At 42.2% G+C, this 61,697-nt stretch overlaps 2 protein-coding genes and 1 pseudogene across 4 annotated transcripts; 2 read left to right on the top strand and 1 right to left on the bottom strand.

Moving 5' to 3' along the window:
* The first annotated feature begins 1,733 nt into the window (after positions 1-1,733).
* On the top strand, positions 1,734-6,059 carry LOC109024957 (ret finger protein-like 4A). Its single transcript, XM_055370639.2, has 3 exons — positions 1,734-1,818; positions 4,432-4,726; positions 5,238-6,059. The coding sequence occupies exons 2-3, from the start codon at positions 4,441-4,443 to the stop codon at positions 5,813-5,815; spliced, it is 864 nt and encodes a 287-aa protein (XP_055226614.1). The 5' UTR covers positions 1,734-1,818; positions 4,432-4,440; the 3' UTR covers positions 5,816-6,059.
* A 4,143-nt stretch (positions 6,060-10,202) lies between these two features.
* Positions 10,203-11,525, top strand: LOC101151446 (ret finger protein-like 4A; annotated as a pseudogene).
* Positions 11,526-17,387: 5,862 nt separating this feature from the next.
* NLRP11 (NLR family pyrin domain containing 11) lies at positions 17,388-58,439 on the bottom strand. Of its 3 annotated transcripts, XM_031004310.3 has the most exons (10): positions 58,308-58,439; positions 50,515-50,847; positions 41,394-42,963; positions 40,478-40,639; positions 34,203-34,370; positions 28,717-28,887; positions 24,933-25,103; positions 21,857-22,027; positions 21,435-21,605; positions 17,388-18,510 (listed from the first exon to the last, which is right to left on the bottom strand). In XM_031004310.3, the coding sequence occupies exons 2-10, from the start codon at positions 50,783-50,785 to the stop codon at positions 18,264-18,266; spliced, it is 3,102 nt and encodes a 1,033-aa protein (XP_030860170.1). In that variant the 5' UTR covers positions 50,786-50,847; positions 58,308-58,439; the 3' UTR covers positions 17,388-18,263. The 3 variants fall into 3 exon arrangements, with proteins under 3 accessions (XP_030860170.1, XP_055226617.1, XP_055226618.1); XM_055370642.2 differs by lacking the exon at positions 40,478-40,639; XM_055370643.1 differs by lacking the exon at positions 21,857-22,027 and having other exon boundaries at positions 18,032-18,510.
* Between the last annotated feature and the right edge of the window lie 3,258 nt (positions 58,440-61,697).

A 61,697-nucleotide genomic window follows, 5' to 3' on the forward strand; every position in this document is an offset into this window, starting at 1 on the left:
TTAAAGTATAATTAAAAAAAAAATAGAAAAGTGTGCTTGTACAGTGAACAGGGCCTGGGGATCGGAAGCCACCGACGCCAACCATTTACGTCCGCTTCTGTGACACGCCTGCAGGGAAGGGGCATGGAGAATACAGACCTCACTTACTGGGATGTTGAAGGACAGGTTTACTCAAACACAGAAGACCCCTAAAGTACTGAACTGTACATGAGAGCGGGCAAGGAAACTTTACCACTGTCTTAACAGAAGCCAGCGGAGCTGCTTTCTGTGAAAAGATGCAATTGGAAAAGATGTGGAAAGTATCTAACACCCAAAGCAACCCCACCAGTGTGCCAGCAATCCTCAGACGCTATTCTCTGATTCTGAACGGAAGAACTCCTCTCCCAAGACATGAGCATGAATGCAATTCCAGGCTGTAAGATATTTTGGGAGAATATCAGAGAGGCAAATCAATCCACTGGGCTTGGTGCTTTCCACAACTGAGGCCACCAGGTATTCCCAAAGAGAACATAAATTTTGTTCAAGCTTTACTCAAAGCAGATAAAAATTAAAAGATGTGAGGGATCAGTGCTCCAGGAACATGGGTCCATAAAATTACAAGCTGGAGAATAACTGCTCCCAGAAATGTGAGTATATGTTAAAAGGATTTATATCAGAAAATAAACCAATTAGAATTATGCCAGAAGAGATAAGCATTTTCTCCCTGCATGCATATGTGTAGATACGGTATGTGTGTATACATGGACATACATGTGGCAGATTATATTATAGATCCCAATCAGTGAAGAAATGCAACGTGCAAGGATTTCACATAATATATGCACCACAACGTAGAGATTTGTGTTTCTCCATTTGCCTTCATGAGATAAAAGGAATTGAGAACTGCCTTGGCTTTGAATAGGAAAGAAGAGAATCTAGCAATCACTAGAGAATGATTACTGTGGAGATGATTCAATTAAAGACTCTTAATTTAATCACATTAATGTAATCAAATCCTTTCCCACCCTACCTCCAGTCTCCCACTTTTACATTCTTATGCATGAACTCTGATCACCTATAATATATTTAATACATGAGGAACCCATTTTTGAACATTTTTAAAGAGGAAATGAATCTCATTTTACTTATGTTGTGATGTAAGGGAAATAGAAAGATTGTAACAGTAACTTTTACCTTTCATTTTAGATGCTGCAACTAAAAAGAAAAACCGGACTTTCACTGGCTGACTGATTGTCTGGAAACCGTTTTGGGATTTCTTTCCTAAGCTTCTTAATTAGAATCTTTAGATTATAGAGAAAATGTTTTTGAGAGTTGAGTGTGGTCTGTGGAGTGTCCTATTAGTAACGACTTCTGAGTAGGCTTAACTCACCTCTTTTATAGAAATGTAAAAAGGTGTTACATTTATAAGAGAAAACTCTTTGAAAGTCGCACCGTTCATTTTAGAGGAATTTTAAATGTCACCCCAAATTTTAAGATTTTAATTAATTTTAATTAATTTCCAAATTTTAATCAATAGGCATAATATTCAAGATCTTATCTAAAAATTATTACGTGGCATTATTTTGTCCTTGTGAATTAAAATATAACACTGAAAACACAATCGTCTTCCTTTACGGTAAAAACCTGACCAGTAGTAACCATCTCAATGATGGAAGAATGAAATCAGAATCTGATTGGGTTGAAAAGGAGGGAAAGGGTGTGGCTAAGGTGGGTGGAGACACCCTCTCGTATAAAAGCCCCTGGCAGGCAGCTCTCACTCCAGATCTGAGCTGTCCGCAAAAGCAGCTGGAGGCCAGGGGAGAAACTCCTGAAGGAGAGGTGAGTTCAATCTCTTGGAATTCATTTTTACAAATGCGTATGAGAGTCTAGGGGAATGCAATAATGTCTTGATTCCACAAGAGTTGTCTGAGGCCAACTCCATGACAGACACACTGTATTTCTGGAGGATAATGGGACATCTGCCCTGGTAACAGTTAGGTAAGTCTTCGATTTTCAATACCGAGGCAAGAGACATGACAATCTCCATTTGCTTGAATTTCATCAGAATTTGGTAGACTTCCTGAAATGATGGACAGAGGTTCCGTGGCTGCGTTATTCAACGTCAGGTTTTCCTATGGGTTTGGTATTGTTTTCCTATTCTCCCCTTCCCACAACCCCTGGCAACCATCATTCTTCTCTTATTTTCTGATTTTTTTTTTGTTCAGTTTTTTGTTCCTTTTAATTCAGAAAGAGAAAGGGAAGGAAATGAAAAGCAAAGTTTGTTTAAATTACTATTGCGGAAAAGATCCGGCCGATGCTGGGACCTACCTCTTCCAGGATGGCGATTCATTATTTCTTTTATAATTTTGAGACAGGGTCTCGCTCTGTCTGCCAGGCTAGAGTGCAGTGGCTATTTTCTGATTCGATGAGATCAGTCAAGTCAGATTCCACATAACTGAGATCATACAGTGTTCACTTCCCTCAGCCTCACTTATTTCACTTCCCATCATGCCCTCGGCCTTCATCCACATTGGTGCAATGCCAGAATTGCCTTCTTTTTTATGGTAGAATAATCCAATGTATATATCACCATTTCCTCATCCATTGTTCTCTCACAGACTCTAGGGTTGTTTCCATGGCTCTTGTGAATAACGCAGCAGAGAACCTGAGAGTGCAGATGTCTCTTTGACATGCTGACCTCTTTCTTTCACGTAGAAACACAGAAGTAGGGTTGCTGGAACACAGGCAGTTCTATTCTTAATATTTTCAGAAACCTCCCTACTATTTTCTGTAGTGGTTGTACCAATTTTCTTTCCCACCAACCGTGCACAAGGGTTCCTCTTTCTCCACGGCCTTACCAACACTTATCTATTGTCTTTTTGATCATAGCCATCCTAGCAGAGAGGGGGTAAAATGTCATCGCGGTTTTGTTGCTGGAGGGCTCAGGAGGCTCTCTGGATGCCAGAGAGACCCCAGTCCCAGCCAGTTTCCAGGTTCTGGATGCTGTCGTGAGAAGGAATTCAGGGATGAGCTAGAATGAAGTGAAGGCAAGAAGTTTCTATTCCAGAGCAAAAGCACACTGTTAGGAGAGAAGTGTGGGCATGATTCTGAAAGCTGGTGGCGTTCAAAGGAGTTCCTGGTTTCTATTTTTGTCAGTCCTTCTAATTAGGAGGTGAACTAATCATTAGGTTTTCAAGGAAAAAAGCAGAGATTTTTTTAGAATTGGTGAGGTACCCATTTTTGTACTACATATGGGCATGCTGGGGTCAGCCGTGACACTGCAGAGTGTGTGATTTAGTGTGGTAATGACCGTGGTCATTACTGTGGCAATGCTTTCAAGCAGCTTAACTCCCTCCGGTTTTTTAGCACCTCATAAGCGCAGGTTCCTCCTTGTCCTTGTAATTTGAATGACAAGTGGCTAATTTTAACAGCCACTGTTTTGGTCTTATGTGAAACTGTCACTGGATACGTTCTCCATTCTCTTGTGACCACACAGTATTCCTGCCTCAGTTTAAATTGCATGTCTCGGACGGTGAGTGAGGTTGAGCTTGTTCCTCAGTACTTGCTGGTCATTGGTGTGTGCTTTTCAGAGAAATGTCTATTCAGGCTTTTGCCAATTGGAATTTGGATTATTTTGGCTTTTTCTTTCTTTTTGTTACGGCCTTGAAAATATTCCTTATATATTTTGGATATTAATCCACTGTCATATATATGGCTGCTTGTTTGTTTCTTTTTTAGTTCTGTTTTTTGCATTTTTTTTTTCCGCTATGCAGAATATTCAATTTTACCTGGTACGACTTATTTGTATTTTGTGTCTTGTCCTTTTGGTGTGCTATCAGGGCTTTCACCACATGCAGTTTACACAGTTCGGGAAGTAGAAGGTCTTCAAATGGACTCTAGCACTGTCCAATGGAAACATAAGATAACCCATATATGTAATTGTAAATTCATTTTCTGGTAGTCACATAAAATAGAACAAAGCAAGCCTAATGAATTTTGACTCAAAATATAATCATTTAACATGTGAGCAACTTTAAACGTTCTCAAGCAGATAGTTTACATTCTCTTTTCCCCCTTATGTCTTCAAAACGAAGAGTGTACTTGGCTCACAGCACATCTCCATTCAGATAAGCCCCATTTCAGGTCTCAATAGCCATTTGTGACTGGTGGCTAACATATCAAACAGCTCAGGTGTAGACTCCTTTCCTATTTCAACTCAAAGTCTCTCGGTGAATCATGCCCTTTATTCCAATGAGTATTACAGATATTAGAAGGTCAGGGCCTCGAGTCATTGACATTTGTATTCATGTTGTGTCTTCATCACTAGCAGTAGTGATTTTAAGTATCGTGCCATGATAGCTCCATGCATGTAAAGATAAAAGCCCCAAACACTATCAGCTGTTCATGCAGCTCGTGGAAATTCTAATACCATGTTCATTTTTTTTTCTATAGACATTTGCCATGGCCGAGCACTTCAAACAGGTCATTAGATGTCCTGTCTGTCTAAAAGATCTTGAAGACGCCGTGCAACTGAAATGTGGATATGCCTGCTGCCTCCAGTGCCTCAATTCACTCCAGAAGGAGCCTGATGGGGAAGGTTTACTGTGCCGTTTCTGCTCTGTGGTCTCTCAGAAGGATGACATCAAGCCCAAGTACAAGCTGAGGGCGCTGGTTTCCATCATCAAGGAACTAGAGCCCAAGCTGAAATCTGTTCTAACAATGAACCCAAGGATGAGGAAGTTTCAAGGTAAGGAATCTATAGGACCTGCCACAACCCATAAAAGGCACTGGGAAAACGACTTTCAAACATTTCTTCATTAAACATAGGCATTAGCAGGATATCTAGCTTCTAAAACTTCCATGCTTCCCAAACAACAGCAGTTCTCACCTTTGCGTAGAGATTTTCATGGAATCTGTGCAAGTTTGTAGAATACTTTGGAGAGCAAGCTACTGTCTTCTTTCATGTATCATATGTGCTAAATGGAAAACTAATTTTCATCCAATTATCCACTAACTTATTTCGAAAGGCATTTCTAATATGAATAAGGTGGACTTGTTACAATGATTATATGCATGCAGCCTATAGATAAAATTTAACCTCATCAGGTGGCCAAACAAGTTTCCCCAGGAAATTTTGATTTGGGAAAGAAAGTAGAATACAAGTAAAAGTGAATAATGTGTTTAAGTGTTTGCAGTCAAAGGGCAGAGGGAGTCTGTAGTGTGTGACTTTGCTGAACTCCTGGTTCTTCTTTGTACAGTGGATATGACCTTGGATGTGGACACAGCCAACAACTATCTCATCATTTCTGAAGACCTGAGGAGTTTCCGAAGTGGGGATTTGAGCCAGAATAGGAAGGAGCAAGCTGAGAGGTTCGACACTGCCCTGTGCGTCCTGGGCAACCCTGGCTTCACTTCCGGCCGCCATTACTGGGAGGTGGACGTGGGCACCAGCCAAGTGTGGGATGTGGGCGTGTGCAAGGAATCTGTGAACCGACAGGGGAAGATTGAGCTTTCTTCAGAACACGGCTTCTTGACTGTGGGTTGCAGACAAGGAAAGGTCTTTGCTGCCAGCACTGTGCCTATGACTCCTCTCTGGGTGGGTCCCCAGTTGCAAAGAGTGGGGATTTTCCTGGATGTAGGTATGAGGTCCATTTCCTTTTACAACGTTGGTGATGGGTGCCATATCTACACTTTCATCGAGATTCCTGTTTGCGAGCCATGGCGTCCATTTTTTGCTCATAAACGTGGAAGTCAAGATGATCAGAGCATCCTGAGTATCTGTTCTGTGATCAATCCAGCCAGTGCCAGTGCCCCGGTTTATTCTGGGGGAAAGTAAATAAACATTTGAACAAAATCATCTTTAGGAAGTTTCTGTACGCCCATAGCCATAGCTAGGAACTTTTCTGCTAGATACACATAGGTACAAAGGGACAGAAGGGAAAGAGCCATCACTGTGTAAACCATGAACAGAAAGCAATTATATTAATGAGGGGAAAATTACATTGTACTTAAAGTTTGTCATGTTGTTTTCTTTGGGGCTTATGTTTATATTTCTGTTCAATAAATATTTTGAAAATTCAGATTCATTTGCCAATGGTTTCTCTTTACTGCAAGATTAGTGTACTATGTGTTATGGAAGTTATGAACGAAATAATAATTTGAATGTGACCCAACACAGTAACTGAATTTCAAATGATAAGGACCTATGAATACGGCAAAATTATATATGTTCATGTATTCAGTTTAACCCAACAACTGAACACTGACATTCATTTCAAGCGCACACTGAGTGTTTGCCATGAATATGTGTGGTCTTAGAGAGAACTCATTAGCTATAAAATTGAAATACTATACACCCTCTCCTATGACGGCAAGAGAGTCAAATTAGAAATCAACAACAGGAAGAAATCCATAAATTCTCCACATACATGCAAATTAAATAACCACTTCTAAATAAAACGATCAAATATGAAACTACAATGGAAATTACAGCTATCCCGATTTGAATGAAAAGCACACATTTACAAAATTTCTAGATGCGGTTGAAGCTCAGTGAGAAACTCCTAATAGGAAGAAAACACCGTAATCAATCACCTGAATTTCTACTTGAACTTACTTCACTAAGAGCAATTCAATTGTCAGCATTTTGATGAAAACCATCTGACAAGTATCTGGGAAGTTCCAGACATTCTCACATCTTCCTGTCTTCTTCTGAGCCCTCCAAACGGTTGCAACCTCTGCCCGTTACCCAGTTCCAAAGTCGCTTCCACATTTTCAGGTACCTTAGTAGAATTGCCTCACTCCTGGTACCAATATTCTATATCAGTTCATTCTCACACTGCTCTAAAGAACTACCGGAGACTGGGTAATTTAGGAAGAAAAGAGGTTTCATTAATTTATAGTTCTGCAGGTCGCACGGCTAACATCACTGGGTGGCCTCCGGAAACTTAACAATCATGGAGGAAGCAAAGGGGAAGCGAGTGGCTTTTTCACATAGTGACATGAAAGAGAGGAAAAGGAAAGTGCCATACACTTTGAAATCATCAGATCGTGTGAGAACTCACTCACGGTCATGGGAACAGCGTGGAGGAAATCCGTCCCCGTGATCCAATCACCTCCCACCTGGTCCCTCCCCCAACACTGAGGATGACAATTCAACATGAGATTTGGCTGGGGACACGGAGCCAAACCGTATCACTTGATATGATCCCACAGAATACTATTAATTTTCATTCAGTCTTTTATTTCTTAACAAATGGTGGTAAAGTATATATCATTGACCATCTTAACCATTTTTAAGTGTAAAATTCAATGGTATTTATGATGTCCATATTATTTCGCCACCATCACTGCCATTCATCTCCAGAAATCTTTTCATCTTCCAAAACTGAAACTGTATACCCATCCTAGCCCTCTTTTAAATCCATCTATTTGTTGTCTGGCCTGAGTGCCTTATGTATTCTGGATGTTAACCCCTTATCGGATGTATGGTTTGCAAATATTTTCTCCCACTGTGTAGGTTGTCTCTTCACCTTATAGTTTCCTTTGTTGTGCAGCAGCGTTTACATGTGATGCGATCCCACTTGTCTATGTTTGCTTTTGTTGCCTGTGATTTAGGTGGTTATATAAAAAAAAAGTTTGCCCAGACAAATTTCTTAGATCTTTCCCCCTGTGTTTTGATCTGATAGTTTTACCATTTCAGGTCTTTCATTTACAATCACCATTTTAATTCCACTCTCTAATTTTATGACTTCAGTGTTTTTAGGTTCCTAGTAAGTTAGATCATTCGGTATTTATCGCTTTCTATATGACTTATTCCACTTAGCAAAATGCCCTCAAGTTTCATCCGTTTTTTTAGGGTGTACGATATTTCATTGTATATATAGCACAATTCCTTGATCTATTCTTCTGCCAACATTATCGAGTAAAAGGGATTCGCTGTCCAATGCTCTAGGAGTGAACAGGATGACATGGGGATGTTTGAGAAGAGAAAAGCATTGCATTGAAATTAAAACCCTAGGGAGACAGGAGTCCAGCTCTAATCTGTCGTCTCATACTGGCTTCATGTCAGCATTTATTAGAAAAGGTTCAGAGGGCCTGGCATGGTGGCTCATGCCTAAAATCCGAGCAATTTGGGAGGCAGATGCAGGTGGATCACTTGAGCTCAGGAGTAGGAGACCAGCCTGGGCAACGCAGTGAGACCCCCCCCCGTCTCGAAAACCACAAAAATGAGCTGTGCATGGTGGTGCAGTCCTGTAGTTCCAGCTACTCGGGGTGGCTGAGGCAGGAGGATCATCTGAGCCCGGGAGTTTCAGGCTGCAGTGAGCCGAGATCGAACCACTGCACTCCAGCCTGGGTGATTAAAAAAAAAAAGGTTCAGGGGATGGATTCTGAGATCAGTAAGTGATTGATGGAAGGAAAAGGGAGGTCTGGAAAGTCCATGGGCATGGGCAGTTATCTTTTCGTGCTTTCTTGTGGGTCGACTGTGCAAATTCAAAGGGTGTTAATGTACAACATGCAGTGGAAATTCGGGCTGTGACCTCAGCAAGCTTGTTCTCCACAGACTCCAGCTGGCCATATTGGCTCTAGCCAATTTCAGCCAGTTCTTTTGTTTCCTGAACAGAGGGAGTTTCAGTGTTTCAGCAAAGTTGTTTCTTTTCATTGTTTTCTTTTTCTTTTTTTGGGGGAGACAGGGTCTTGCTGTTACCTGGGCTGGATGCAGTGGTGCGATCTTGGCTCACTGCAGTCTCTATCTCCTGGGCTCACGTGATCCTCCCGTATCAGCCTCCAGAGTAGCTGGGACCACAGGTATGGGCCACCACACCCGGCTAATTTTTAAAATTATGTGTAGACACGGGTCTCACGATGTTGCGCTGGCTGGTCTTGAACTCCTGGGCCCAAACGATCCTCCTTTCTCAGCCTCAGAAAGTGCTGGAATTTACAAGTGTGAGTCACCGCGACCAGCCAAGTTTTTTCCCTTCTTACCTGCCATGCTGTACACTCAAAAATTTGTTAGTTACTGGTTTAACTCTTTTATTTTTATTTATTGTTTTAGACGAAGTCTCGCTCTGTCACCAGGCTGGGGTGCAGTGGCATGATCTCGCCTTTGCCCATTTCATAATCAGAATGTTAGTTTTAGGGTTTTTTTTTTCTATTGCGTTATGAGTTCTTTATATATTTTGGATATTAACCTAATATCAGATATATAATTTGCAAACATTTTTTTCCATTCTGTAGGCTTTCTTTTCATCGTCTCCCTTGTTTCCTTCATTATGCAGAACATTTTTTGTTTGACATAGTCCAACTTATTTATTTTTGTTTTTTGTGTAATATAATGCTGTAAGTTTCATGCCACATCCAGGTGGAACAAATACTATGCCATGGGAGTTTTTGAGAAAAGAAAAGCTTTATGTTAAAATTCAACTCCCAGGGAGACAGGAGTCCAGCTCTAATCTGTCGTCTCATACTGGCTTCAAATCACCATTTATTAGAAAAGGTTCAGAGGACCTGGCATGGTGGCACCTGCCTGAAATCCCAGCACTTTGGGCGGCTGAGGCAGGTGGATCATTTGATGTCAGTAGTAGGAGAGCAGCCTGGGCAACAAAGTGAGACCCCATCTCTCCAAAACACAAAAATTGGCCAGGCTTATTGTGGAGGTTGAGGGTCTCCAGTGCTGTCCAATATAAACATAATGTGATCAACATATGTAAGGATAAATTTATTGTCTAATAGCCACATAAATCAAGCAAAATGAAATAAGCCTAAGTAAGTTTAACAAAATATAAGCATTTCACATGTAATACATTTTTAAGATTCTCTAACAGATAGTTTACATCTCCCTTAGGTCTTCAAAATTTAGTGTATATTTTATACTCACAACACATCTTCATTTAGATAAGCACCATTTCAGGTGCTCAGTAGCCACATGTGGCTGGTGGCTACCATATTGGATAGCTCAGCTGTAGACCCTTTTGCCACTCAACTCAAAGCCTCATACCAAGCCATGGCCTTCATTCTAGCCAGTATTTCCAATATTGGAAGGTCAGGGCCCTGATCATTTATATTTGTACTTATATGGTATCTTCATTTCCTAGCACCAGTGCTTTACAAAGAGTAGGCGATGATGTCTTCATGCAGGTAAAGATGAAAGTGGCCCAAGAACTATCAGCCATTCCACTCACGTAAAAGCTAATACCATGCCTATTTATTCCCAGACAGTGGCCATGGCTGAACACTTTAAACAAGCAAGCAGTTGTCCTATCTGCCTGGATTATCTTGAAAACCCCATGCACCTGAAATGCGGATACATCTTTTGCCTCCGATGCATGAACTCACTGCGAAAGGGGCCCGATGGGAAGGGGGTGCTGTGCCCTTTCTGCCCTGTGGTCTCTCAGAAAAATGACACCAGGCCCGCTGCCCAGCTGGGGGCGCTGGTGTCCAAGATCAAGGAACTAGAGAGCCCAAGCTGAGAGCTGTTCTGCAGATGAATCCAAGGATGAGAAAGTTCCAAGGTAAGGAATCTGTACTACCTGCTCCAAGCCCATAAAGGGCCTGGGAAAAAGCAGCTTTTAAATGTCTTTCCGTTCAATACGGGTATTAGCTGAAGTCTGCAACCTAAAAGCTTTGTGATCCCAAACATCAGCTGTTATCAGCGCACAGTATAGATTTTCACAGGATCTGTACCAATTTATAATTATGAGAGCAAACTATCATCTCCTCCTTCATCCACCCTATGCACTAAGAGGGAGAAAAACCTTTAGTCAAAATATTGAATAACTTAAACAAGAATTTTTACTATGAGAAAGGTGGGCTTGTTGCAATTAGATTCATACATTCTATACATAAAATTTGACTGAATCGGGGGGCCAGGGAAATTCCTAAAGAAAGTTCGGATCTGAGAATGAACGTGGAATAAAAGAAGTGACAATGAATAAAATATTTGGGTCTGTGCAGTAGAAAGGCAGAGGGAGTCTGTAGTGTGTGTCTTTGCTGAACTACCGGCTCTTCTTTGCGCAGTGGATATGACCTTGGATGTGGACACAGCCAACAACTATCTCATCATTTCTGAAGACCTGAGGCGTGTCCGATGTGGGGATTTCAGACAGAATAGGAAGGAGCAAGCTGAGAGGTTCGACTCCGCACTGTGCGCCCTGGGCGCCCCTCGTTTCACTTCCGGCCGCCATTACTGGGAGGTGGACGTGGGCACCAGCCAAGTATGGGATGTGGGCGTGTGCAAGGAATCTGTGAACCGACAGGGGAACGTTGTACTCTCTTCAGAACTCGGCTTCTGGACTGTGGGTTTGAGAGAAGGACAGATCTACTTTGCCAGCACTAAGCTTGTGACGGGTCTCTGGGTGAGCCCAGGTCTACACCGAGTGGGGATTTACCTGGATATAAAAATGAGGGCCATTTCCTTCTATAATGTCAGTGATAGGTCACAAAGCTTCACATTCACGAAAATTTCTGCTACTGAGCCACTGCATCCATGTTTTGCTCACGCAGATACAAGTCGTGATGATCACGGATACTTGAGTGTGTGTGTGTAATTAATAATGGCAGTGCCAGTTCCCCAATTTATCCTGGGCAAGGCAACTATACACTTGAACACAGAAAACATCCACAGTAAGTGGCTGTGTGCTCGTGACCAAAGGCGAGAACTTCTCCGCTTGGTCCACTTATGGTTCAAAGTTATGGAAGAAGAATATGGGTCTTTCAATGAATTCTGAGCTCTACTTGTATTGCTGATGAAAAATTGCATATGAAATATAAAGCAGTGTCATTTTTTGGTAACTCATGCTTATGTTTCTTTTACAATAAACGTTTAACATTTTCAGATGAATTTGCAAATGTTTTTCTTTTGCTTTGCTGTAAGATCAAGTAAATGTGTTATGGAGGTTATAAACTATAATAATATAAATTGACCCCCAAAATTAATTCACTTTCTAAATGACAAGGAAACACTGCCTGTTAAACTGATAAAAGTATGTGCCTGTATGTGTTCAGTTTTAACCAACAACTGGAAAACACACATTCATCTCCAGTATACACTGAACATTTGCTAGCATAGACAGATGTGGCCGTAAGACAAATCACATTGACATGAAAATTGAAATAATATACACGCTGTTCTCAAATGCCAACAGAATTAAATTATAAATCAGTAACAAGAAGAAATCTGTAAAATCTCCACATACATGAAAATTAAACAACCACTTTAAAATAAAACACAAATCAAAGGTGAACTTATAAAGGAAATTATAAAATACCTTAAGCTGAGTGAAAGTAAATGCACAATATCACAAAATGTGCAGATGTAGTTGAGGTTTAGAGGGAAATTTATAGAAATAGACACTTATAGAATCAAGGAAAATACCCTCATCCATGATCTAGCTTCCTTTTTTTTTTTTTTTTTTTTTTGAGACAGAGTCTTGCTCTGTCGCCCAGGCTGGAGTGCAGTGGCGCAATCTCAGCTCACTGCAAGCTCCGCCTCCCGGGTTCACGCCATTCTCCTGCCTCAGCCTCCCAAGTAGCTGGGACCACAGGTGCCCGCCACTACGTCTGGTTAATTTTGTGTATTTTTGTTTTTTTTAGTAGAGACAGGGTTTCAGCATGTTAGCCAGGATGGTCTCGATCTCCTGACCTCGTGATCCGCCCGCCTCAGCCTCCCAAAGTGCTGGGATTACAGGAGCAAGCCACCGTGCCCGGCCGGTCTAGCTTCCATTTTTAAGTGAACAAATGCAGTGGCAAATTAGGTAAAAAACAAAACAAAACAAAGACTACAGTAGTAGTCAATGAAATAGAAAATGGATAAATGTTAAATAAAATTTTAAAAATTCAACACACGTTTTTTCAGGATCAAAGTAGTAAATCTTCAGCTAGAGTGAAGGAGTGAGGAAGGGATGAATTAAAACAATGAGTAAGCAAGAGAAAAGGAAGACAGGGCAAAATCAAGAGAGGCAGAGAAAGAAGAGACAGAGCCCATCGTGATGGCTCAAGCCTGTAACCCCAGCACTTCGGGAGGCCGAGAAGGGAGGATTGCTTGGACTCAGGAGTTTGAGACCAGCCTGGGCAACACAGCAAAACCCCATCTCTACAAAAATAATAATAAAAAAATTAGCTGGGTGTGTTGGTTTGCACCTGTGGTTTCAGCCACTTAGGAGGCTGAGGTGGGAGGATTGCTTGAGCCCCAGGAAGTTGAGGCTGCAGGGAGCCATGAGCCATGATCATGCCACTGCACTCCAGCCTGGGCTACAGAGTGAGACCCTATCTCCAAAAACAGAAAAGAAAATGTAACATATATACACAATGGAATAGTATTATCCATAGAAAAGAAGAAAGTTCTGTCATTCGCATCTACAGAAATGAACCTGGAATACACTATGCTTAATGAAACATACAGCCACAGAAAGAGAGATATCACATGATCTCATTCACTTGGAGAATTTTAAAAAGTGATCTCACAGAACTAGAGAGCAAGACCGGATGCAGTGGCTGACACCTGTAATCCCAGCACTTTGGGAGGCCGAGGCGGGCGGGTCACCTGAGGTCAGTTCAAGACCAGCCCGGCCAACATGGTGAAACCCCGTCTCTACTAAAAATACAAGAACTAGCCAGGCATGGTGGTGCACGCCTGTAATCCCAGCTACTCGGGAGGCTGAGGCACGAGAATCGCTTGAACCCGGGAGGTGGAGGTTGCAGTGAGCTGAGATTGCACCATTGCACTCCAGCCTGGGGGACAGAGTGAAATTCCGTCTCAAAAAAAGAAGGAAAAAAAAGAACTAGAGAGCAAAATGGGGTTACCAGGGGCCGGGGCTGGGGCTGGGGCAGTGAGGTGGGAGGGTTAGGGAATGGTTGGCCAAGATACACACAATTTCAGCTAGACAGGAGAAATAAATACAACATGGCAACAATAGTTAATAATAATATTCTTGAAAAATGCTAAGGGAGGCAATTTTCAGTGTTTTCATAAAAAACATGACAACTTTTCGAGGAAATGCATATATTACCTAACTAGATTTACCCGTTTGGTAACGCATCTACATTGCAAAACACCATGATGTACACAATCATTACATACAATTATTCTGATAATTTAAACAAGAATCAAACTTTACATGTTCAAAATGTTCCGTTTTACCTCAGTGAGATCTCAAAAAATTTTTTTAATAAAAAATAGTTCTGTTGAAACTCTCTCGTGAATTTTCCTTTCAGTTGTTGTACTTTATTGCCCCTAAATTGCTTACTGGTTCCTTCTTAAACTTTCTCTTTATTCATGTTCTCTATTTGATGGGAGTTATTCCTCTGGTTTATTTTTGTTCTTCTGCCCTTGATTTTCTTGAGTTCTTTGTGCATATTTAAGATAATTAATTTAGTATTTGGAGAGGAAGCCCAATGTCTTGGCTTGCTCATATGCTATTTTTTCTTATGACTATTATACTGTCTTGTGTGTGTGCAATTTTTTGGTAAGAAAAAGTGGACATTTTGTGTGGCAAACCCTGGACATCAAATTCTCACCCCTGAGCAGGCTTTCTTGTTGCTGCTGGTTGTGAGTTGGAGTCTTCTGTTTTTGTTCTAATTTTTTTGTTTTGTTTGAACCTTTGTAAACTACTGTGTAAAGGTTTCACTTTCTCCTGTGTGGCCACTGAAGTCTCTGCCTTCTGGTCTACTAACAATTTGATGGAGATTTTTAAAAAATGCCTGAACCCAAACCCAAAATTCTCTCAAGCTCTTTGCCATGGGATCCCTCTAGGGGGCTTAGCCAAGATTTTTTTTTTTTTTTTTTTTTTTTTTTAGACGGAGTCTAGCTCTGTCGCCCAGGCTGGAGGGCAGTGGCGCGATCTCGGCGCACTGCAACCTCCGCCTCCCAGGTTCACTAGCCAGGATTTTTACAACTTTCATTTCAGCCTTCATTTCCTGCTTGCATGGAGCCTCAGGATCATCAGAGGTAAAACACAGGGTTTCTCAGATTTTTATAATCTTGCATGGACATGTATGATTGAACTCAATCCTTGGTATACCTCAGTGCTATTCAAAGCCCTTACTATCTCATGTAATTCTCCCCCCAGACTCTTCCTTAATAGGCTTTTCATTCTGTCATCTGTTTTCCCTGTTATCCCTTACCCAGGCAACTTCAGCAAGTGTATTTGTCTTCAAGTGCTTTTAATGACACTGGCACCCCCAATAAATCAGCTTTAGTCTGTGTAGCTCTAAAAAGGGTGAAATAAAGGCAAGCCCTTGAGCCAACCCTTCAAGGAACCACTAAGATAGATGGAGGCACACAACCACAATTCTTTGAGAACAAAGATTCTTCTTCCTGTGGCATCAGCGTGCTGGCCTGGGAATGAGGGACGCCATGTTCTCAGCAGCTATCAAGCTGCAGAGTGGGGAAGAGTAGGTGGGTGAGTTAAAATACCACAACTCAGCTGGGTGCAGTGGCTCACGCCTGTAATCCCCGCGCTTTAGGAGGCCGAGGCGGGCAGATCACCAGGTCAGGAGATCCAGACCACCCTGGCCAACATGGTGAAACCCCATCTCCACTACAGATACAAAAATTAGCTGGGCGTGGTGGTGGGTGCCTGTAATCCCAGCTACTCGGGAGGCTGAGGCAGGAGAATCGCTTGAACCCGGAAGAAGGGGCTTGCAGTGAGTCGAGATCATGCCACTGCACTCTGGCCTGGTGATAGAACAAGATTCCATAAAAAAAAAAAAAAAAGGCCACAACTCTCTTCCTGAAATTAAGCAGCTTCTTCCTTCACTCACGGTTCCCCTGGAGGTTGTAAATTATTAGATTCAAATTTTCCACAAAGGTTGATTTTGACAGTTATTTCCCAGTTTAATTCTTGTTTTACCAAAGACTACTTTTAAAATTCCCTACCTTGAAACTTGCAGTGAGATCACTCCATTAATTTTAAACAGAATTTTAAAATGCCGATATTATTGCTCTATATGCTCTAAATAGGGCTTTTGTCTATTTGTAGGAATGCTTCCTCTCAGTGCAGATTATCTAGAATAAAGAAGGGAAGTCTGTTTCTCCAAGGAGAGGCACAGGAGGCAGGGCTATATAGGTAACCTGGATGACAAATTACAATATGCCATGGAGTATGTGGACATTGAAGATATGCAATATTGAGGTGGGAAGATGGCTTCAATGACTTCAGAATTTTCAGTCATGGGAAAACAAGAGGTTTCCTTAAATTGTGATAGCCTGGCCGGGTGCAGTGGCTCACACCTGTAATCCCAGCACTTTCAGAGGCTGAGTTGGACGGATCACTCAAGACCAGCCTGGGCAATATGGTGAGACCCCTTCTCTACTAAAAGTACAAAAAATTAGGGGGGTATGGTTGCATGCATCTGTGGTCTCAGCTACTGGGGAGGTTGAGGTGGGAGAATCACTTGAGCTCAGGAAGTCGAGGCTGCAGTGAGTTGTAATCATGCCACTGCATGCCAGCCTGGGCGACAGAGTGAGATCCAGTCTCAAAAAAAAAATTATCTTATTTTAGAAACATGTCAGAAAAATCAAAGAACACGCCCAGTTGAAACTACAGTAAGATCCTTTAATTCACCTTCAAGATTTCTTTCCACAGCTGATTATGACTTGATTCTGAAATCAGAGTTTTGAAAAGGAACATAGAAAACACTTTTAGCCAGTTATTCTGCTAATCATCAGAATCTTCACATCATGTCCAGAAGTTGCATTTATCAGAAGTGGCTGAGGAGGTTTTGCATTGGGAATCAAATATTCTCATCAGAGAAGCCCCAGACTCACTGAGGCAATGTCACTGAGAGATACTACAGATGACATGATCGTGACATCTCTGTGGGGAGATCAGGTCCAGGAGCCTGTCTCTAACTAGGGACTCAGGTGCCCCAGCTTATGGTGACTGACACATCCCTCTACAGAGCTTGTTGCCAAGACCACCCCAGTGAGTGCTTCTGTACATTTAGAGCAAAAGGCAGAACATAAAGATCTCAAACAGGAGAAGAGCTCAGAGCTGAGGGTGAGCAATAGCATTGGGCAAAATAGGTTTACCCCTGCCTGGCTCTGAGCCACACCATCCATGCCCCGGCTGGACCAAGACAGTGGCATATTAAGCCAGGTGCTTGGCTTGAGCTCCTGGCTCAATGTGGGACCAGAAAGCTCAGGTTTACTGTATACCCCTGTGTCCTAGAAACACTGTCAAAGGGAGAAATTAGGACAGTTCTCCTTAGAAACTGAGCCAAGGATCACTTGAGGTCAGGCGATCCAGACCACCCTGGCCAACATGGTGAAACCCCATTTCCACTAAAAATACAAAAATTAGCTGGGCGTGGTGGTGGGCACCTGTAGTCCCAGCTACTCAGGAGGCTGAGGCAGGAGAATCACTTGAACCCTGGAGGCAGAAGGCTGCAGTGAGCTGAGATCACACCACTGCACTCCAGCCTGGGCAGCACAGCGAGACTCCATCTCAAAAAAAAAAAAAAAAAATTTTTTTTTTCAGCACGTAAAGACACTAAAACCTACCCACCTTGAGTAGGTATCCCCTCACCTATGGAGGCCTATTAGGTACAGCAACCAGATGCTTAGTAATGGGGCATTGTAAATACAGTGTCAGGGTTGGAAACATTATCAGAGGATGCCCAGTTCAACTCCCTCTTCTGAAAGAAGGTGAAAAGGAGACGCTTTTTCTGAGGCCACACATATCTGATATTTCTCCACAGCTTAGAGAAGTCACCCTTCATCCCATGGAACACACACAAGTTTGTGAGCGGAGCTGGCTAAGAGCAGGGGAGATACGGAAATGAATGCCAGTTACGGTGTTAGGTAGATCCGGGAAGAACATGGTGCAGCAGGAATACAAAGTCAGGAGGGAAGGTGAGATGAGGATTTCATTTCGAAGGATTCCTAGGGATACCTTCTAACAACTCTCCCTAGACCAAAACAAAAACAAAAACAAAAAAAACAAACAAAAACAAAACCCAGAAAAACAAAAACAAGAAACAAGCCATGAAAGGATCATAGTTTCTTTAGTGTTACTCCACCATGCCCACTGATGAAACAATCATGCTTCACAGCTTTTTCCAATGCATTTTATCCTTTATTACTTCATATAATCCTTTTAATACTCTTGAGACAGTGTAGGAATTTGAAGTGGTTGACTGGATCAAGGTCACACACATACACACACACACACACACACACACACACACACACACACACACATCAAATAGGAAAATTATAGTCCTAATTCTCTTGCATCCCAGTCACGGTAGTAATTTATAATAAATACTGTTTACATAGAACATGATCAAAGGGGTTGCCTAGATGCTGTATTTGACGTTCTCATGGCTGCAGACATTCTGGGAAATTTGAAAAACATGTAATCCAAATTAGAATTAGGTATTATTGAACCTGGCTGAGAAGCAGGTGTCACACCAATTTCTCTGCCTTCCTTTAAAGACCAGGTTTCAGACAGAAAGATCAAACTGGGTTTTCTTTCCTTTACAGTCATCAGCAACTGCTGGGTTTGTGTGTTCAGGCCAGTTAATGGAAGCCTGAAGGAAAACAGAGAGAGAACGCCGTTAATGCTACATGTGAGGTCTCAGCTTTGTTGCATCAATGACTAATTCCCCATATGGCATCCTTTGGGTATTCTTGGGAGTATCTCAAGCCATCTCTGAGGAAACAAAAATCTGTTCCAGACTGAAAACCGTGAGATAGCGATTTCTCCATTAAATATTAGAATGTAAGACAAGATTTCCATTGGGAGAACTGTTTGAAGTAATATTAGTAGTAACCAACGCCACTACGTGCTCAGTGCTTTACATGCATCTCACATTACATCCTCACAATGGGTAATGCCATTCAAGACTTTATAGGTTCCAATACTGAGGGTCAAAATTTCCAACTAAAATATGTTTACAGGCTGGACGCAGTGACCCACGTCTAATCCCAGCACTTTGGGAGGCTGAGGCAGGCAGATTACTTGAGCTCAGGAGTTTGAGACCAGCCTGGGCAACATGCCAAAACCCCATCTCTACCAAAGATACAAAAACTTAGCCAGGTGTGGTGGTGTGTGCCTGTGGTCCCAGCTATTTGGGAGGCTGAGGTGGATTACTTGCACCTGGGAGGTCAAGGCTGCAGTGAGCCATGATCATACCACTGCTCTCCAGCCTGAGTCACAGAGCAAGACCCTAACTAAAAAAAAAAAAAATGTACATAGCTAGAGAACAGAGGCACACTTACACCGCAGCCCATGCTCACGTTTCTTTCTCCAAATCAAAGAGGAGGATTCAGCCACTTATTTTGTGCCCTCTTTGCATGTGAGTGTCCCAATTAGCATGTAGGCACAAATACCTTTATAACCTGAAATATGGTCATTTCTGCAGTTTAGTTTTTTTTGAGCACCTATAATACTGAAGGAAAAATATCCCTGGCATCATGGAGCTCATGTTCTAGTGGAAGGAATTAGATAATAGAATAAATACATTATACATCTGAAGGTGAGAAGAGCCCTGGGGGGGGAAAATAAAGAGAATAAGCAATTTGGAAAATTTGTAATGTTTATGGGTTTTTCTATGCATCTGAAAGTTTGACTCAATATCCATATTTACGAAAAAATTATCATTTAGAGATGACAAGGGAAAACAACTCATAGTAGGGTCTCCAGCATAGAGTCTGTGATCTCATTTCATCTTTAAGAGTTCTGAGATAATTATCCCCATTTTCCATTTGAGAAAAATTGGACATGAGTGGGAAATGAGTTGCCCCTCCTGTATTTTATTAATGGGTCATCAGGATGCTTATACTTAGTCTCTAATTGAACGCTCAGTAACCTGAATATGATTTTCCTTTAAATAAGGCAGGTAGAAACGGAATGCTAGATATTGCCAGAGCTTTCTACACACGTTACAGTGTGAATGGAAGCTGATAGGCAGCTTCTAAATGGCTTCTAACAATCCTCACCTTGTATCAATCACACCCTTGTATCATCTTTGCCTCTAGCGTAGGCAAGGCCTGTGATTTGCTTCCTTTGAGATGGAGTCTTGCTCTGTCACCCAGGCTGGAGTGCAATGGTGCGATCTGGGCTCACTGCAAACTCCACCTCCCAGGTTCAAGTGATTCTCGTGCCTCAGCCTCCCGAGTAGCTGGGATTACAGGTATGCATCACTACGCCGGGCTAACTTTTGTATTTTTAGTAGAAATGGGTTTTCACCATGTTGGCCAGGCTGGTTTCAAACTTCCGACCTCAAGTGATCCACCCGCCTTAGCCTTCCAAAGTGCTGGAATTACAGGCATGAACCACAGCACCTGGCCAAATTTGCTTCTATCCAATAGGCAAATATGGTGAGATGTCACTTCTTTGGTGAGCCTACATAGAACTGCTACTTCTGCCTTGCTAACAAACTCTACTGCCTTGAAAAACCTGACAAACAGTTGCTGTTTGAGAGTTGGAGAGCGAGTCTTTTCAGTGTTTCTTGCCAATAACTGAGGGCCTCTTCCAGCCAACAGCTCTCAAGGTACTAAGACCCTTACTTAGCCCAACAGCACTACAGGAACTGAATTCTGCCAACAACCACACGATCTTAGAAGCAGGCTGAGTTTTCCTTTCCCAGACATACCTTCAGATTTGACCCTAGCCCTGGATGACATCTTGGCTGCAGCCTCATGAGAGATCTCAAGGACGACCAACTAAGCTGGGATTGGAGTCCTGACACTCACATAGACTGTAAGATAATGTGTCATTTAATCCAAGTTGGTGGTAACATACTTGGCAACAGTTAGCTAACACAGAAAGGAAGAGAACTTTTGCTTTATGAGAGGAATCTAATGGATTTGGAAACATGAAATAGACTGAGAAGTGCCTATTTTTATTCTCTGGTAATGAGGGGTACATCCAAATGGAGGAAAGAAAATAGAAAATATTCATAGAACCCTTTTTGGTCTACGTCAAGTATAATATCAACTGTCATCTTTTACTCACCATTGAGTACATCCTCTGCTTTAAGAACTAGGCATACATTTTCAATCTCCCAAGAGGAAAGACTTTTTTTTTTTTTTGTATTGGAAACTGGCAAGAGGGTTTCTCATCATCATCTTATAGGTCCTAGACCATCTCAACACAGAATTTTCCCCATCACGGCCAGGCGCGGTGGCTCACGCCTATAATCCCAGCACTTCAGGAGGCCAAGGTGGACGGATCATGAGGTCAGGAGATTGAGACCACCATGGCCAACATGGTGAAACCCTGTCTCTACTAAAAATAGAAAAAATTAGCTGGGTGTGGTGGTGGGTGCCTGTAGTCCCAGCTACTCAGGAGGCTGAGGCAGGAGAATCACTTGAAGCTGGGAGGCTGATGTTGCAATGAGCCAAGATCACGCCACTGCACTCCAGCCTGGGCAACAGAGTGAGACTCTGTCTCTCAAAAAAAAAAAAAAAAAAGAATTTTCCCCATCACCAAGGAAAATAGGCAACTTACCCAACTACCTTAAGTACACAATCTGGGCTGATCAAGCTCTCAAGAAGTTTTGCAACTCCTTCATTGCCCAAGTGATTTTGAAGCAAGTTGAGTCTTTCTAGTGTTTTGTTGGTGGTAAGAACAGAGGCAAGAGATCGACAGCAGGCACTGGTTAACATGCACTCTTCTAGCCTGCAATGAAGATGCACAGGTAAGGTGGGGCCAAATCCTTGAGGAAAAATGGCAGATGAGATGGGTGAGAACTGGACATCTACTAGATCCCTCCAAGTTTTGGGCAAAAGAACTGACTGAGCAATAAGAGTCCCATTTCAAACACTAGACTATTATGTCGGAGGTATTGTATTTCCCAATCCACTTCCTCTTGTGCTTTTCTTCAGCTGTTGCTAGCTAAAGGCAGGGATCCTTCTCCACCAGGCACCTACCCAATATTCACCAACATGCAGTTGGGATGTCTCAAACCACCACATAGCAGCTGCATTCCTGCATCTTCTATTTTGTTGCTCCCAATCTCCAGGCTCCTCAGTTTTTCATTAGTAGCAATAACTATGGCAATATATTGACAGATATCGCTGCTAAAGAAACAGCCAGACAGACTGCAAAACAGAAACATGAGCTAGAGTCATGACCACCTGTCTCCAAAGATTTATTTCACAGAGTGTTAAGCATTCTTGGACCCGTCTTGTGACATTCATGAATAAGGGACTGCTTACAGAAACAAGAGCAGTGTTAACACCTACAGGTCACTTACAACATACCAGGCATTGTTCAAAACTCCTAATGCACATTAAACTCACAATGATCACAGGGCTCTTATCCTGGTTTTACAAACAAGGAAACTGAGGCCAGAATGTTTTAAGCATTTTTGTCCCGGGAAGCCACATACATTCAACCTACACCATCACAATACTGAGCTTGGATTCTGAAGAATTATGTTAGGCAACCTCCTCTGACATTCACGTTTCTGCCTTTCAGTACTCATGTCAAAATCCAACATCGAGAAGGGCTAAATACATTCTTTCTATAAGGAGAATTTTACCAAATGGTCCTTTCTCAAAGCAAGCAAAGTACTCACGATTGTCCGTGTTCTCCCATGTGACCTGCCACCTTGTTTTTCCATTCACGTCTCCCCCATTATCTACTCCTACAATCCTACTTCATTGCCTCACCACGTTGGCCTTCTTGTTGATTCTCGAGCACAGTTGGCTGTTTCTCTGTTAACAGCTCTGCACCGACTATTCATTCTGCTTGCAAGCGCCACTCTAGTGATCTGTATGACTCCATCCACAACCTTCTCCAAGTCTTTGCTCAAATGTCCCCTTGTCAATGAGGTGACATTGACCTTGCTTAGAGATGGCCGTACCCTACCCTCAGCACTCCTGATTACGTTCCCTTAGTATTGAATTAAAAAAGTTTCCATAGCAGTTTTTACTGTCTGATACAGGAGTTGACAGCCTTTTTCTATAAGGGGCCAGATAATAGTTTAGGCTTCACTGGCCATGGTGCCTCTGTCACAACTACTCAATTTTGCCACTGCAGCACAAATGCATGCATGAAACACATGTAGATGAATGGCTGTGTTCCAGTAAGATCTTTATAAAACCAGGCAGAGGGCCAGATTTGGCCCCTGGGTGATACAGTTTGCTGACCTCTGGTCTCACAATACATAAGTTTCTTATGTTTTATTTCCTATCTCCTCCCAGTGCCAATACAAGATCCATTAATACATGGATATTTATTCTGTTCACTGATGTATCCCAGCCACCTAGAGGAGTGCCTGACACTTAACATATATTCTTTGTTATAGAATGTATATTAAATACTGAATAATCAGATATTAAAGCAGATTCCAGAAGATCCTATTTTCCATTTAGTAGTTATAAAATTTGGGTGGTGCATGCCTGTAGTCCTAGCTACTCAGGAGGCTGAGACAGAAGGATCACTTGAGCCCAGCAGTCTGAGACTGGCCCGGGCAATATAGCAAAACCCTGTCGGTAAAATATATAGAGCATTAATGATGTGCCAACCACATCCATGCTTTCAAACTTAGAGGAAAATAAAGGGTGATCAATAATGTGGGGTTTCACGTGCCATATGGGAGCTCATAGAGGAGGTCCCTATCCAGCTTTGGGTAGGTGATAGACAAAATGGACAGTTATACTTAAGACAATTCTTGAAGGATGACAAAAGAATGTGTTTGGAGTCTACAGCAAGGTTCAAACTATGGTCTGAGAGCCAAATCTAGACAACTTTGTTTTTTATTTATAAAGTTTTATTGGAACATAGCCACACCCATTTGACATTTTTCATGGCCTCTCTTGAGCTATGGGAGAGTTAAAAATAGTTATGACAGGGACATTATGGCCCACAAAGCCCAGAGTATTTACTGTCTAGCCTGTTATAGAAAAAGGTTTCTAACCCCTATTCTACAGTATGAGTGAATTTGTCTCAACCTACTAAGTACAAACTAAGGGCCATGAAAAAAAGGGAGGGTGAGTTATATTATTTTCCCCAAGGCAGCTTTCCCTAAACTGCCTTGTCAAAGGAAGCAAGATTCTAGAAAGAGAAGATATCCCTGCAATTTCCTATTTTACCTGCCCATTTGTACCAAATTACAATGGTAACATGGATTTAACTTATAACCACAAGACAGAAATAAAGATAAGATACCATACTGCTGAGCATATTCTTATACAGTCCAGTAAGCAATTCAGTTCATGAGCTCACAAGCCATAGTGTTGCTATTTTATGAACAGGAGATGCTTTTAGGTTATCAGTTTCTTGTATTTCTGAGCCCAAAAAAAGGCATTCGAAATAGAACATTTTCAAGAGAGTTCAAATTAAACAACTCCAAGGAATTTTTTAAACAATTTTTTTTTCAGGCAAGTGGGAGACTCACTACTTCTGAGAAAATACGAGAAGTTTGATTATTCAGCATCATTGATGAGGAACACTCAGAAAGCTGTAGTGGTTTGTTACATATTTTTTCCTGGAAGTTCAATCAGAGGCCATTGCATCATGCCTAAATTAGATGTCTTTGGCTGGTACCAGTGGCTTGGATATGGCCACCTCCTCCAATGCATCCCTTTTCCAATAAAGCTATTTCCCAACAGAAAGATGCCCCTATGATCGCCAACCCCAAAAGATATTCACTGCCTCAGAAATTGTAAGCCAGGCCAGGGCAGGATCTTTGGGTCCCTTCTCCTGTGGCATTTTCCCATGCTATGTCCACCCGGGGGCAGGGGGAGGGGTCCGGCCCAGGCACCCTTCTCCATGTGATAAGGATCTGAGGGATTTTGTGAACTCTGCTCCTTCTGAGCTAAAAGGTTTTGCCAATGAATCTTACCGTGCTTTCATGTTGCCTATTCTGGGGAGCCCATGCTCCCGTACCCCTATCACCCATGATGCCATCACTGGAATCTTATCCCTGCCACCAACCCCACCACCCAAGCCCTTATGCAGTAGAAACACAGTCATCCAGGACAACTGTGGGAGACTTACTGAAGCTCCTCTAACTGACAGGTTGGAAACAGCAAGGGAAATGTCACATGCAACACTCCGTAATTTTTTAAGCGATTCACACACAGGTCTAGCTGTCTTAGAGTTGGGCTGAACAGAAGCACTCTTCCAAGGGCGCTGCAGCAATTTTCAGTGAGACAGCAGAAGACTAACCTGCACACAGAGAAGAGTGAGTCAGTAACAGTGTGAGCACCAGAGAGGGGAGCACCTGAGCCCACCCACCCCACGCCCACGGGCGCCTCAATGCCTTCTACTGCCATTGCCCCAAATCTCTACCAATGACTTTCTTATTTGGAAAAGGAGATTAGAAGTACCCCAAATAGTGCAGAGGGTGAAATATAGAATGGATGATGCAGAACAGGGCATGAGAAAAATCTAACTCCAACTTCCACTAACGGAATAATCTTATAGACGTTACTTCTGGAACTTGGTTTCTCCCATCGTTTGATAAAGTATATTTGGCTAAATTGAATCCTAAGATTTTCAGTTTAAAAACTCACTTTGAAAGTTACTTTATTATTTATAAGTGAATACAGGAACTGTTGAAGATTTTTTTAAACTGGGAAAAAGTGAAGACAGACGGCATACCAGAAGCCCTGTTGTTAGCCCATTTTGTGGTATCCCGTTTTGTCTGTCCAGGTTTAGCTCGTTGCCAATATGTGGAAGTTTACTCAATCCTAATCTGGATTTCCAGCCTCTATTTTTTTTTCCATTATTTATTTTTAAATAATTTTTTAAAATAGAGATGGGGGTCTCACTGTGTTGCCCAGGCTGGTCTTGAACTCCTGGGCTCAAGTGATCCGCCTGCCTTGGCCTCCCAAAGTGCCGGAATTATAGGCGTGAGCCACCACACCCGGCCGAATCTCTATTTTTTTTAACCTGTTTTCTATTTGCCCTGGGAATACTGCACTGGCAGTGAGCTGCACTTTTTTCCTAAACAGGGAATGGGTTAAAAAGTTGGAAATAGGCCGGGCACAGTGGTTCACACCTGTAATCCTGGCACCTTGGGAGGGGGAGACAGGAGGATCACCTGAGTTCAGGACTTCGAGACTAGCCTGGTCAACATGGTGAAACCCCGTCTCTGCTAAAAATACAAAAATTAGCTGGCATGGTGGTGTGCCCCTGTAGTCCCAACTACTTGGGAGGCTGAGGCAGGAGAACTGCCTGAACCGGAGAGGTGGAGGTTGAAGTGAGCCGAGATTGCACCACTGCACTCCAGCCTGGGGGACTGTCTCCAAAAAAAAAAAAAAAAAAAAAAGGTGAAAACAACTAATTTATTGGTTGGAAATACTAAATCTTGGCTCTGGTATGGGAAAAGGGTACACTAGACCAGAGGCTGGCAGCAGACCAAACCTGGCCCCTCCCTGCTTTTGCACAGCTGCAAGCTTAGAATGATTTTTGTGCTTTAAAATGATCGGAAAACGTATATGTAGTTATTTTAATTTGGGTCTGACACATGAAACGGGCTAGGTTTTCCTTTGTATACTAATGCGTGCTTATTTTAAATTATATGTACGAGCAAAAGTTAAGACTAAGAATGAGCTAGAGAAGTTCCCTGTTGTCCTCGTAGAAACCAGCACTATCAACTCATTTGCATACTATTTTCCAGCTGTCAGATTTGGTCACGACCATAAATTTGGCCTTTTACAGGTGTTTTCCTCAGACTACTGTGATTTCTTTCACGTTCTTAGGCTTAGAAATTCCTTGCCTACTTAAAATAAGTTACCAAAACAAACATTTTTTGCTTAGTATATCTGGATTATTTTAAATACGGGTATGAACTACAAAAAACTCCATGCCAACCATCTAAGGTGATAAAAATGTTCTAAAATTATATTGTAGTGTTGTACAACTCTAAATATGCATAAAAAACATTGAATGTGTACCTTAAGTGGATGAATTTTCTGATATGTAAATTATACCTGGAACCAGTGGGAAAAGAAAAAAAGAAAAAATCTAGCAGGAAACAAAAAACTTGTAGATATGAGATGAAAAAAATATCTACTTGGAGTCTGATTATTGAACAAATGGTCTGTCCCTTTTTTCATGAGACCTTCTTTTACAACAAAATTAGCTCATATTGACAATTACTTACTGGATTTATCTGGGGCCAGATGGATCTTAGAACAATTTGAGATTTTAAAGACATGGCTGGACACAGTGGCTCACGTCTGTAATCCCAGCACCTTGGGAGGCTGAAGCGGGTGGATCACGAGGTCAGGAGATTGAGACCATCCTGGCTGACACGGTGAAACCCCGTCTCTACTAAAAATACAAAAAATTAGCCAGGCGTGGTGGCGGGTGCCTGTGGTCCCAGCTACTCGGGAGGCTGAGGCAGGAGAATGGCATGAACCCAGGAGGTGGAGGTTGCAGTGAGCTGAGATCACGCCACCGCACTCCAGGCTGGGCAACACAGTGAGACTCCGTCTCAAAAAAATAAATAAATAAAAACACACATAATGCGATATTATATAATATGAACAGGAGTTTCTGGTGTTACCCTGCAATCAAACAAGTATTTTTTACAGAAAATATAAAGCATATAAAGAATATTATATCAGTTTGTATTATGTTTTGGCATCTAGCAAGTCCTAAAAAGGGGGTAAAAGGGGCTAAAGGGGACCAGAAAAAGGGGGTGCCAAAAAAGGGCGAAACAAAAAAACAAGATGACCCTACTGCATTCTTTTGTCTTTTCGGAATTTGGAATTGTGAACGGGGAATCGTGTCCTTAAATACACCGAGCTACTTACTGTTTTGTTTTCTGACCACGTTTTACAGATCTCCGCCCTTCATTTTTGTACCTTTATGCCTCACTTTTGCCACTTTCTTGCCATCTTTCATCGTGTTTGCCATGCCCCAACCTTCTGGAAGTCTGCCTTTCTAGCCACTTTCCCAGAGCAGACAGAGCTTACCTACGAGTAACCCACAGTAGGTTACATACAGGGAGAGCCCGTCTTCCACCTTCTTGAGAGGAGACTCAGGGGAAAAAATCCTATTTCAAGGCAATCTAGCACCAAACCTTTCCTTTGCTTTCGTCTTTGTGTTCTCAGTCACATCTCATCCTACACGACACCCAGTTCACGTGTTCACTGTGAGAACAATATAGGTTCCCTGCTCTTAGAAAGTCAGATGCTATGGCCTAGGTGCTGTGTTTAGAATGTTGTGACCACCATTTTTTATTTTTTATTTTTTTTGAGACAGAGTCTCGCTCTGTCACCCAGGCTGGAGTGCAGCGGCACAATCTCGGTTCACTGCAACCTCCGCCTCCCGGGTTCAAGCAAGTCTCTTGCCTCAGCCTCTCAAGCAGCTGGGACTACAGGTACCCGCCACCACGCCCGGCTAATTTTTGTATTTTTAGTAGAGACAGGGTTTCACTGTGTTGGCCAGGCTGGTCTTGAACTCCTGACCTTGTGATCCGCCCGCCTCGGCCTCCCAAAGTACTGGAATTACAGGTGTGAGCCACCGTGTCCGGCGGTGACCACCATTTTTAACTCTTATCTCCAAAGATGTATGTTTGGTCATGTTATGACTCCACTGTCCAGATTGAGAAATACAAGTTGAAAAAAAATCCAGAAACATTTTTGCCAACGTTTCACAAATCAGCTGTCAACCCAGAGTATTAACCCAGACCTACTGAACTCCAAAGACTGTGCTTTCGGCTGCTTTGCTTTGCTGTCCCTTTCCCCACCACTGCTCTTTGATCATGTGCTTAGATATTCAAGTCAGTCTGAGCTTCTACGTGGTGAGCTCGTCTAAGCCAACTTACACCAGTGATATAAGAGTGCAGTTGGGATGAAGCAAGGCATCGCACAGTATGTTCATCCCGTCGCTCCTCAGCGGATTGCTGGATAAGGTCAGTTTTCTCAGACTCCCGCCACTGATGAGGAGAGAGGCGATTTCTTCGCATTCGCTGGCTCGCAAATCACATTTCATCAAGCTGTAAGAGGAATTCAGAAATGAAAAGAGGCTCCCCCATTTAAGCTATCCCCTCTTTTAAATTAAAAACAAAAAGAGAGACCTAACCAAGTGCGATGATGTCTACTTGGAAATAAATAGATCCCTTTGCTTCTAACCTTTCTCTCCCTATGCCACTCCTCAGAGTTCAAATTTGGGCAAGGTTACAGATTCACGAAGGGCTGTAAGCAGGCAGTTCCTTCCTCTTCTGCATTCATCTCCATGTGGCTTCCAGGGTGATGGTTCAGAACAGTAAGTCAGGTATCAAGCATCCCACCTGACCATGGGATGTGGGTACGATCACATTTATAAATCTGATCAAGACCCTCAACTTACCATCACATTTACAAGGACTTCTGATGTTTTTTCTGCATAGCCTTGGGTGCCCCACATGCTCTGGCTCTCAACTATCTCTGTATTTTTTTTTTTTTTTGAGATGGAGTCTTGTTCTGTCGCCCAGGCTGGAGTGCAATGGTGCGATCTCGGCACACTGCAACCTCTGCCTCCCGGGTTTTTAAGCGACTCTCCTGCCTCAGCCTCCCGAGTAGCTGGGATTACAGGCATGCGTTACCACACCCAGCTAATTTTTGTATTTTTAGTAGACACCAGGTTTCACCATGTTGGCCAGGCTGGTCTTGAACTCCCGGCCTCAGGGGATCCACCCGCCTCGGCCTCCCAAAGTGCTGCGATTACAGGCATGAGCCACTGTGTCCGGTCTAACTTTCTATTCTTACTCATTCTGTACCATCCTCCCTGATCTCCTCACTCTTCCTCAAGTCCACAAGCATATTTTTGCTTTAGTGTCTAGTACCCTTATCTCTACTTAGTGATTTTCCCCGTGGGATCCTATTTTTTTAAAAAAGTTTTTTTCCTTAAATTATCCAGGAGTGGTGGTGCACGACTATAGTCCCAGCTACTTGGGAGACTGAGGTGGGCGGATCACTTGAACTCGGGAGTTCGAGGCTGCAGTGAGCTATGATCATACCAATGCACTTCAGCCTGGACAACTGAGCAAGACACATCTCTAAAAAAAAATAAATACAATAAGTAAAATAAAAATAAGTGATCTTTCCCCAGATAGCTGCATGGTTTGCTGTCTCACTTTCTTCAACTTGTCACTCAATATTCTCTTCTTCAATGAGGATTTTGAATAATAACCATCTTTCAACTAACAAATATTGTTATTTTCAGGCATTGTATGAAGTTCCTGGGATACAGCAGAAAACTGGAAGAAATACGATGGAATTCTAGCATTGTAAAGACAGGGCTGAATGTATCATGTGCCTAGTAGATGATCAGTTCTTTATAGAAAGTAAATCAGAGTAGGTCATAGAGAAAGAAAAGGATGTATTCTACTTCCTTACGGGGCAGGCACTGAGCGAAGTCTCTCTCACTGAGCCATCGTACTTGGCCTGTGTATTCTATTTTGAATGAAATGGAAGCCCTTGAGGGTTTGAAGATTAGAGGACAGAAGAGTCAGAAGCTCTGACTTAAATAAGGTAGAAGAATTTTAGCAGAAACTTGAGAGAAGAGGGCAAGCTCTGAATCTCTAGGACAAGGGAATTTCTGTCAGAGGAAATGAGTGGAAAGAGGCAGAAGCAGGAGCAGGTTTGGTGTTTTAAACATCTACAACAAACAGTGCAGCCGCAGCACGGTACATAAACAGGAGATGGGGAGAGGGTTAGCCAGGGCCACCCAGCGTGAAATGGTGTATTCTGTATTATTTGTTTTTTTTTTTTTTTTGAAGTGGAGTTTTGCCCTTGTCACCCAGGCTGGAGTGCAATGGTGTGATCTCGGCTCACCACAACCTCCGCCTCCCAGGTTCAAGTGATTCTCCTGCCTGAGCCTCCCGAGTAGCTGGGATTACAGGCATGCGCCACCATACTTGGATAATTTTGCATTTTTAGTAGAGACGAGGTTTCGCCATGTTGGTCAGGCTGTCTGGAACGCCTGACCTCAGGTGATCTGCCCGCCTCGGCCTCCCAAAGTGTTGGGATTCCAGGCGTGAGACATCGCGTTGGCCTGTGTATTCTATTTGGAATGAAAGTGAAAGCCATTGAGGGTCTGAAGATTAAAAGGACAGAGTCACAAGATCTGACTTAGATTGCCATTATCCTTAGCAAACTAACATAAGGACAGAAAACCAGATACCACATGTTCTCACTTACAGATGGGAGCTAAACGATAAGAACACATGGACACATAGAGGGGAACAATACACACTGGGGCCGACTTGAGGGCTGAGATTCAGAGGATAGGATCAGAAAAAATAAAAATATCTATGAGGTACTAGGCTTAGTACGTAGGTGATGAAATAATCTGCACAAACTCCCATGACACAAGTTTACCTATGTGACAAACCTGCACATGTATCCCTGAAGCTAAAAGTAAACTAAAAAGAGTTAAGTCTACCCTTGTAGTAAAACTGATATATCAAAAAATAAAGCTATGTTTTGCTTCAAACACACACACACACACACACACACACACACACACACACCGGAAAACAAAACAATCCAAACTAGATGCCCTTCTACACTCTTTTCCATGTAGCAAGCAAAGGTGTGGACAGGTAGGAAGATGCTGAGGTACTGCAGATAGGTGGGAGATGGGTTGGTCTATCATGCTTAGCAGTAAAGGAAGCAGGAAGGAGTCAGATGGATCCACTCTAACAACAGACCCAGAAAATTTGTCTAAGCCAGGCCACAAGAAAATCTGTATTTGAAATGTCTATTTAAATATCAAAGTAAGAGGCTGAGGTGGGCAGATCACGTGAGGTCAGGAGTTTGAGACCAGCCTGGCTGACATGGCAAAACCCTGTCTCTACCAAAAATATAAAAGTTAGCTGGGTGTGGTGGTGTACCCCTGTGGTCCCAGCTACTTGGGAGGGTGAGGCATGAAAATTGCTTGAACCCGGGAGGCAGAGGTTGAAGTGAGCCGAGATCACCCCACTAGACTCCAGCCTAGGTGACAGCAAGACTTTGTCTCATAAATAAATATCAAAGTTGATATCTCTACAAATACTTCACTGAGTCTGAAACCAGGAGAAATGTTTGTAAATAAGTACCTAAGAGTCTTCATCACATAGAGGCTACTTAATGCCATGAATAAGAACTCATAGAAGGGGTATAGAAAAGACATTTAGAACCACTTGGAAATATCCCAAAGATAAGAGTCCAGGAAGATGAAAAACAAGTAAAGATGACTGAGGAGGAATAATCAAGGTTTGGGAAAAACCAAAGGCCAAGAGGAAAATGTGTTCCAAGATGAAAGGAGTTTGGGGAGTGGGGCATTGAGGTAGGGGAGAGTCTAACTACAAAGTGGCAACAGAGTTGGGATTTAGCTGGGAGAATGTGATAGGGAGAAGGGATGCTGAGTGAGGTGGAAGGCAATGACTCTCAAGAACCATGGAATTTGAACTATGTCAGAAAGAAAGTGAGGGGCTGGGTGCAGTGGCTTCCAGCACTTTGGGAGGCTGAGGTGGGTGGGAGACCAGCCTGGCCAACATGGTGAAACCCCATCTCTACTAAAAACACAAAAATTAGCCATACGTGGTGGCAAGCTCTTGTAATGCCAGCTACTCAGGAGGCTGAGGCAGGAGAATCGCTTAAACCCAGGAGGCGGAGGTTTTAGTGAGCTGAGATCACACCACTGCACTCCAGCCAGGGCAAAAAGAGTGAAACTCTGTCTCAAAACAAAAATGAAAACAAAAACAAAAAGAAAGGGATGAAGGCGGTGAAAGGGTGGGAAGCTGCTGCTCAAATGGCTGAAGGACGCAGTAGGATTAAAGGGTGGGAAGATTTGCTTATAAGACAAAGTAGCTTGAGAATACAGGAGGTGCTGTTAGAGCATAAGGTACTTGAAATTGAGAGTACAAGCGAAATGCACTTATTGGAGATGAAGTCTAGCAAGTGGCATTATCCAATATTGAGTCACTAGCAAATAGAGCTACTGAGCACTCGAAGTGTGGCTAGCATGACTGAGCCACTGGATTGTTAGTTTTACTACATTTACATTGGAATTTATTATTCATTTATTTATTTATTGAGATGGAGTTTTGCTCTTGTTGCCCAGGCTGGAATGTGCACTGGCGCCATCTCAGCTCACTGCAACATCTGCCTCCTGGGTTCAAGCGATTATCTTGCTTCGCCCTCTCGCATAGCTGGGATTACAGGCACCTGCTACCATGCCTGGCTAATTTTGTATTTTTAGTAGAGGTGGAGTTTCACTATGTTGGCCAGGCTGGTCTCGAACTCTTGAATTCCTGACCTCAAGTGATCCACATCCTCTGCCTCCCAAAGCACTGGGATTATAGGCATGAGCTACCAGGCTTGGCTAGTTTAAATTTAAAGGTTGATTCCAAATTATTGGAAGATTTAAGTATGTTTAAGACACGGGCATGTGAATTAGTTCTCTCAATTGTAAATTTTATGAAATCAATACGGAGGTCAAACATTTCTGATGAAAATGTGCCCGAGCGGCGATGTTCTCTGTGAAATACTGGGTTCTGCAGCCTTTATACAAAAAAGGGAATATAAAATCACATCAATAGCTTTTTGCATTAATGACATATGAATATAATTTGATATGCTGGGTTAAATACTGTTAAAATTAGTTTCAAGGCTGGGCACAGTGGCTCACACCTGTATAATCTCAGCACTTTGGGAGGCTAAGGCCTGTGGATCACCTGAGGTTGGGAGTTCGAGACAAGCCTGACCAACATGGAGAGACCCTGTCTCTACTAAATATACAAAATTAGCTGGGCATGGTGGCGCATACCTGAAATCCCAGCTACTTGGGAGGCTGAGGCAAAAGAATCACTTGAACCTGGAAGTCAGAGGTTGCGGTGAGCTGAGACCGTGCCATTGCACTCTAGCCTGGGCAACAAGGGCGAAACTCCATCTCAAAAAAAAAAAAAAAAATTAGTTTCACTTGCTTCCTTTTACTTTTTAACGTGGCTACTGGCAAATTTCAGTTTGTGGCTTGAATAATTTCCACTAGACAGTGTTTTAGGGTTTGACCAGTAGTCTACTTCAGAATGACCAGAGGAATTAGATCATTAGAGAAATATCAGTCAAGGGAGGGAGAAGCCATGTTATATGAAATATCAATGTAGAAATTGAAATCAAAAGGCAGGAATAATGTTGGTGAAAGAAACAAACCACGTGCTAAAAAAACTGAGGAATGAGTGACATCAAAAGGTAGGAGCAGGTAGTGTTATTGAAGGGGCACCTCTATCCACCAACACCCAGGCATTCCCCTCACATACACTGAGCTTTCAGCCGAGCAACAACTCACCTCAGATGACTTATCTGGCATGTGGGCTCGTCCAGGATGTCATGCAGAAGTGAAAACATATTTAGGGAAATGGACGTACAGTTGATACTCAGGTATGTCAGGCTCCGGTTACGAGCCAAAGCCTTGAGTAAGTCTTCAAAACCAGAAGCAGTCGAGACATAGGACAACCTGTGGAAGACATAGTAGCAGGAAAGCACTAGTGAAGGTCCAAACATCTTCTCCACAATTTCTCCTGCCTGCCTCACTTCATCCTGTAACAAAGATTCTCAGTGGATTACATCCTCACACATGGCTCTCGATCTTAAATTTCTAGTCAGGTCAGAAGACTATTGCTAATTCCAAGGTCAGCCTGTTGACTTTGAAGTAATCCCCTGGGTCTTTATGGTGTGTTCACCTCATAACCTCTCTTAAGTGGGACCCACAAGCCGGATACTAAGAATACATCCACATGCACAAAGATATTAAGATACATCCACATGCACAAGTTTAACCATGTTTTTCTACACTGAGAGCAAAAGACAAAATATGCTGATGGCTGATAATAGCCACACGATCAACCACATTTAAATTATTCCGTTTCAGCAGTCCTAGCCGGAGCAATCAGGCAAGAGGAAGAAATAAATGGCATCCAAATAGGAAGAGAAGAAGTCAAACTATCCCTGTTTGCAGATGACATGATTCCATATCCAGAAAACCCCATAGTCTCAGCCCCAAATCGTCAGCTGATAAACTGCAAAAGTTTCAGGATACAAAAAGAGAAAAATAAAATCAATGTACAAAAATCACTAGCATTCCTATACACCAACGACAGCCAAGCTGAGAGCCAAATCGGAAATGTAATTCTATCCACAATTGCTCACAGAGAATACCTAGGAATACAGCTAACCAGAGAGGTGAAAGATCAAAAGGAGAATTACAAAACACTGCTCAAAGAGATCAGATGACACAAACAAATGGAAAAAACATTCCATGCTCATGGAGAGAAGAATCAATATTGTTAAAATCGCCATACTGCCCAAAGCAATTTACAGATTCAATGCTATTCCTATCAAATTACCAATGGCATTCTTCACAGAAACTAGAAGAACTATTTAAAGTTCATATAGAACAAAAAAAGAGCCCCAATACCCAAGACAATCAATCCTAAGCAAAAAGAACAAACCTGGAGGCATCACGCTACCTGATTTCCAACTATACTATAGGGCTATGATAACCAAAACAGCATGGTACTGGTACAAAAACAGACACATAGACCAACAGAACAGAATAGAGAGCCCAGAAATGAGGCCACACAACTACAACCATCTGATCTTCAACAAAGCTGACAAAGATAAGCAATGGAGAAAAGACTCCCTTTTCAATAAATGGTGCTGGGGTAACTGGCTAGTCATATGCAGAAGACTGAAACTGAATGCCTTCTTCACACCACATACAAAAACCAACTCAAGATGGATTACAGACAAAATGGAGTGCAAAACTATTAAAAACTTGGAGGCGCTGGGCACAGTGACTCATGCCTGTAACCCCAGCACTTTGGGAGACTCAGATGGGCAGATCACAAGGTCAGGAGTTCAAGACCAGCCTGGCCAACATAGTGAAACCCTGCATCTACTAAAAACACAAAAATTAGCTGGGCGTGATGGCGGGTGCCTGTAGTCTCAACTACTTGGGAGGCTGAGGCAGGAGAAGCACTTGAACCTGGGAGGCGGAGGTTGCAGTGAGCCGAGATCATGCCACTGTACTGGGGAACAGAGCAAAATTCCGTTATAAAAACAAAAACAAAACAAAACAAAACAAAAACTAGGCAATACCATTCTGGACACAGGAATGGGCAAAGATTTCATCATGAAGATACCAAGAACAATTGCAACAGAAGAAAAAATGACAAATGGGATGTAATTAAACAGAAGTGCTTCTGTACAGCAAAAGAAACTATCAGAGCAAACAGGCAACCTGCAGAATGGGAGAAAACCTTTGCAAACAATGCATCTGACAAACGTCTAATACCCGCATCTATAAGGAACTTAAATTTACAAGAAAAAGATAACCTCATTAAAAAGTGAGCAAAGGGTATAACAGACAGTTTTCAGAAGGTGACACACATGCCGACAACAGGCATATGAAAAAAAGCTCAATATCACTGATCATTAGAGAAAAGCAAATCAAAACCACGAGATACCATCTTACACCAGTCAGAATGGCTACTATTTAAGAATCAAAAAATAACAGGCTGGGCATGGAGGCTCATGCCTGTAATTCTAGCACTTTGGGAGGCCAAGGTGGGTGGATCTCTTGAGGTCAGGAGTTTGAAACCAGTCTGGCCAACATGGTGAAACCCCGTCTCTACCAAAAATACAAAAAATTAGCCAGCTTGGTGGTGCATGTCTGTAATCCCAGCTACTCAGGAGGCTGAGGCAGAACAATCACTTGAACCTGGGAAGTGGAGGTTGCAGTGAGCCGAGATTGTGCCACTGCACCCTAGCCTGGGTGACAGAGCAAGACTCCACCTCGAAAAACAAATTATGTATATATATATATGTGTGTGTGTATAAATAAAACAGATGCTGGCAAGGATGTTCCCACTGTTGGTGGGAGTGTAAATTAATTCAACCATTGTGGAAAGCAGTGTAGTGATTCCTCAAAGAGCTAAAAGAAGAACTACCATTTGACCCAGCAATCCCATTACTGGGTATATACCCAAAGGAATACAAGTTATTCTACCAAAAAGATACATGCACATGAATGTTCAATGCAGCACTATTCACAATAGCAAAGACATGCAATCAATAATGCCTATCAATAAGATTGGATAAACGTGATACATATATACCATGGAATACTATGCAGCCATAAAAAGAGAGCATTTTTTTTGGCGGGGGCAGGAATATGGAGTTGGAGGCCATTATCCTTAGCAAACTATCACAGGAACAGAACCAAATACTGCATGTTCTCACTTGTAAGAGGGAGCTAAATGATGAGAACTCGTGGACCTGAAGAGGGGAACAACAGACACTGGGGTGTACTTGAGGGGAGGAGGGAGAGGATCAGGAAAAAATAAATGAGTACTAGGCTTAGTACCTGGGCATACAGTCTTATAGTCTATATACAAAATATGTGCGTCAAACCTGTGACACAAGTTTACCTACATAAACAAACTTGCACATGTACCACTGAACCTGAAGTTAAAAAAATAACAATTCACGGCTGGGTGCAGTGGCTCACCCTTGTAATCTCAGCACTTTGGGAGGCCGAGACAGGTGGATCACGAGGTCAAGAAATCGAGACCATCCTGGCTAACATAGTGAAACCCTGTTTCTATTTAAAATACAAAAATTAGCCAGGCATGGTGGCGTGCACCTCTAGTCCCAGCTACTCAGGAGGCTGAGACAGAAGAATCGCTTGAACCCTGCAGGTGGAGGTTGCAGTGAGCTGAGATCACGCCACTGCACTCTAGCCTGGGTGACAGAGCAAGACGCTGACTCAAAAAATAATAACAAATAATTCACAATTTCATTGAGGAAAAAAAAGTTGTCCTAGAGTCCCACCACCACCACTGGCCCTTACCCCCAACCCCGGAAGAACATTTCTCATTACTCCCTTGGAGTTGCAGCAGGACATCAGGGCAACAGCTTTGGTCATTGTCTCTAAGGGCCACCTAGAGAAAAGAGTTAGGAATCTCCAACTCAACATTAAAGGAAAGAGACGGGAAGGGAAATGTGGAAACTGGCCAACCCTTGGAGGATTGAGGATCCTATGGCAAATCCAGACGTAGAACACACAGGAAGCCCTTTTAATTTACTTCCCAGCCTATGTGGCGACTCGGTGGGAGACTGGATGTTTTCCATGTTGCTGTATTTCCAGAGTCCTTTACCTAGCAATTCTCCTGATCCCCATTTTACACAAACAACTTCTCTCCCAAGTCTTTGTCCCATGTTGCAACAAAACTGTTTAAGGTTTTTTTTTTTTTTTTTAAAATACACACAATGGAGTCTCACTCTGTCACCCAGGCTGGAGTGCAGTGGCACAATCTCAGCTCACCGTGGCCTGCGCCTCCCAGGTTTAAGCGATTCTCCTGCCTCAGCCTCCCAAGTAGCTGGGATTACAGTTGCGTGCCACCACACCTGGCTAATTTTTGTGTTTTTAGTAGAGATGGGGTTTCACCATGTTGGCCAGGCTGGTCTCGAACTCCCAACCTCAAGTGATCCACCCGCCTCAGCCTCTCAAAGTGCTGGGATTACAGGCGTGAGCCACTGCACCCGCCCTAAAAGTCTTCAGTTCTCCTTTCATCATTTTCAATTAGGCTTTTCTGCTCTCACTACCCTTCCAGAACTGTTCTTGGCCAACAATGACTTCTACCTTGCTAATGTCATTGGCCAATTCTCAGTCTTCAGTCTCCTTGAATAAGGACTGCCATCTGACACAGTTGACCTTTCCTTTGTTGGTAAACTTGCCTCACTGGGATCCAAGGATACCACACCATTTACTTTACCTTCTAGCCTAATGACTACTCCCTCAAAGGCCTTCGCTAGTTTCTGCTTTTCTCCCCAATCACTTTATGTTGGAGAACTCCGGGCATCAGTCTTTGGATCGTTTTGCTTCCTGAGCAACATTCCTATCCTTGGTGAACTCAGTCCTTGGCTTTAAATACACATTTGCGTTATACACATGTATACACGAACGACACCCACATTTTACCTTCAGTTCAGAAACATTACACACTGCTCTCTGGACACCTAATAGACATCACAACTTTAGCTCAAACAACTTTAGACTGACCTTCCTCAAATTCTGGCTCTCGCCGTCATTTCCCAACTCAGTGGCAACTCTCACATGGCAGTTTTCAAAACAAAGATCTTGGGGCAATTCTCTCTCCTAGTCTAGATTTAATCAAGGAATCATCCTTTGTCAACATATGCCCCGGAGTTCGCACCTCACCAACCTCTACTATTCACACCCTCAGAGGCACCATTGATTCTCACCTGGCAAACACCAAGAAAAAGAGCCTCCTCTGAGCTTTCAGATTCTGCCCTATGCTCCCCGATTGGCCATTTTTAAACGCGGTATCCAGAATGAGCTTCTTAAAATGCAAGCTAAATTATGGCATCTCTGCTCAAAACCCCTCAAAATGCCTCACCTCACTCCAGAAAACCCAGTCCTGACACTGGTTTACAACACCATGATCATGCCATACATACTTGTGAGCCATCTCCGTAATACCCTTCCTGCCTCACACTGGTCTAACCACGTAGGTCTCTGAACTCAAAGCCTTTGTTTCATGGATCCCTCCCATCCCAGGGGATGACCAACAGTTTATCTGGCTCATTCTTTCACCTCATTCAAGTCTTTGCTCAAATCTCACTTTCTCTGTGGAACTTATTACTACAGCCTGTACCCTCCCACACCCCTAAATACCCACTTATGCACCCTGACCTTGCCATTCTTTTCCCCCCGTAACACCATTATCCTAAAATACTTTAAAATGCGTGTACTTATTATGTCTGCCTATATTCTGTCTCATCAGATAGCAAACAAGGAAATTTGTCTTTTTTCCCCGCATTGATATATTCTAGTGCTTAGACTAGCACCTCAAACAAAGTAGGCATTCTTCTTGAATGAAAATAAAGTTAACTCCTGGGCTTCCAGAATCCTAAGATCATATATGTTGATGTGTACTGAATATTTTAGTGACATTTCCTATAGAGCTATCATAAACTCAGATAAATACTAATTTTCCCAATGACTGTTTAGGCAAGTACAGCTGCTTTTCACCTGATTCTAACGCATTCTGTAGGAAAGAAACTGTTAGACTCCTACCCTGACCCATTTTTGCTTTCTTCCTTAGGATAAACCCACTTGTTACTATTTCTTCCTGATTCCAAGAGACTACTTTCCCAGTCCCCCTTTGTAGTTATATGAAGCCGTATGAAGACAAGGTAAACAGGCCAATGAGATGCAAGCAGAAGTGATACAAGAAAGAGTTTTGAAAAGACTCCATCAAGGAAGCTCCTGAAGCTTCTAGATAAACCTTTCCTTCTCCCTTCTGTTGCTTCCTGCCTTGAAGGCAGCCATGATGGCTGGGACCTCAGATGCTACTGTGGCCTAAGGTCATCTTTATCATAGACACACTAAAGATGGTTGAGAAGTACAGAAGGAGCCTAGGCCCTGATGAGCCTGACCTGAAAGTGTGTTTTGTATATTGTCTTCTCCCAGAGAAAGAAAAAGATCACCGTTATTCCTAGGGGAACCTCTAAGGCAGAGGTTGATATAGTACTTACTTGAGTGTGCGAAGTTTACAGCTAGAATGCTCCAGGGCTTTAGACAGAATCCTTTCTGAAATACCATTAAGGTCATTGTCAAAGATATGCAGCTCCTGGAGGCTCTCCATTGTATAAAAAAGAGAGCAGATCTCTCTCCAGTAGACGAGGCTCTTCATTTGACTACATAGAAGAAAAATTGAGTTTTCCAATGGAATCGATTCAACTCCAGCAATTTGTAAAACATGTAAATTAAAGTATGTTTTGAGAGTGCCTGTTGTCTGACTCAGATTTAATACCATGCAGCAAGAAATAAAGTAGGGTCAAGCATGAATGAACAACATTCAGATCCATTAAAGTAGCTGGTGATTCCATATTCTGATAAGACACAACTGAGTGCAGGGCCTTTAAATGCGAGATTATTAAATATTTTTAAACTTCAATATTAAAAATCAATGTTGCATGTTTTGTGCTGTCATGAATACCCCTATAATGTAACAATACGAGGTTTATTTCTTTTAAATCTATACAACAGATCTGAAGAAATTAGGTTAAACCACTGGTTTGCAATGAGGCAATTCTGCCGCTAAGCAGACATTTGGTGATGTATAAGATTTTTGTTGCCGTCACAACCGGGGAAAAGGGGACCCTACTGGCCACAGGAGAGACCAGAGATACTGCTAAACCTCTTACAATGTGCAAGATAGACCCCCACCACAAAGAATAGCTGGCCCAAAACGTCAACAGTGCTGAGGTTTAACTCAAACTTTGAGTTTAAACAGAAGCAGAGAGATTTAAGTCACTGGTCTAATTAGAAGCTAGATTGGAAGTCAAGTTCTTCATGGCCCCGAGTTTGTCTTGTTCTCGTCAACAAGCTCTAGAATTATGGGCAGGTCTTAGGAAGACAGGAAAGAGGATTTATTTTTTAAAGACTCACCTAGCAGTTGGCCTTATAAGTGGCTCTTTGTTTTGAAAGATGCGCTGAACACTCAACTTAAGTGTCCTCAGGTGACAGCAGTAATCCAGACAGTATAATGAGACCATCATATCCTTGTCTGATTGAAGGTAAACTGTAACCTCCATGAGAGCGTCCACAATCTTCTTCACAAATTCTTCTTCCCGATTCTCATAGAGACAGTAAAACAAAGGCATATGGTGCGTCAACTTTTCCGGGTCACGGTCCAAATGTTTCATGTATCCCACCGAGTACCACTTGAAGCTGTCTACCATCGGTAGCTGGTATCCAAAGGATGTCTCAAGAATCCTTCTCCTGTTTGCATTTAGAAGACCAAAAATGAAAGTAAACACTTGATTAAAGTCAGAGTATTGTTCTCTCTTCTCTTTATACTCTCTGCTGCCTGAGGGGATCAGATAGTTGGGTACCGCCATCAGAAATGCAATGGCTGTACAAAACTCCTGTACGTTCAAGTGTATGAACTTGTAACGGTCTTTATGAGTGCTGCTCGGCAAAAGAATATTCGCGGCCTGCAACACAGAGACATCAGCCTCAGTAAACCCAACACATCTGAGGTCTTCACCACTGAAATTCAGGGTGCTCAGAAACAGTCCTCCTGCAGCCAGCAAACACAGACGTTTTAGGAGACCTAGGTGATACTGATTGGCAGTAAGTCCAGCCTCTGATGTCAACGCATCAGCAAGAAAGTGGGCATGTAGATCAGTGGGTGTTTGGCAGCAGAGCTGGAAGTCACGCCCCTTGTCCATCTGCCGCTTCAGGACAGTACACGTGATCCAGCATAAGATGGCGACTCGGCACAGACCCACGAGTATTTCATCCTCATGTACAAGCTGGAGGGCTGCCGACGCCCTCTGGCGGTCTTTAAAGAAAGAGTTAAAATATATCTCCCTCTTCTCATTCGACAGCTGCAAGGTCGTGCAGCAATCTACCTCTTTCAAGAACGTTTTTACATTATTCCCACGTGTGGGCCTTGAGGAGATGAGGAACCAGCAGCCTGGAGCCATTTTTCTCTTCAGCAAACTGACCAGGAGAACTGGAATGGGAACTTTCTGGGTGCTGTTACTACACAAAGCACTTTCATTGACATTTAACTCGAATCTTATGTTGTCCAAGTCCTCGAGGATGACAAGGAGTTTCTTGGGATCAGACAGGATGTCTGCAATGGGAGCCTGGCCGTCAGGCCAGTCCTTGGCGATTAGCTCAGCCAAGCTGCTGTTGGTCATCTGGTTTATTTCGTGAGAAGTGAGGTGAACGACGTACGAGATCATGTTCTGCCACATCTCACCCTTGATCCACCTCAACACAGCCAGATTTATAACCATAGTTTTTCCAGATGCTCTCTCTCCCATCAGGAACACATTGAGATTGTTTGCTGAATAACAGCTGGTAGAATCATAGGCTAATTGAAGTATGTAGAACACATCTGACGAAACGTCACGAAAAAATTTATAATGAAATTTTCCAAAAGTGTGACTTTCCCATTGCAGCATGAATTTTCTCCTCATGACAGCTTTGCATGCCTCCTGATTGCCTAATCCAGCGAGTACAGGGCAGAAAATACAGAACAAAGATGAAAGTTCAAGATGTAAAAACAGTTTTAGCTTCTTTTCATGTTTACAGTAAAAATATAGTAGAAATTTTTACTTACTACTGCTTATCACAAAGATATAGGTACAAAGATATTTACCATCATGTTGCTTTGTTTTTGAGATGGAGTTTTGCTCTTATTGCACAGGCTGGAGTACAGTGGCACGAACTGGGCTCACTACAGCCTCCACGTCCCAGGTTCAAGCGATTCTCCTGCCTCAGCCTCCCAAGTAGCTAGGATTACAGGCGTGCACCACCACACCTGGCTAATTTTTTGTATTTTTAGTAGAGACAGGGTTTTGCCATGTTAGCCAGGCTGGTTTCGAACTCCTGGCCTCAGGTGATCCACCTGCCTTGGCTTCCCAATGTGCTGGGATTACAGGCATGAGCCACTGCGCCCGACCCATATTGCTTTAAAGGAAAAAGTTTGAATAAAACCTATTCACTCATACAGTGGAGTCGACAGATCTGTTTTAGCTTTGTTCTTTATCCTTCAAGGGCTTCCCTCTCATATCTTGGCATCAAGAACATATTTCTTTCATTTTTGGGGGTTCCTTAGCGTTTTAGGTAGCCTTCAATTATGTTTCATTTCACATCCAGTTTTTCCTTTGAGGCAATAACTCGAGTTCAGGGACTGTTTCCTGGTACGTATTCAGCTCAAAGTATCTATTACATCTTGGCCCATCAGTCATGAGTTACACGTTCATCTTCCCTTCTATTTTTTTGTTTATGCATATCATTACTGAAATCCTGATCATTTAATGAACTACTTAAGATAAATGAAATTGTATGGAATAAAGTTAAAATTTATCGTAAAGGGAGTCTTATTTCTTGAGAATACACAAGATTGCACTCCCACTGCAAAAACAAACAAAAATGTTAAGACATAAGTATAAAGCTGTCATAGAGGTATGATACAGAAATGATCCAAATAAGTGAATTCCTAGAGGGGGATGACTCCTTTCTTAGTGAGCAGATACTTGAAAATGTTTTTATCCCTGGGTAAGGGCAGGCAAAAGAGGGAGCCTGGCAGCATGGAAGAACTTTGATGGGATAAATAAAAGCCAATGATGAACAGCTGCAGCAGGGCTGGTGTGGTGGACCTGAATGTACTGGAATGTGGCACACTGGCTCCCCGCCAGTGGAGATGAGCCTGATGGATAAACAGGCCTGATCCCACCCTCTAGACTACCAGGGCTGCCTAGTTCCGACCTAGCACATCTCAACAGCCTGGCAGAGACAGGACTTTCTCCTTACTGTTTTTATCTATGATGTTTAGTATACAATAAAAAAACTGAGATTCAAAGAAGCAGAAAGCCATGGTGATGAGTATGGTTCATGATTATAAACCATGATTCATAATCAAGAAAAAAAAATCTTTGGAAGATGTCTATTTAGGTGTTTTTCTTTTTGCCAATTTATTGATTAGGTTATCTGTTTTCTTTTTATGCAGTTCCTTATATACTTTGGATATTAGTTCCGTACCATACATAGTTTACAAATATATTCTCCCAATCCAGGAGTCTCTTCACTCATTTCCTTTGCCATTCAGAAGCTGTCCAGTTTCACACATGTACACACACACACACACACACACACACACACACGTAAGAGAATAAATATGTGAGATAATAGATTTGTTAGCTTCATGTCAACATTCCACAATGGAAGCATATCAAAACATCACATTGTCCCATATAAGTATGCATAACTATTTGTCAAAAGTAAAATTAAAAAAAATGAATAGAAGCATATGTACATATAACCCAGCTTTTGGAATTAGGAGGTAATTTTATAATAAGTTTCATATTACACATATATCCCCATATATTAGGTATACAGAGTATAAGAATCAGATGGATGCTCTGTGACTTAAAATATACACTATGCAAAACAAAGAATTCATTGGAATGGCTGAATGGCAGATGGCACACACAGAAGAAAGGATGAGGGGGCACCAGCACAGATCAATAGAATTGGCCTAACAAGCACAGAGGAAAAACAATCACAAAACCAATCAGACCATCAGGGAACTGTGATACAATATCAAAGGACCAGTATAAAATACGTGTAATTACAGTCCCAAAAGGAGAGGGGATGAAAAGGTATTCAACATCACGAATCAGAAATGCAAATAAAAATCACGATGAGCTATTCCCTTCACACCTGTTAGAATGGATATTATCAAGAAGACAAAAGGTAAGTGTGGGTGAAGATGTGGAGAAAAGGGAAGCCTTGTGCACGGTGTGTGGGGCTGTCAATTAGAGGAGTCATTACGAAAAATGATGTGGAGGTTCCTCAAAAAAATGAAAAATAGAACTACCCTAGGACCCTGAAGCTCTTTCTTGAGAATCCTTTGTGGTCAGAAAAGCCTGTCAAGGACATTTTTATTTTTTATAAACTTAGTTCAAAACCTTAAGTTTATTCTTCAGTCCATTTCTCCCCTGTCACCTTTTATGATGAGCAAAACCACCACCACCAGGCTGCATCTTTATTGTCCCCCTAAATCTCCTTATCTTCAAGTTAATAATGTGCATTTTCCACTGTTATTTCAGGAACAACCTTGCTAAACTTTCCACCAGTTCAGGTTCCCACCTGATAAAGTCCACTGAAGGTCAAAGGCATGTTGAAAACTTATTAAAATGATAGAGGATGGCCAGGCACAGTGACTCACACCTGTAATCCCAGCACTTTGGGAGGCGAAGGTGGGCAGATCACCTGAGGTCAGGAGTTCGAGACCAGCCTGGCCAACATGCTGAAACCCCATCTCTACTAAAAATACAAAAATTAGCCCGACATGGTGGCAGGCGCCTATAATCCCAGCTACTCAGGAGGCTGAGACAGGAGAATCACTTGAACCAAGGAAGCAGAGGTTGCAGTGAGCCAAGATTGCACCACTTCACTCCAGCCTGGGAAAAAAAATTTTAAAAAGCAGAGGAAAGTTACAGGTCAAGTAGTTTCTTGACCTGTAGTTTCCTCTACCCTTTAATTACTTGACTTGTAGTTTCTTTCCCCACTGAAAATTTCAAGGCCCATCAGGCATCTACCAATTTCCTGTCCCAAATTCCAAAGCTCCATTTGAGTTTTGTTTTCCACTGGGAGCAGTCTATGTAAGTACTAAGACCTTTTGCAATTACTACTGCGATATGTCAAGCCATCCCAGAAGAGGTACTGGGTGAAGAAAGTGAAGAAAAGAAGTCATGTCTGATATTCTCTTAAATATCTGCAATTTGGAGAGAAGTAAACGGAGCAGGTGAGCATGTACCTCATGAGGAAGGGACAGCACAACAGTCTTGAGAATAAGATGATCAAGAGAAGCAGGAAGGATTTCTATTTTCTCAGGGCCCTGGGCAGAGGCGGAGGGGAAAGACATTGCAATGTCCATGGAAGTGAGAAACTCACTGAGTGGACTCAGCCCTGCTACTGACATTTAAAGGGTCACCATGGAGGACACAGCCATGGTCTCCAGGAAAGCCTTCTCTCAAACTTGGGTTCACTTCCCCCTCATTAAAACCCTCAGTAGATAGTGGTAAAAATGTAAAGGGTAATAAGAGATTACAACATGGCCTAGGAGGCATGTTCAGTAGACTTTACGCCAGACTGATATCAGTCTGTGGCCTGTTAGGGACTGGGCCCCACAGCCGATGGTGAGTGGTGAGTGACTGAGCACTCCTCTGTATTTACAGCCGCTCCCCATCGCTCACATTACCGCCTGGGTTCTGCCTCCTGTCAGATCAGTGGGAGCATTGGATTCTCACAGAAGCGTGAACCCTATTGTGAACTGCACAGAGGAGGAATATAGGTTGCACCCTCCTTATGAGAATCTAATGCCTGATGATCTGTCACTGCTTCCCATCACCCCCAAATGGGACTGTCTAGTTGCAGGAAAATGAGCTCAGGGCTCCCAGTGATTCTACATCATGGTGAGTTGTAGAATTATTTCATTATATATTACAATGTAATAGAAATAAAGTACATAATAAATGTAATACATTTGAATTATCCCCAAACCATCCATCTCCACCCCTTCTAGTCCATGGAAAAATTGTCTTCCGTGAAACTGGTGCCAAAAAGGTGTGGGACCACTGCTTTACACTATACCAGGACAAGCTATACATTTTGGACACAGTTGTCCATAAGCTTGAGCTAGATAAGAAAAGAGAAGTGAATGACAGGATAACCATGCAACTAAAAAAAAAAAATTACTAATTCTGGAAGAAAACACTCAAGGAAGGAAAACAAGTTTACCACCATGTCAAGGTACTTAAAGTGTAATTTTTAAAATATCTAAAATATGAAGTGAGGCATGGTTAGAGAAGATGGTAGACCAGAAGCTGGTAGTGGGCACTGCTCTCATGGAGAGAGAACAGAGCAGCAACACCAGCTCTTCAACTGGATTATCTAGGACACACGGGATTCATCAAGGAAGCCACACAACCCACGGAGAACAGAAGAGTGAGACAGGACAGCCACCAGCCCAGGATTGGCACACAGCCCAGGAAGGCTCCCGACCACAGGGAGATGGTGAGTGAGCAAGAGTCCCCACGGATCGTTATTTTACAGTGTATATCAAAACATCAAGTTGTACACCTTAAGTATACATAATTTGTATCTGTCAATTACATCACAATAAAGCCAGAAGCATGTAGGTATGGAAGGAAAAGGTCTAAGAAAAATGTATGGCCTCAAAATAGAGAACATAGAAAGATCAAATTCAGGTTACAGAAAAAAATCCTTGTAATTATTGAGTATGTAAATATGGGTGACAAATGTTTTAAAAAGAACATTCATATGCACCCCTATTAAGCTTTTGAACTTTAAGGATAAAGAAATTATTCAGGGATTTAGCAAGAGGCTGGGCACGGTGGCTTATGCCTGTAATCCCAGCACTTTGGGAGGCCGAGGCAGGTGGATCACCTGAGGTCAGGAGTTCAAGACCAGCCTGGCCAACATAGTGAAACCCCATCTCTACTAAAAACACAAAAATGAGCTGGGTGTGGTGGTGGGCACCCTTAATCCCAGCTACTCAGGAGGCTAAGTCAGGAGAATCACTCAGACCTAGGAGGTGGAGGTTGCAGTGAGCCGAGATTGTTCCACTGCATTCCAGCCTGGACAATGGAACAAGACTCCATCTCAAAAAAAAAAAAAAAAAAAGAATTTAGCAATAAACATGAAAAAGGAAAACAAATGTTAACAGGTTAACATTTCTCCAAACATATTCAGTGCCAGAAGACACAGAAGGAATTTATACAATATTAAAAAGGAGTGGCTGGAGAGTATTACGTCCAGTAAAGTTCCCATTTGTGTATAAAGACATGCAAAGAGTTTTAGACATAAAATTAAGGAATTCACTCATGAATCCTTCTCAGAGGAAGAGATGGAGGAAGCAACAATGAAGTCCAGTTAACTAAGGCAATGAAATGAATTATTCATCACATCAGGGACAGGGGTATGTGATAAGCCAGGTACAGCTTTAAATATAGAAGAAGCCTGAACAAAAAGATACTTGTGATTGCCATCAATAGCCGAGGTTATGAGCCTTGACTCCATAAGGTATATATAAGCCATAGGTTGGAGGAGAATAGCAAAGGAAGGCCAGAAGCCTGTGAGTCATAATGATGAGTGAAGACATGCTATACTATTTAATTGGGAAGATACGAGTTTAACCAAGTTAATATTGTATAAAAGTTGTCTTCAATATTAGAGGAATTTGAGGACCAAACTACTTCCTCATTCTAAAGAAGATCTACTGTTCACCTATAAGACACATAGACTGAAAATAAGAGGGAGATATTCCATGCCATTGGAAGCCAAAGAAGAGGAGTAGCTATGCTTATATCAGACAAAACAGATTCCATGACAAAAACTATAATGAGACACAAAGAAGGTCATTATGTAATACAGGGGTTGATCTAGCAAGAGGATGTGACAATTGCAAATATACATGCATCCAACACTGGAGTCCTCAGTTGAGCTCTAATAATTGCTTTATGTAAGAGAGACTCTAACACAATTACAGCTGTAGACTTCAGCATCCCATGTTAGTGTGGTATTCATGATCTTGGTAAGTTCTCTTAACCCCTCAGGTACTCAGGTTTTCAATTGGAATACATGATTATATCTATTTTAGAGATGTTTGGGAAGGACTAAATGAGCCAATGACGACGACCTGCATAGGAGTGTACCCAAAATGTTAACCCTCCATGACGCTTACACAGAGCCCCCTACATTTCTGTAGCTGGGTCTTATGGTAGGAGCGTACCCGGGTGTTAACCCTCCATGATCTTTACACAGAGCCCCTACTTTTCTGTAGCTGGATCTTATGGTTCTAGGACAGAGCTCTATGCTGGGAAATCTGCTCTAGCTTAAGTACTTTCTTGAGTCTAATCCTTTGGCTGGCTACTTTCATATAAGCTGGTTAGCATAATAACAGAAAATAAAGGTAGGATCAGAAAGCCACAAAACAGAACATGACCCATATCCAATCTATCCCTGGTCCTCATGTGATTTCCAGGTCTGAAGACTGGTTCTTTGGGGATGGAAAAGTCATGTATCAAAACCACCAAGCTAAACAATTCCATCAACAAGTGGACTAAGGACACAAATAGATGCTTCTCAAAAGACGATACACAAATGGCCAATATCTGATAGTCCTTGAAAAAATGAATATGAAAAAAATGCCCAACATCGCTAATGATCAGGGAAATGCAAATCAAAACCACCATGCAATCCCACCTTACTCCTGCAAGAATGGCCATGATAAAAAAAAATTAAAAAGATAGATGTTGGTATGGATGTGGTAAAAAGGGAACACTTTTACACTGCTGGTGGGAATGTAAACCACTATGAAAACCAGTGTGACTATTCCTTAAAGAACTAAAAGTAGAACTACCATTTGATCCAGCAATCCCGCTACTGTGTATCTACCCAGAGGAAAAGAAGTGATTATACAAAAACACATGCACACACATTTATAGTGGCACAATTCGCAATTGCAAAAATATGGAACCAGCCCAAATGCCCATCAATCAACAAGTGGATAAAGAAATTATGAACACACACACACACACACACACACACTACTCAGTCATAAAGAGAAGAGAAATAATAGCATTTGCAGCAAGCTGGATGGGATTGGAGACCATTATTCTAAGTGAAGTAACTCGGGAATGGAAAACCAAACATTGTATTTTCTCATAAGTGGGAGCTAAGCTATGAGGATGCAAAGGCATAAGAAGGATACATTGGACTACAGGGACTCGGCGGGAAGTGTGAGAGGGAGGTGAAGGATAAAAGACTATACTCTGGGTACAGTGTGCACTGCTCAGACGGTGGGGACACCAAAGTTTTAAAAATCACCACTAAAGAACTTACTCATGTACTCAAATACCACCTGCTTCCCAGAAACCTATTTAGAAAAAAAAAAAAAGGCCCAACACCCAGCTTCCTGTGAAGTGCCCTGATTTCTGCCCACCCTTCTCGTGACCCCACTCACGGTTTCGTCTGCCAATGATCTTCCTACAAAGATCTTCCTTACGCATCATTGAAAATATGCTGAAGAGCATATTCCATATATACTGTCCCTCATAAGAGATTGGCAACACGTTAGCCAGTTCTTCTTTTGTCATCTGTATCAGTGGAAACTGTGGCAGTTTGAAATCAAGAATCTTGCGTGCCAGATACTTCTTAAAACTCTGAAATTCCTTGTCACTGAGATTCTCTAGATACCACAGCAGGTCAAAGTCAGTAGAATCCGATTCTGCCATCTTGCTTCTCCAGGGAAGGCAGACTTCAGAGAAGGGATTTTGAGGCACAATAAATATGAGATCTAAAAATAGATGTGGAATCAGACAATCAAACCACACAGTAATGCCAATTCATCCAAAGCTAACATCCTAGACAATTCTTGTGGTGTGATAGAAGCTCCTTTCTGATAGGCCATCAACGATAAGTCTGAACTCTTTCTGTCTGGGTCAATGGCCTTGTCGACTGATCTTGGCAAATTTCTAGGTTCTGTTAAGGTGGAACATCAGTTGTGTTAAAAGGCAACATTCTTATGGTAAAAGTTATCCCTGATTAGCAAATAGCATATAGGTTGAGAATTGAGTATCATACAGAAACTTTGGAGGGGAAGTGTTTCTTTTGAAATTGTCACCCCTATGCAGATTGGAAATCTAGACTTGTGGTCTCTTACAAGATATGCTGTTGTATATGAAACTCCTCTATGCTAGAATAATCTGTATAGCAATTGGCTGTATTTACAACGATTATACTCCTTGGAGGTATGTCATTGATACGTATAAGGACTCCTAATGAAGAGGCAACTGTTATAATAAGCAAACAGGCTGTTTGTGGTCTTGTATGCTGCTGAAAAGAAATCTAAGTTATGATGTACTCTGTTCTGTCTTGTTAGTATATAAATGAGCCAAAGACAGCCCCTAGGTTATTTTTTCACTCTAGGCTGAAATCTGTTAGCGCATAAAGCCCACTGGCTTCAGACTCAAGTTTTTTATACATCCAATTGTTTTAAACACAGCCCAAATAAGCAGATGTTTAGCCATGTAGAGCCTGCCTGCTTTGCATACCTCACAGAACTGCTCCCAACATCTGCCAGCAATAGGTAAGTCTCCAGGGTCAAGATGACTGCAAGGTGCTACTGCCCTTTGGAGCTCTCGGACCCAGGAGATCTTCCTCCCCACTGTACTGAGTGGTATCGCCTACACACACACACACACACACACAGGTTGCCTCTTCAATTCTACCCCACGTCTGCAGGGGTTCCCCATCTTCCTGTCCTCCTGAGTAGGGACCCACACACTGTAGCCCCTGGCCAGGCTCCTGCTGTAAGAGACATGCCCCACACACAAACCTGTGAAAATGCCAGCCAAAAAATCATGTGTGCAACTGCCACCCCTTGGTTATCTTTTCCCTTGACCAATTTCTAAACCCCGTGAGCCTCCTACACCTGTCAGTTTCAATGTCAGTCTAATCCTAGTATCATTACACTCAGTCACGAGAAGTTGAGATTGCAGAGTTGTGACTAAAGAATCCATTCCAGAGCCTTGACCCAACACAGTCAAGGCTCTCAGAGTTTATGACAAAGGTGGAGAAAGAAGATCTGATCAGATATGAGTGGATGTGGATTGGCTAACATCTCCATGGTTTTAATGCAAATGCTTCGACACAGAGAACAAGGGATAAATAGTGCCTTTGGGGGCGTAAAAGAAAGTTGGAGAATGGCAGGTATCTGCTTGAGGCTAGACTGCTCGATCTCCAACCATGAAATAAACCTAACTAGATACTCAACCATAACTAGGTTGTTGGGCGTAAAGAAACCGCCGGTGAAGCTGATAAGATGCACCAAATACAAGACAGAGTCACTGGTATTGTAGACACACTCAACAGTGATGCCTACCTGAAGGGAAGAAGTAGGCACATTAAGCTTGCAGACCTCACATACCGGGTACTATGTTAGAAGATAGAGCCACTGGGTTGGATCTAACTCCATCGTGGCCATGAAGTACATGGAAAGATACTCAAGATCCCCCAATAAAGGGGTAAAAAAATGGGCATACTGACATGCATCTATGGTACCTGAGTTTTGCAGCATTGCTATGCCAATCCCCAGTGCCCAACAAGGTAAGAACTATGACACCCTCTTCCAGAACATTTTCATTTGCCCTAAAGGAGGACCTGCAACTAGTAAGCAGTCACTCCCTGTTTCCCTCTCCTCCCCTAAAGGAGCCTTTAAATGCACGGTTGAGCTGGCAGAAAAAAAAAATAAGGAAGTCACTGAGTTTCAGAAGGCACGCATGCACCCAGGGAGTCGCTTTCATGTTAGGTCAGGTGAAGTCGAGCAAACTTTGGCAGCCTAGAGCTCAGTTTTAGGAAATCATATACAATTTTAGGGCAAAGGAGAAGACAAACCCTGGGGCACATTGAGGTGGGAGGACAGATGAAAGGCCACCACTCAGTGGCAGGGGATAGACAAATGAGAAGGTTAACTAGAAAAATCCCACTGAACAGAGGGTGGTGTGGAATTCTTACTCTGCTCAGTATCGGGTCTGAGGAGGAAAGGGGAAGCAATCGCACCCTTTGAGTTCCTAAAACCTAAGCTGGACTTTGGAGAGTAATCATTCCACAGCTTTTCGTCTCATGTATATTTTTGTATTCTGGACCTAAATGCACAAACATGCTAAGAAATCTTTCGAAAACTTAGTTTTTCAAAAATGTCTTAATCTCTCTTAACTCAGAAAAAAAGTCATTACCTGAATAAAATGGAATGTGAAGCCATAAAGATTGGTTCTAGGTATATATTTGCTGGACCCAGAAAGATATTTATAATACACTATTGAGATAAAAAGCAGTGAATTGGACTGGTACCCTGACATATGTACATACAGGTGTCGTGTTGGCTGAAGCCAGGATTTCAGGGTGTACAGAAGAGAGTTAACATGACAGGTCTGAAACTGCCATCTTTAGGATCTGCCTGCTACATTGGCCGTTGGCTAGCATCTGGAACTTGGATGTGGAAGGCACATCCCACCCACATTCCCAGAGCTGATAAGAGTGGCTCACATGCCTTTATGGCTTGTACAGACAACATGGCTTATGCTGAAGCTTTCCTGTCCTTCTGGGAGCCTGGAAGCTTGCATTTTCCTTCCATCTAAGCAGTGAGCCAATTTTCTTGGCACTGTTTAATGCATATTTTGGAATATGCTAGGGAGAGGATGCCTATGTGACCAGCTCTCTCTCTCACACACACACACACACACACACCCGAGCACTGAGTTTGTAATGATCTTCCACAGCAGACAATACCTCAAGTGTGTTTTTTACCACTTGCTGCTGGGGGAATTCCACATGTCCTGGGTGACTCTGCCGGGAGAGGACACTCGGGAGCCTGGTTTCCTCTGGATTTTGTCCCATGTGCCTCTTTGCTTTGCCGATTCCGCTTTGTAGCCCTCACTGTAATAAGTCACAGCTGTGAACAGGACTGTGCCAAGTCCCAAGTCATCCCACCTAACCCAACTAGGGGATGGCGTTCAACACCTGACACACAGGGTAACAGGAAATAGCCTCACAACATTGAATGACGTCCTCCTAAACTCACATGACCTTCTCTTACCTTGCAGCAGGCAACCCCATTAACATTGTTAGTGATGGGAGATTTGCTTTCAGGTCTAATTACTCCCTTAAATGGAAGTCTCCATCAGGGCAGGACCACTGTTTCTCTTTCTACCCAGTGTTCTCAGCCTCTGTATCCATAATTGACACTTAGCATATTTGCTAAGAGGTCAGTTCTTTTCGTGCTCATATGGTTAACAAGATTGCCTTAGTCAGCTAGGCACAGTGGCTCACGCCTGTAATCCCAGCACTTTGGGAGGCCGAGGTGGGTGGATCACCTGAGGTCAGGAGTCCGAGACCAGCCGGGCCATCATGATGAAACCCCATCTCTACTAAAAATACAAAAATTTAGCCAAGCATGGTGGTGGTGGGTACCTGTAATCCCAGCTATTTGGGAGGCTGAGACAGGAGAATCACTTGAACCTGGGAGGCAGAGATTGCTGTGAGCTGAGATAGTGCCACTGCACCCCAGCCTGGGAAACAGAGCAAGACTCTGTCTCAAAAAGAAATAAAAAAAGATTGCCTTAGTCTCAATGGAATTTCTCTTCTCTCTCACCCTAAAATGATATCTTTATGTCATGACTGAAGATGTCGAAGAAAAATTTTAGAACTGAGGCTTATAATTTTATCAGACTGCAAAGTTAGTAATGATGTCAATTAAAGTAGATCTGTACTTCTCATGGAGAATACTCATTGCAACAAATTTTAAATCCCAGGAGAGCTGCTATGTGTGCACATGTGTAAGGCCACTGCAGCCCCAATTAAGTATATCATAATTATGGTATCACAGATCCACACTGATACGAAATATGCATTAAATGGTGCTGAGAAAATTGGCTCACCACCTAGCTGGAAGGAAAATGCAAGCTTTCCATCACTATACAAACAAAATTCAGTAAATAAGATTGGGTTGTATTTTTTAAGGAATGATTGGGACTTAATATTTAATTAAGAAATGTTTAATCATGCCCTTGTTTCTGATTTTATACTTATAGAATAAGGAATGTTCCATAAGCTTTATGTGTCGTGACTCTGGGGCTTAATAAAAACAGATGTATATCTGACCTTTGATGAAAAGTATGTAGACAGGAGAGAGGAAGATAACATAGAAAGAGAAGATTTTAAAGTTATTGATTTAAGAATTCTATTCACAATCATTGAGGAAATATCAATTAGATATAGAACTTGAAGAGACAAGAAGTTATAAATGGCTAACACATGTATATACAAAATTGGCACCTGGTAGTTCAGTCAACAGCTACTTCCAGCAATCAATTTAAGAAGCATTGCACTGTGGTCAGATGAGGGTATGAAATGTTGGTGTAAAACAGTGTTTTGCCTTTTGAGAAAAGTAAGTAATAAGAGCTTTTAATATACATACACACGCTAACTCAATATTGCATTTTTTTTTGAGGAACCTATGAAGCAGAGTCACTAGGCATAAAGCTTATGGAATACTCTTTAAATCATCCTATACAATAGTATAAAATCACAAACACCTGAAGTCTGACAAGGACATGATTAGATATTTCTGGTGCATTATTACGTATTATCAACCCACTTAAAAAATAATACTTTAGGCTGGGCAGGGTGGCTCATGCCTGTAATCCCAGCACTTTGGGAGGCCGAGGAGGGCAGATCACGAGGTCAGGAGATCGAGACCCCTATCCTGGCTAACACGGTGAAGCCTTGTCTCTACTAAAAGTACAAAAAATTAGCCGGGCATGGTGGCACGCGCCTGTAGTCCCAGCTACTCAGGAGGCTGAGGCAGGAGAATCTTTTGAACCTCGGAAGTGGAGGTTGCAGTGAGCCGAGATGGCGCCACTGCACTCCAGCCTGGGCGAGACTCCGTCTCAAAAAAAAAAAAAAAAAAAATCGTAAAGAACACAAGAAAAAGCTCATAAAACAGCGTTTAGAGAAGTGTGAACTGTTTGAGTCTAAAGGTAACTCCACTTTCTCAAACATATTAGAGGGAAATACAGTTGACTCCTGAACTCAAAAGTCAATGGTGCCAGCCCCTAGGCAGTCAAAAACCCACGTATAACTTTTGACTTCCAACACTCATAGCCTACTATTGACCAGAAGCCTTATCAACAGTCAGTTAACACATAAGTAGACTCACATCTATATTGATTGCATTCATGACATATCTGACTTTAATTTTTTAAGTATTTCTAGGCTGCCTGGTTCATCTATAAGTTGTCATACATCTCCCCCAAAACTCTCCAATATATTTATTTTTGAAACTTCATGTATAAGTGGACCCATGCAGCTCAAACCTGTATTGTTCAAGGGTCCACTGTAAATCTGTTTAACACAAGTGTTTTCTTCTTTCAAATCTTGTATCTAGGTGTTTTCCCCCCTAAGCGAACACAAGTAGATTAGGGATTAATAAGTTAAGCCTCACCAAGTCCAACCCTTCCCCAAATTCCCAAACTCTTCCCTCCTTTGACTTCTATTTCACCATTGCCTTTGAGCCCCGTCCTTGTAACTGAGAGACTTCCGAGTTCAGGAGTCAACTGTATTTCCTTCCAGTGATATGTTTGTCTAAGAAAGTAGAGTTACCTTTAGACTCAAACAGTCCATATTTCCCTAAACACTGTTGTATGAGCTTTGCTTGTGTTCTTTAAGGTATGATTTTTAAGTGGTTTGGTAATAATGCACCAGAAATATTTAATCATGACCCTCTCAGTCTTTAGGTGTTTCTGATTTCATATTGTGACATAGGATCATTCAAGTAAAATTCCATAAGCTTTTTGCCTAGTGACGGCTTCATAGCTTCCTAAAAAAAAAAAAAAAAAAAAATGCAACGTTGAGTGTGTGTTAAAAGCTTTTATTACTTTTCCCAAAGGGCAAAACACTTTTTTTACACCAACCTTTTGTACACTCATCTGACCACACTGCAATGCTTTTTAAGTTGGTTGCTGGAATTTGCTGTTGACTGAACTATAAGGTGCCGACTGAACTATGAGGTGAGCTCCAACACCTGCACAAAAGCTGACACTACAGCATTGCACGTCCCAAGTCGGCGTTGCATCAGATTAGCTGATCACCGCACAGTTGGGCACTTCAAGCACCTGTGACCAGACTTTCTCAAGCACTGAGACACAGGGGAATCACCTGGGGAGTTATCAAAAACCCCAGTGTCCCGAAATACAGACACTGATTAGAGACTTTGGAGGTTGGGCTCAGGAACCAGTGTATTGTTCCAATCACCCCTGTAAATTCAGCACTCAAAGTTAAGAATCAATTTGTAAACTAAAAATAACATGTTAAGACCCACCACCCACCCCCCTATCCCCCCACCCCCCCACCGCCCCACCCACAACCAACTGAGCGGACCCCCTCCTGGCCAAGATACTTGAAAAACAGAATCATTGACTATGGCAGGAAGGGAGGTCAAACCTCCTCCTATCTCCTTCCTTTCGGAGCCTAGGCACAACTGACGGGCATTAACATTAAAATAGAGCTCAGGACCGGGTGCAGGAGCTCACGCCTGTAATCCCAGCACTTTGGGAGGCCAAGGTGGGCACATTACTTGAGGTCAGGAGTTCGAGACCAGCCTAGACAACATGGCGAAACCCCATCTCTACTAAAAATACAAAAATTAGCTACGTATGCTGGCGTGTGCCTGTCATTCCTGCTACTTGGGAGTCTGAGGTGGGAGAGTCACTTGAACCCAGGAGGCAGAGGTTGCAGCGAGCTGAGATCACACCACTGCACTCCAGCCTGGGTGACAGAGCAAGACTCCATCTCAAAATAAATAAATAAATAAAAATATTCTTTTCATCTCTAATACTTTATACATCACGTGGAAGAATAGCATCCACAAGGCTATGATGATGAGTTAGCTAGGTTTAAACACTCCACCCACAATGCACATACGCTTCAAAACATCATGCTGCACACAATACATGCAATTTTATCTGTCAACTTTAATAAGTTTACCAAAAAAAAAAAAAAAAAGCATGACCCAAATTTACTCATGTGAACTTGAAAAAGGTAACACAGCTTGGCCTGCCCTTAGGAACTTTAGTCATTTTATTCCCCCATCATATTATTTCCAGCTCCTAACCAAAGAGAAAGCTAAAGAACCAATGTAACATAATAAAAAAAGACCCTAAAATCCAAAGAAGCAAATCGGCCAGAAAGGTAACTCACCAACCCTGCCACCAGGTCTCCTTGGCTGGTCGAAAGCAAACAAGCTAGGAAGCGGGAAGAAAAAGGCGGTGCCTGCCCGGTGATTAGCCAGCTGATTCCTCTCTTGATTGGCCAAGGTGGGTTCTTGATGACCTTCGCGATGGAGGGGAAATACTGCTGCACCTGGGTGTTTCTGCCCGGATGCCCCAGTTGTCTTTCTTCACCCAGGACTAAACAGGATCTGCTGATTAGGAGACGGTCCACACCCCGTTTATGACGTTGGAGCTCATGGGGCATCTGACCAAGAACCTCCAAAACAATTGATTTAGGCAGTGCCGGGGGAAAGAAGTTTTCCACCAATAATCTCAATTTCGGATAACCATCTATACAGTAAGCTCCATGAGGGGAATACGCTGTCTAGTCTGCATCACCACCTGGCAAGGATCCTTTCAAATCTGAGGGAGGCCGTAAATAGTTGTGGAACAAATGCAACCAAAGGCATGTTTAACAGGTGATAGAATTTGCGGAGGCACGTCCTAGATCCTCCACCCGGGGGGCCCGTCTTGGCTGCCTATTGGAATCACCTGGAGACCTCTAGTGAAGACTGATAGCTCAGTCCTATGCGCAGGTATCTGCTTTAGTCAGGAGGGAGTATGCTCTGGGTATGACTGATAAATAGAGCTCCTCATATTGAACAGATTACAGAAGAATAGGGGCATCTTCATAGGTGCAAAAGGGGAAATATAAAAGAGTCTATATGTATTCATGCTTTTAGATGTATCTTTGTAAGTTAGGAAATAAAAGAATTTCCTTCACCCAGTAAAGGGTTCCAAAAAAGCAAGAGCAAACAAAAATCTCATAATGGATGGGAAAGTGATGAAAGAATACCTTTTACAATAAGATACAAGATAAACAAGGCCTGCGTCACCACTCTTATTTCAACATAGTGCACCTGTTCACTGGGACAAGAAAACGGATCTGAAAGAAAGAGGTGAAATTATCATATTGGAGATAATTTGAATATCCATGCAAACTCTCTCCCCTTAAATCTATTGATAAGTTGTTAGGATTCAAAGCAGCTTTGGTGAATGTAAATCAACATACAAATCTGATTGTATTTCTCTAAAAAAAAAACTAATTGGAATTTAAAATTTTAAAGGATGCCACATGCAGTTCCAAGAAAAATATAAAGTAGAAATAATTCTTATAAGAGATTGTAAATCTTATTGAATGATATACAATGTTATTGCCATATACAAAATCCTTAAAAATGAAGGATAACATTACATTCTTGTACAGGAATTATTATTATGAAGACGTTAATATGCTCCCAAATAGACCTTTATATTCAGTAAAACAATAAAATCCCAATAGAAATTTTCATATCAAAATATAATTCTGAAATGTATGTGGAAAATAGAAGGGACTAGTACAAGCCAAGAGACGCCTGAAGCACATAGGTGGGTGGGAGGTGGGAATGATGATTGAGTTGGACCTACCCTATAAAGATTTCATTTAAAAACTATGGTAATTAAGACTTATTGGTTGGCCGGGGGCAGTGGCTCATGCCTGTAATCCCAGCACTTTGGGAGGCCGAAGCGGGCAGATCAGAAGGTCAGGAGATCAAGACCATCCTGGCTAACACGGTGAAACCCCTGTCTCTACCAAAAATATAAAAAAATTTAGCCAGGTGTGGTGGCGGGTGCCTGTAGTCCCAGCTACTCTGGAGGCTGAGGCAGGAGAATTACTTGAGCCTGGGAGGCAGAGCTTGCAGTGAGCCGAGATCAGGCCACTGCACTCCAGCCTGGGCGACAGAGCGACTCCGTCTCAAAAAAAAAAAAAAAAAAAAAAGACTTATTGGCACACGGATGAACAAATAATAGTGAAAAAAACATAGAACCCAGAAACCAATGTAGGCAAATACGAAAAGCTGGTTTATAACAGATTTCTGGGCAGTGGCGTAGGTGAACTATTCATTAAATGGAGCTGGTGCCATTTGTATTTAAATGAAAAAAAAAATGGATCCCTTCTCCCTACCTTAGAGAAAAATAATTACAAGTGGCTTAATACTTCTGCGTGAAATTCAAAACTCTATCATATTTTAAAAGGCAATATTAGATATCTTCATGAGTTGGAGTAGGGAATGATTTTTGTCAACAAGACCTCACATTTATAAAACATAAAGTACAGTTTGATCAATTTGATTTCATTTAAAATAAAAACTGTTCAGTGAACGGTTCTTATATAACAAAAGCTACAAACCACAAACTGGGAGGAGATATATGAAAATACGTGCATCACACATAACTGACCAAACCACTTTTTCAGAATATGTAAAGCACTTCTTCATGCAAATAAAAACAGAACACAACCAATAGAAATACAAGGAAAACAATGAAAAGGTATTTCACAAAAGAGGCAACAAATGGCTCACAAACATGAGAACAATGTTCAAGTATATTAATAATCAGATAAAAGCAAATGAAAACAACAAAATACTTTTTCCAACTAATATTTGGTGACTACTTTAAAATGTCAACAACATCAGGAGTAGGCAGTAAGGTGCAGCTATGGGGATATTCACCTGTGCCTGATGCTAATGTAATTAGTGAAACCACGTCTGAAGAGGCAACTGAAGTCACCTGTGCCTCAGGGACTCAGCCATTCCACTCAGGTAATCCAAAAGTCCTGTGGGCTCACGGACGCGTGCAAGAAGGTTCAAAACAGCATTGTTCATATTGGCAAAAACTGAGAAACCACCCAACCACCTATCACTGACAGAATGGATCATTAAATGGTGACCTAGTCATACATTTAAATACCGTGAGGCAAGACCTAGAAATGAAACGCAGCTCTAACAAACTCGCATTGATTAATCTCAAAAACATAATAAGTGAAAAGAATCAAGTCACAGAATGATACACTATAATTCGAAAATGAGGAAAACAAAACATATCTCTTAGGGGAACATATATCACCAGGAAAAATAAAAAGAAAATCAAAGGGAATGAAGTTCACTTCACAACTGGAAATTCACTTTGGCGGCAACCCCTGAGGATGGAATGGGCGTGCTGTTATGGCTACATGAGTCTGCAAATGTCCCCATCATGTCTGCTTCCCAATCTAGGTTCTGGACCACAGAGACTTGTGTTATGATTACAGTAATTCCTTAAAGTTTTCATTATGTTTCTCTGCACTCCTTGATGTGTATATTTCAAAACCAGGATCATCACCATCATAACACTGAACTCAGGATTCTTATAAGGAGGAACTAAAATGGTGATTGTAAAAGGATAGCTCCTAGGACACTGAGGTTTGGCGTGAACTCAGAAGATGACTGTAACGATTGTAGGGAAGCTGGAATAGCAGGAAAACCATGCCCAATGATGAAATCTCGACCTTGCGTCTAAA

Source organism: Gorilla gorilla, chromosome 20, assembly GCF_029281585.2.
Source record: "Gorilla gorilla gorilla isolate KB3781 chromosome 20, NHGRI_mGorGor1-v2.1_pri, whole genome shotgun sequence".
Classification (NCBI taxonomy): Eukaryota; Metazoa; Chordata; class Mammalia; order Primates; family Hominidae; genus Gorilla; species Gorilla gorilla.

Bases quoted from the DNA above. Each gene is read 5' to 3' on its own strand.
- LOC109024957 (XM_055370639.2), top strand. From the start codon at position 4,441: ATGGCCGAGCACTTCAAACAGGTCATTAGATGTCCTGTCTGTCTAAAA. The intron at 4,727-5,237 runs GTAAGGAATCTA...TTCTTTGTACAG, and splicing joins AAGGATGAGGAAGTTTCAAG to TGGATATGACCTTGGATGTG.
- NLRP11 (XM_031004310.3), bottom strand. From the start codon at position 50,785: ATGGCAGAATCGGATTCTACTGACTTTGACCTGCTGTGGTATCTAGAG. The intron at 42,964-50,514 runs GTGAGTGGGGTC...TCGCTGGATTAG, and splicing joins GATCATTGGCAGACGAAACC to GCAATCAGGAGGCATGCAAA. The intron at 22,028-24,932 runs GTAAGTCTCCCA...TCTGTTTTGCAG, and splicing joins TGTCAGTTAGAGGAGCTTCA to TCTGTCTGGCTGTTTCTTTA.